Genomic DNA, 68,374 nt, shown 5'->3' on the forward strand with positions numbered 1-68,374 from the left:
ATTCGCATGTATGCTTTTTTTTGGGGCGTGCAAGTCAGTGAAGTTGTAGTAGCCTCTCAAATCCGATACAGTATTGACGAAAATCAGCCTAGAGACCAGGGTGTCAATCTGTGCTGTCAACGCTGGCTGAAATTACAGACAGACAGCACACTGACAGATCCTTGGCTGTGCAGTGGCAGCAAATGAAAATGACCATATACTTACTTAAGCCTTGTCGCCATATGCCAGGGCTATAATTATACAGGCTGCTGTAGATGTGGTGTCTTGGATGGATAAAAAAGCGGTTTGACCAGACCGCAGAGAGGTTAGTAAACTGCTCAACATCACAAACACGGGGGGGAAGAAGCGGGCCTAAAAAGCGAAATGCATGCTTTCTTTTCCCCCCCCCAGTGTAGAGTTATAGCCTAATGCCGCTGTCATTCACTGAGAGGTTTAATCCAGTCATTCATTCACTCAGTATTACACTGGCAAACTCAGCAGTGGTCAGCGAGTTCATACACACCAGCGAGCACAGGCAGTGGCAATGCACAGAACATTTACAACAGGCTGGTGGTTCCCAAAGTGGGGCCCGGGGGGCACACAGAGGTCCTTGAGGGGATTCCAGGTGGTCCACAGCAAAAGGAGGAATAGTTTAATTGTATTATCATTTCATTTTTAGGAGAAAGAGAGACTGATATAGAAATGCCTATTTTTTTTTAATCAAAGGATGCTGTAAACATCCCACTTACAGTACTGTAAACCACTGAGTAGTTCTGTTCCAAATCATATCAGCAACTAAAATCTCAGATTGGGGGGGGTGCCGCAGACAAAATCTTATCAAATGGGGTCTGTGGCCTCATATGCATGCATTTATGTATCTACTTCCCTAGCTGTTGTGTGGACCTGCTTTGCCACAGACCTTTATGTAACACTGTCTTAAGACCAAAGCAGGCTGTACACCAGGACAATCAGACTTATCAGCCAAGAACCACATTCAACTGTGATGGTTGGCAACTGCTACTCAGCCAAGGAAATCGGCAACACAATAAATCACGCCACGTATAACAGCACAAATCAATTGACAAATCTGTTGAGAAGGTGAAACAGATAAAGGGAAGAAAAAAATAAATTTCTTTCATAGAATTGGGGCTATTAATATTGGGGCGGATAATGAATCTTCCATATATGAGGCAGATTAAATCACCTTGTTTGATATTAATTAGCAAGCAAGCTAACTAATAGAGATTAAAACCAGAGGCGCGCTGCTAGCAAGCATTTTGAGGAACGTGTCGGCGGCGTTTAAATGCTCTTTAACGTAGAAACAAAAAAAACTTCCGTCCTTTCTTCTACTTTGCCTAAACACTACCGTTTACAGCTAATATTAATACCGTGGCTAAAAGCAAAAGGGGCTCCTGGCGAGCTAACCTAGCTTTAACGTTAGCGAGTGGACCGACATCACCTCACCTCATCACAAAAAAAGCAGAGAGAGAGAGAGGAGAGGAGAGGGAGGGGAGGCTGCAGGAACAAACGGTCCAAACCGACGAGAAAAAACACTCACCATCTGTGCTTCTTGTCGGGGATAAACTGAATGACAACGCGGGGTCCGTTCACTCAATGCGTGGAGGCGGATATTTGCTCTCTCATTCGTTTCCCCCGTGGTTTTTCTGTGAGGCTTTGTTGTAGATTAGCTGCTTGCCACAGTGCCGGCGAGTTCCCCTCAGCTTGGCTCTATCTGCCTCCTCGTCTCGGTTTTCAACAGCCCGTTTTTTTCCTCAGCAGGATGTTGCACGCTATTGGTTCTTCTCGTCTCCTGGTGCGTTCACGCGCTGTCGGAAATATCGGAATTACGACCGGGACTGCTCCTGAACAACCCCAGCAAAGATCACAAAGACAATAAGATAAGATGAGAAATTCATCAACTTTAATGAATCTGGGGCGGAGAAATTAATAGGGTACAGCAAAGTATAATATATAATAAATAAAAAATATATAGTATACGGGGTATTCAAATGTAACGCAACTGACAATTTCAACTCTAGAGCGTGTAGAAATGTATGAATGAAAATGATGAACAGCAATGAAAATTAACTACTCTGATGGTATGCATAATAATAGCAGAGGGTACCGAGGTAAAGAAAAGAAATAACAATATGAATGTACAATATGAAAAAAATACCAAAATTTGAGATGTATTCAGTTTGAATAAAGTAAACATATCTAATAATATCAAGATATATGCATTATGTAACAAATTAGAAGAATACGCGGGAAATACGACTGGGAAAGTGGAAATTTTCTATGACGTCGGTATACAACAAGATTTAATGAATTAATTACAAAAACAAAAAAACAAAAAACAAAAACATCAATTACTTTAGTACTGCCTGATGAGCATTGAGCAAAATATATGTGTTTTATTGTCACATGCTATTATTTGGCGTACTATGTAAGTAATTCGTATTGTTGTGTTTTTCTATTTTCAGTTTTATTTCACTTTTAGTTGTCATGCCTCCAGGAATAGGATCTTACGAGGAGCACGTGAAGGCAGCATCTACCCCCACCTCTCTCCTCCCTCTGCTGAAATACCAAGGTTTTCATTTTATTCAAGGCAAGGCCAACGATTTTTCTGTGCCATTCCATCATATCATTAGAGCTACTGCATTGAAGAGTGAATAAATCATATTTTATTATTTATTTTCCCAATTTAATAATTCATAAAGACAATCAGGACAAAAATAGTCCTGACCTAGTAGTGCAATATGCAGTTTCTCTCTCTCTCTCTCTCTCTCTCCCTCACACACACTCACACACACACACACACACACACACACACAGGGGAGAGTGCAGGAGAGGAGAGGGCACTGTGGAAAATAGGGTTCACTGATTTGAAACAGGATCTTGATAATTCTTTCATGTTTTGACTTTTATTCAGACATCTAAATACAATAAATCCATTTTCTCTACACGCAGAGCGATCCAAGTGTGTGAGCAACCCTTTCGCAGCAGTTTGTAAGAGCTCAATGCATGGATCTCTTAATCTTTAATTCCTCAGCAACTCACTGCAACCCAGGCCGCATTTACAGCATCTAGTCTGACATGCAGAACAAGACGCAACGTGTCTCCACAAAAGGTGTTCAGAGCTGTTCAGTGATCAGCTTGTCATTCAAACAGTGCATACAGTATGTAGGCCTGTTTGATATAACAACACAATGAGGAAAGTTGAGAATAGTAGTAGAGGTGTGTGTGAAATTCCTTCAGTTGTCTTAATCAATTGTGCTGCCTCCATAAGTTTACGTATGTAGCTGGGGGTGAACCCACCGTCCGCTAACTGAAAACAGATGTCAGATTCTCCCTTCACACTGAAACAGGAGTAGAGCGAGGCTGTGAATGGGGGATGGTGTCGGTGCAGTCATGAGCTGGGGTGGAGCTCACTGAATGAAAATCCTCCTGTGTGTTGTGCATTGTAGTTTCACCTGCCAGGTAAACATAATAACAGGCAGGCGGGCAGCCAGGTATCGTTCCCTCTGGCTCTCAGTCTGAACTCGTATCTTCAAAGTGCTTCAGAGAGAGGCTGCCAGCCAACTGTCTCAGCTTACTAGTGGCTGCATCTATCCTTCAGCGGTTTATCAGCGGTGGCGCTCGCTAAGTAGCTGCCACCCAGGCCAAACCTCAATCTCATCTTCCCTTTGTGTCAGTGGACGATCTGTGAAACATGTTGCTTATTACGATTATTTTGATTAATAATTTAGTCTATAAAATGACAAAAATAATGCCATCACAAGTTACCAGAGCCCAAAGTGTTTCTTCAAATTGCTTAGTCTGACCAGCAGCCAAAAAAAACCCCAATATAAATTTTATGATATGAAACAGAGAAAAGCAGCAAATCTTAGCATTTGTGAAGCTGTAACCTGCAAATGTTTGGTATCGTTACTTGATTACTTGAGTTTTCTGTCAATCGACTTATCAATTTATTGTTTCAGCACTATTACACATAATAGACACGACAAGAAACTTAAACCAATCAAAACTAATTATAGAAAATAACCAGATGAGAATAGGTGTTCCATATTTATTTCATGATCAGAGAAAAACAAAATCTTCTTCCATATGAGTGCATTTAAAGACTTAACTGAGCTCAAGTTCAGTTAGACTAGCTGTGCTGATGTTTTTCAGTGGGAAAATAGAATGAATAGAATAGTTGAAGAACGGCCATAGATAATAGATACAAAAATAGATGACAAGGGAGTCTTTTAATCAAAACTTCACATTATCCACTTGTGAACGAACACTTGAAATTCTTCTCATACAAACAGATGCAGCTTGATGAAAATAATTTCAAAAGCATAGAAACACTAAATGCCAAGGAAAGGCACTTCACTAAAACTTGAATACAAGACACAAAAATCTATCATTTTTTTGACATGTACATACCATGAATGTAATTTGCCATGGAGCGCCTTCAAAAATGAAACTGTTCTAACAAAGAGTTAGCATTGTAGATTAACAAAACACACACACACACACACACACACACACACACGCGCGCGCACACAGTTGTCAAAGATCCATTAGGAAAATACAGCATCAGTTTTGCAAGCACAAAAGCATGTAGGAGCTCAGTGAGAGAAAACAAGACGACAACCAACACATCCTAACTTGGGAGTGTTTACCGACATCAGAATCAATTACAGCTCTATTGCTCGATTCTATTGACTTGATAGAATAACAGTCTTGATGGTTTATGTACAGTGGCCGTCTCTGAACTGCATGTGTCGGTCTACCTGACGCCGGGGTCGAGCTCTGACCGAATCACAGAGCTCACCATCACAAATTTCTTAGCAGTCTGACAGCATCTTCAGTGCCTTTCCCTCATCACTGGAATACATCCAAAGTCCACAAAATAAGCCCTAAATTCCTGTGCTTGTCGGCCTCCTCTGCTTTGCCCTGCTGCCGGCCTACAGAACAGACAAGCTCACTGAGGAGCAGTTGGTTGCAGATATTTTGCTATCGGTGTTTTTATTATTTTTTTTAGTTGTCCCACCTGCTCTTTTTACGTTTTGGTGGATCAGGGACGGCGAAGCTATCGTCCCCTCTGTCTCCTCTGTCGCCCCTCCCCTCCCCGCTCACCCTGTCTCCCCCATCCCTCTCACTCCTCCACTCATCTCTGTCCCTTCTGCTTCCGTCTCCGTTGCGACTGTCGCCGTGGCGGCCGCCGCCGTGGCGATCTCGGTCCCCGTAGCGGTCGCGATCTCTGTCTCCGTGGCGTTCCCGGTCCCCGTGACGGTCCCCGCCGCTGTGCCGGTCGCTCCTGTCGCTCCTGTCCCCGTAGCGGTCGCGATCTCGGTCTCCGTGGCGACCTCTGTCCTCTCCGTGCCTGTCCCGGGAGCTGTCCCTCGGAGAGGGCGGGGCGGCGGGGGGGTAGCTGTGCTGCGAGCCGGTTTGACCGGCGGACACTGTGCTCAGGGAGCCGGCGCTGGCAAAGCCAGCCATCTTAGTCCCGATGCTGAGAGGCGGAGGAGGGGCCATGGACGCGATGGCTCCCCGGGAGCGATCGGAGCCGTCGGCAGCCTCTGTCGGCACGGAGCTCAGACTGCCGGCGCTGGTCCAGCCTGACGAGCTGCTGGACTTGGTGGTGAGCTTCGGGGAGACGCTGGACGCAGCCACAAAGTGGTTCTTATACTGGGCCTGGGGACGAGGACACATGCAGAGGAAGAGATTAGAGAGGAGACAAAAACATGATGAGATGAAACTTTAAAGGTGCAATAAGTAAGATTTTTACTGGCCCATAGCACACAATGATCATAATATGTCTGTAGGGGGTTGAAAGGGTTACTGATCAACACCAATGACTCAACCATTACTTTGCCAGGTGCTGAGATTTCGGTCTTTCAAAACACTTCCTGGCCAATACTCTTCTTTGGAATAAACACTCCCCACCCACTGGAGTGGGAGAACATTTCCCAACAAATATATGCAGTATGAAAATAAAGTGAAATTATAACAATAAACTTATCTGCAATATATAACAAATGAGAAAATATTAACATATTTGTTTCAAGTTGGAGGTGAAGAGAGGGCTACCTGGAAGGCTTGTTTCATGGCTGACATGCGGTCTCCCATCGCCCCGGTGGCTGGTTTGCTGAAGCCTTCGTAGCTACTGGAGGAAGACAACAACACGCTGCTGCGTTCCTGGAAAGAAAACAGAGTGTTACTGACATCAAGAGTCTCTGAAGTTCCTTCATCAACTAATACCAATACTAGGAAATCACCTCAGTCTCGGGAAATGTCTATTATGGAGCTTTTAATGCTCTCTGTACGGATGCATAGTCTTTGTACCTTCTTTTGTGACACATCTGAAAACAAATTTAATAGGGAGCTAATAGCGGGCCTTCAAATCTATAATGTTATTGTGTGAATTATGTATTGTTTTGACATTACTGTTATAGTCTAGTGCCATTTAAATTCTTCAGAGTGGACCTTAATGGAGCCTGCAGTGCATATCTTTCCTACATTATAGCTAATGGTTTGTTCCTTTCATTTTATACATAGTCATCACTACGACTATGACCACATCACAGAAATACATAGAACAGATTTACATTTTTAATTTTTAACTCACAGAGCTTTCAGCCCCCAAGCCCGGCCTCTCTCTGTACCCCAGACCGCCTCCTCCGATGTTCAGTTTCTTTCCTTTACCACCCTTGAATCGGGATTTCCTGAACCAGGGATTCTGGGAAAAATATAAATTGAACAAGGTTAAAAACATTCACTCCTAAAAAGCAATGTGTACAGGAAAGCTGTTTTAGGGCCGTTCTAATTTATCAATGTTCACCTGCATGGCTAAATCCATCAGTTCTTTGGAAACGCTTTGATTGGCTCCCTCCAGATTCCGGACGAGATCACCAGCGAATGAGGTGTCTTTGTTGGTTAGAAGGGTGTAAGCCACGCCCTTTTCTCCAGCACGACCGGTTCGGCCGATCCTGTGTGTGTGTGTGTCGATGTCTCTCGCCACGTCATAATTCACCACTGTGCGAATGGATGGGATATCCAGACCACGAGCTGGGAAGAACAGACACAGGAGGCAAGAAAAGTTTAAATGACTTTTGATAAAACAGGTAGTTTTGGTCCTCAGTTCTGATTGGCTGACAGCTGTTGTAAAATACCCAATTAACGCACACCTTTGACTACCGAAATATCAGTTTGCTGATTTATCAGGCTGATTTTGGCCTTCTCTTAAAAACTGGATTCAGCCAACCAGTGCCGTCAATGTCCAACGTGATGGATATGATGCAGTTTGTTTGGTTACATATTTATTGTAGAATTTATCAATATTACACTGGTTGGCTATAAGAAAGCCTTAATCTGAACTGATTCTAATGCAACATTTTGATCAGATTCCACACAAGTATGTTTGAAATTATTATCATCATCAACATCATCATCATCAACATCCTCATTATCACCACCATGAGTTTTAGTGTCCAACAGTGTTGGTGTCAAATACTGTTCTCAGGCTTTTCCACCCTGCTAAAAATAAGATTCTGGGGGAAAAACTAAACACTTGGCATGAAAATTGTCAAATTTGACAATGTTCAATATTGGCACTTAGTATTGGCTATCGGAAGCGTCAATCCAAACATATTGGCATCAGCCTTCAAAAACTTGAACCCTAACTATTATCGATTAAAAATAAATATTTTTTTTTAACATTTGTGTTCTTGCTACTGTTGTTTTATAAAACCAATAAGCCACAAAAGGCTGTGCTCTACAGTGATTTTTTTAAAACAGCTCAAACAGTCACCTTCATGTGAGCTCACCTGCTACATCAGTGGCCACCAGAATGGGCAGATTCTTCTTCTTGAAGTCAGCGATGACCTTGTTCCTCTCGCTCTGGTCCATGTCTCCATGCAGCAGGCCCAGGCTGTGGCCCTCCTGGGTCAGGTTAGCAGCCAGCTCCTCGCTGTTGGCCTTCTTGGTGACGAAGATGAGGACCGAGCCGGACGAGGTGAACTCAACCAGCCGCCGGGTCAACCACGTCCATTTATCTGCCCCGCTGAGCAGCAGCTCCACCAGCTGGGTCACATCCTCATTGGCCTGGTGAAGGAGGAGGATAGGAAAAACACAGCGTCCACAGGTTTCAGCAAAGTAAATTTAAGATTTTTTAAAACCGTTTAATGCCAGTTTGAATAAACTCAGGAACATTTTTGCCACAAAATTAAACAAGAGAAGTGATTAAAGTAGACTCATTGTGACTGAGATAATACAAAGATGTTAATTCCAAAATGAGAAATCCACCATTTGAAAAAACAATAACAAAAACTACTGCTTGACATAAATGTAAAGCATTCTACAGGTTACTATTAAAAGGTGCTAGGTGTAGCATTTTTAAGCATCAATATTTCATTGTCAAATTATTTGTGAGACCACGGTGTCAAAATTAATATCCATAAACAAAAAAAGACCATGGTCAACCCAACTGGTAGCCTTCAGCTCACACCAGTGGTATTGTTAGTGCTAGTATTTCTCAAAATGAAGACCACCTTTCGTATAAACCCTATTGCTTCCTGTCACAAAGATGATGTTGCCATTTGTAACTTCTTCAGTCTTCTGTCTTTTCTGAAGAGGATAAACATGTTGGAAGTTATTTTTCCATCAGCCTTTCACTTCTTCCACCATTTGTCATTGCGAAAAACTCTGAAAGCTTTAGCTCAGTTTGCTGATAGAACAACGCCCTCTTCCTGTTTTGTGCCATAAAGCAATCCTGCAGATTTCCCGCCAAAACCGACCCAGTGACACACAATGTAGAATACAGTGTAGAGGCTGGCAATCTTCCCTACGATAGTCTCATTTGTTTACAGTATATATATGTATACAGCATATTCGTATCTATATTAATGTATTAGAATTAATGCAGTACTGATTTATTGATTAAAATGCTACATGTAGCACCTTAATGTTAGGAATAATCTTAAAACCTTTGCTTGCACAATAGTTCAAAATAGTTTTTGAGGATAGAATCATCTCTGTTTTTGAAATATTGTCAGAGACATTTTCAGGTAGCAACAGTGTTGAAGATGATGAGTGAGGCCACATACCTCTCCAATGTCTCCCTGCACCACACGAATGGGATCTATCAAGATGTCTCTGGCCAGCCTCTCTATCTTCTTTCGGAAAGTGGCGCTGAACAGAAGGGCTGCGAGGGCAATCATGTTTAGATGTACAGAAAATGCTTTGCAGTCCAGCTACTCATGAAAACAAAAAAGACAGTCACAAGACTTGAGGAGAGCCACTTACTCTGTCTGTCTGGGCGGACGTGGCTGGCAACAGATCTCACTTGGTATTCTGAGAAAGAAAAGGGAAAAAACTGTAAAAAATAAAACAGCTACAGTGCAAAAGTTAAGTTTTTGTTGCAGAATTTATGATGCCAACCCACCGAAGCCCATATCGAACATGCGATCTGCCTCGTCAAACACCAGGTACGTCACTCTCTGCAGGGACGTGGCCTTCTTTTTCACGTGGTCAATCAGCCGACCCTGTGCACACACACATAAAATCAGTATAACTCACATTTGTGGCAGTGGTAGAGCGTGAATATTCTTCTTCTGTGGCAGGTTAAAGAACTGAAAAAGTCAAAGATACGTCATCCACAGAGAGCTGGACCTCTCCCTTCTTACCGGAGTGCACACCACAATCTCTGCTCCCTCCTGAAGAGCCTTGGCCTGCTCCCACATGCTGCCTCCTCCATACACCGCCACAGAGCGCAACGAGTAGGCTTTCCCGAAACGCTTACACTCTGCATGGATCTGGGAAACATTTACAGTGATGCGCTTTAGTGACTTTCTTTTAAAAAAACAACAACTCTACAACAAAAAACAATACTTTCACCAAATCCGATCCCATCGCTCTCTGCTTCGTACCTGCTGACAAAGCTCCCTGGTGGGGCACACTATGACTGCGATGGGCCCCTCTCCGGTCTCCAGCTCCTTCTGGTCCATGATGTGAACTAGCATGGGCCAGATAAAAGCTGCCGTTTTGCCGCTGCCAGTTTTTGCGATACCAATCATGTCACGTCCAGACAGAGCTATGGGCACTCCCTAAATCCCAGACAGAGGACACGAACAGTATGGCATTATTCAGAAAGGTTTATGGTATGATTCAGTTATGCTGCAGCCTTGAGACGGTTTTGCACTGTACCTGGCACTGAATTGGTGTGGGCTGAGTGTACTCAGACTTGCGGATCTGGTGCATTAGCTGCTCGTCAAAACCGAAGTGGGCAAAGCTGGTGCAAGGTTTGGGAGGGGCTGCACCAGACACCTGGGGATGAGGAAAAGAAGAAAAAGGAGCAGGAAACAAAGGACATTCAGTTCACATGATAAAGGCCTATGCCTCCAAAGAGCATTTCTCCATAGCCGCTGCTGCAGGAAAATGACTACCACTGCAAGAAAAATTGTTAAATAAAAAATGTAATTATATTTTACCTAACCCCACCAAAAGTAAGATCATGTTTACAAATCATGTTTTTTATCTTAGCAAAAAATATTGTAGTGCTAAAATGTACACCAGAACCTAAAATGGGAGCCAAACATAAAGGGACTTGGGACCAAAACAAAATTACTCAATCACCGCTAAAAAAAAAAATACTGTACCACACTGCAGTACTGTGGTATTATGTGTATGAATTCCAGGTAATCCACATTTGGATACTGGTGTGTGACACGTCTGTCATGGTCTTACCCGCAAATTGAGTTTGTGTCTCAACTCCAACACTTGAGTTGCTGTCAGGTTGTTGAGCTCTTCATGCTCATTGTAGAAGTTCTTCTCAAAGGGGGGATAATCAATCTGCAAAATGATGGCAATAAAGGTAACAAAATCACAACAAAATCCATAACATTACCCACAATAAAAAAAAAAGCAGATCCATGGTTAAGACAAGTCTCAGCTCTGTGTGTTTCTCAGCCGTACCTCAGTGTGGTCGATGGGAGGAAGGGGCATGATGATTTTCTTGGTGGTAGGGGCAATTGGGTTCCCATCACTGTCATAGTCGATGTTCTCGTCCTCTTCCTCCAGCGTCAGCCCAGCTGTGGGATTCTCTGCCATGTAGCGGAAGTAGGCTTCCTGCAAACAGCACAGCATTACATGTGAACCACTGAGCCAGTTTGCTGCTTAACACAGCATCCAGGCACCAGCAGCAGAGAGACGCACAAATACCCAATGAGACATTCAGTTTTATAATGAAGGGCAAAATTATTTTTCACATTCTCATATTAAATGCTCTGTCACTCGCCAAAGTAAATCAACAGCTGAACATGCTTTTTTGTCCCATTGCTAAACAACAAGAATAACATATGCAAGAAAAATAACTCCATCATGATGATGCTAAATGTGCAACCTGCAGTGTTAGATAGAGGGGTGGGAGGGGGAGGGGGGCATTGTAAGATCTGAAAGGGTAGAGGGAATGGTTGGTCTGGAGATCAGCGATGTAGTGGATTAAGAACTTTGGAGGGCTCACTCACTTGTTCATCTTCTTCTTCAATGTCATCACGAATACCCCTGAAATGACAAGCGGAGAAAAAAAACTTCCCTGCGGCTCGTTCATACACTCAAGGTAGCCCACATCCCACTATGACTAAGGTCACTTATCTGATGATATCTAATGAGCCAGCAAGAAACATTGCTGGATGTGTCACTTGTTGTGCCAGTCAATTGGAGATATTCAAAAAATTATTACTGTATAAAGCCAAATCGTTACAAAGTCAGCCCTGTCTTAAAGTAGTGAATTCCTATTGCAGTTATCTACCTGATAACACAATGAAAATGGCAAATTAGTGGGCTTATACTGTAGCTCACAAAATCTGTGGGAGATATTTTTTCTAATTCTGGTCAAATCATTTTTCAAATGCATGGTTTCAATTTGAGCACCTGCATAAGGACCTTAGATGAGACTAAAAAACAAACAATCCAATAAAAAATACATGCAATTGCAAGTCTTACTTGGCAGATTTCTTCTCCTTTTCCTTTTCCTCTAATTTCCTCATGTCTTTGGCTGCTTGGCTCTGGAACAGGAAAGGAAGATTTGTTAGGGAAAACAACTGGGAAAGCATTTGAATGTGTATTCTATTTTGTCTCTGCTTAACTCTAATTCTCTTCTCACCTCAACCTCTGCCATGAAGGCATCCAGTGGATCATCCTCACTGTCCGAGCCGCCGCCAGACTTCATCTGTTGTCGTGTGGGCGAGTTCTCAGCTGGGATGTATGGCAGATCCACACTGCTGCTGGACTCCTCTTCATCATCTTCAAAATACCTGGACCAAAACAACAAAGACAGGGATTGAGAAAGCAATGATTATCATATGAATATTTACACAGTGGTAGTCCTACATTGATAAAACTATATTTTACTCAGTTAAATTCTGTGCATATGGAGGTCTATACTCACGCATTTTCTTCATCAAAATTGGCTCTTTTTGTTCCTATCTTGTAGAATGAAGGGAGCTGCTGGTTCTTTCCATATCCTCCAGCTGATCCCGTGGGCCCAAAAGATGTGTGAGATTTCTGAGTCAGGCGGGGTTCTTCTTTCTTCCCTGCACCTCCAAGGGAAAATCCTCCAAACCCAAAACCTCGCTTACCACCTGGGCCACCTTTGTTCCAATTCATGGCTGTGCTGTAGAAACAGCGGGAAACAACTCAATTACTGGTCTTGCATAACCCTAATACATGCCATGTTGTCACACGAAATACATTAAGTCTGCCTTGCTTATTGGCAAACATGTACCATATAAAAGATGACTTGAGACCATTTCTGAATTGTTAGAAGCCTCTTTTCAATTCGGTACAAGAAGAACCACTTTTTTCAGTAAAATTTCAGTTTTGAGATTGGTTTATACTGTTCGTCTTCACTCTCCATGTCTATTTTGGTGGAAGAAGATAGTGGGAATAACAGGAGAACCAATCAGTTAAAATTCTATTGAAATAAAGTGCGTAGCGGATTATTCGCATGCCAAATTGAAGATTGGCCACTAACGGTTCATTGAATGGAGTTTCTCTACTATGGATATTTATTAATTATTTAAATATTACCACAGCGCAAGCAGCACAAATTGATACGACCGACCGTTGCGGGTCAGGTAGAGGAGTCTCATCTCCTGCTGTGAGCTCCATTCAGAAATCTTGCAATTTAATGTGCCGTTTGACAGACAAACATACATACATCGTATCCTAAGATTCCGCGGATAAATTCGGCATACATATAATTTACCAAGCAGTTTTAAACTCAATAAAAATCCAACCTTTAAAACGATTCGCCTGTTATTCAAGCAATCTCCCTCCACCAAAATACACCGTCGTGGGCTGTAGCAAGCAGCGTCAACCAAGTTGGAATGTAACTGAAATACATTTCGGTTAGCGGATCATATTCAAGACAAAAATGTCAGTGGACACTATCCGTTCGTAATAAGTCTTCATTCATGTTCTCTCCCTGCGTTTGCCGCAAGGCTACCTTTAATTGATAGATTTTTAAGTGGAGTTTGGCGTGACGTTCTTTCCATACAAGATAACTGTAGTAGCTGGGATGAGGGTGAGAGAGGCACGTAACGAGGCTAGCAAGCAGCTAGCTAGCGACTTGCTAAATACCTGCCTGGAAAGGCAGCGAGAGCCAAGGGCTAGCTTGGGTTCGGACTGACTAACTTACTTATAAAGTTAGCAGTTTGACAACACTTCTTAAAAATAGGGCGTCTAATAAGTAGCTCAAGGCCGCAAAACAGGGCCACGATGTGGGTGTGCGAGGTGACGCTCGACGACTTGCAGTAAATGTTGTTTAGTTAGGGTGCCCTCCAAAAACACAGGCAGTCTATCATAAGTTATTTATGAACTGCGTGTATCGATAATTCCGTTATAGTGATTATCAAGCCGTATTTACCTGTTTACTGATGCTAGTGAGAGCTCCTGTTTTCACAGTTGGACCTCAGCAGTGCTTGTGTCATCAGTGCGCGCAATTTTTTTTTTTACGTGTGTGTCGTCGTTTGTGTGCGACACGACAGGGTGCTTCTCAACCAACCGTAGCGGAGAGCTGTCAAAAACACCCCACTGGAAAGGATGGCTAGCTAACTAAGTTAGCCAAAAAACTAGAATTTTACTCTAACCAGACATTGCTGGTCAAAGCACTATACAGGTAAGTTATTAAGGCATTCGTAAATTACTTTCTGATATGATTATTAACGTGAGTCAGGAGGATAGCTAGCTAACGGTAACGTTAGCTTCTAAGCTTGCTCCCTCCATCATGGCAAAATTCGGAGTCGTCCTCAAAATACCATTAGCTCTGGTAATGACGAAACTGCTCTAAGGTAATTGTTTTACTGTAGCTACTATTGTCCAGTTAACTAAGCAACTGTTCTACAATTTCCTTGGACTGTTGAAGGGAAGCTGATGTCGAAAACAGCACACTGACATCACAGAGCGATGCACATAACTAGCTAATGTTGATTGGTTTTAACCACAGAATCAGCATTGCTAGGACCGGGGTATTATCATCACCATTCAAATCAACGTTGTTGAATGATATTGACTGGCTGGTAAACTCTAGGTTACCATAGATTGTTTATAGATAATATTGTCATAGGAATAAGTATTCATATCGTATCGTAAGACAAAGAAAGCTGATGTGTTGGCCACCGTAGAAAAACACAATTCACACAATTTCACATAATCAAACTTCTGAGTATCATTTAGGGTCTACAGATGAAAATGTGCAAATTTTCACGATATTATTAGTATTCTGTCAGCCATCTGGTGTAGTAACGGTGATGAGCATGATCAACCAACCAGAAGCGACTTTTCAATGGTCCCAGCAGAAGGTGACCAAGAAAGCCCTCCATCCTCTTTCACAGTGGTTCTGCTTTTCTCCACAGATATCCCCTGGATGTTTTTTTTTTTATTATAGGTTACCCATTCAACAGGATCCATGTCTTTTCTTGTAAGTGAGCACTACTTATGGCCATTATTTTAGAAATATACTTATTCACTGATTGTAGGACAGCTTTCTTAGATCAGATTGCAATCAGCCAGGCACAGTATTTAGCATCACTATCTGACAATAATGTGGAGATATATTTCTAAAGCTTCTTGTAATATATATGTGCTTAGCAGGGGCCAGTTTGCCTTTTCACCAACTGATGTTTGTATATGGCGAGCGCTGATATGTGCCATTCTCTCTTGTGTGGAGATAACATCATGCAAAGCTCCATTCAGAAATCTGGCAGTCTAATGTGGCCTTGCATATCAGCAAACGTTAATACTTCTTTCATACCTTTTATGAATTGTTAAGGTCCACTGGTAAATTTGGTGTACATATGATCCATCCAGCAGCACTTATTTAAAAAAAAAACAACTTTAGAATTGGCTCACATGCTTGCTACGGCCTATCTTGGTGTATTTTCGTGCTTGTGGGACTGACAGGAGAAGCAATTTGAATTTAGGCTAACAATTCAGAAAAGGACTTTGTCATTTTCTAAGCAATATGTATGACAAGAATAATAATAATGATAATAATAATAATGATAAACTTTATTTATATAGCACTTTTCAAAACAAGGTTACAAAGTGCTTTACAAGACAAGATAAAATCACCAACAGAGTTTAAAAAATGTCATAAAATATAAGTAGGACTAAAAGGTAATAAAAAAAAAAAAAGCTAGTGGACCCTAGAAGGGCCACATTGAGTTGTCAGATTTTTGAATGGAGCTTGCAAAAGGATTAGTGGCTGAACTAGATCAGCAATCCCATTTAAGAACCTTTTAAACACAGCCACACAAGTTAGATAGCCGTTAGAATGAACCATCATTATTCAGAAGCTTCACATGTGATCATGTTGCTGTGGAACCTTTCCTTATTCTCCCTTGCATTTCTCTCTTTTTTTTCCATGTCTGTAATTAACCCTCTGTGTCTGTCAGCGTTGGGTATCAGAGAAATTGAGTGTGGAGAGCCTGCGGGATTTGGAGTTATTTGGAGGTGAGGTCCGAGGCAAGCCAGGTTACACTGAAAGGGTTCAACATTCCCAAATCTCTGCTTACACATTAGGCCCTTCATCAGCTGTATGACTGTCTGGCACAAACAAAAAAAAACCATTCAGTTCCAATTGAAGCTTTGCTCTCAACGAGTGATTGCTTTGCTCTGCTTCTAACACATCATCCTTGAATTACAATTTGAAATTTTTCTATTCACTCTGTCCGCTATGTATTCCCTGTCTTTCAGTGTGTGTTAGCTTCATTGTTTCTGTGTACTGCAATAATTTATCAGAGTACAGAATTTATCAGAGACAAAATCAGTTGCGTGTTAATTGGTCCTGTGGTCTTGTCACATGGAGAGTCTGTGCCATCGTAACTAATACTTCTTCTGGCTGTGTTTATCTCAAGTGTAAAAAAAAGGTTGTGTGATACTGATTGTTTGTGGCTGTTAAGGCATCACGAATTGTGGAAGTGTGTGAACACAGGCGGTAAATACTGCAGCGAATCCGCTGATGTCAGAAATCCAAGAATCTGCAGGTTTTCCTTGCAACCAACCACTACAGCAGCTGATTTCACTGATTAGCACACCTTCAAGCAGAGAGGGAGCAACTTATTAGTGAAATCACCTGGTGCAGTGATTGGTTGGAAGGAAAACCTGCAGACTGTTGGCCCTCCGTGGCACATGATTGGACGCCGCTGGGTTATGTTGCTAATTTTGTTTGTGAGAGAAGGACTATTGTCCACAAACTGCTGACTTGAAGCTGTTGTTCATACACGTACTGACTGTGAAATCAGCGTGAGACCACTGAGTGAAGTCACTAAAACTTTTGCACATTGCCTGTCTGTTCAATTCAAGCGATTGGGATCTTATCTGACTGTAACAGTTAGAACAACACACACAACACATACAATTATTCATCCCTGCAATCTCACACCTATTCCATTAAAAATAGGCACGATGGCAGGAAATGTAGGATGATAATTCTTGTCAGAACATGACTCAACATTTATAACACATTATTCTGATATAATATTTCTGGCAGAGAGATTATTGAATGTCAGGTGTTAATAGAAAGGATCTGGGGTGGTTTAAGCTTTGTTTGCAAGCTTCGCCTCATCTTCATTTTCTTGCTGGCCTATCATTGCTTAATATTGCATGTTTGTTCAACTGTATAATTTTTGTTTTGGCTGTGCTCTGGTCTCATTGCATTACATATATTATATTCCGAAAGAACATGCATAGGGTTGCTGGTTTTTAGCTAAATTGTTTTTCATTTCTACATGAATCTAAAGTTTTGCTTTGCAAATATTTCATCAAGGCTTTTATGCAGACAAGAGCAATTTATTGAGGTCAGATAGAATTCATTTTTATGGCCGCAAACAAGGGAGAGGGAAGTAATGCAGTTTAATCACATTGATTTGACTGCCATGGCAAGTTAATGCCAAAACTGTCTGTATTGATAATGCTGTATCCCTTTGTGGATCGTCACCTTAAAGACTGAACTGCTGGTTTAGACAAATCCTATTAGTGATTGAGGGAGGCCAGGCAAAGGCCGTCTATCACAGTTAGTCTGCAGCAAGCTCCCAAGACGAGACGCTGCACCTCCCAGTTGAAGAGCTGCTCTAAACACAGATCCTTCTCTTGTTGTGTGTGTGTGTGTGTGTGTGTGTGTATGTGTTTTTATGTCATTGATGTGGTTTTTCTACCCCAGAGCAAGCTCAGGGACTCTCTCACAGGAAAGTAAGTGTGGTACTCCTGTCACTGCTTTATCATCCCCCATGTGCCCTTTGTGTGTGTGCGTGCATGTGTGTGTGCGCACATTGCGAGATTATATGTATATATGTGAAAGAATTCACCGGCCCTGAGGCTTTGCACTTTTAATGCATGAGCTACCGGTTCATGACACCGCTGCACATGCTTATCGCTCAGAAGGCCATCCCACTCACCTCACTTCTGTTTCTGTTGGGGAGGATGGGGAAACGGTAGAGCGTACAGTCATGATGATAATATCCCAGGAGGAAGACAGAGAAAGGGGATTGACATGGGGCTTCCTCACAGTGATATGAGAAATATCACTACTGGGATTGTACCTCTACCTGTAGTTTTCTTTCTAAGAGAGAGCACATAATCCTCTCGTACAGCCTGTCTAAACGGTCCTGTCTGAATCCTCAGTGTGCGGTTAACACTCTGTGCTCCAGGTAACCTGCACTGTTTTGGTTCGTGGCGTCTTTAGTCCCTCACTAAAAGTCTTGATTAATTTTTGATTAAACCGTTTTGTGTTGTGAGTACTGAGCGTTTGCCTTGCGACACTCCCTGTCTGTGTCTACGGCCTGTTGTCGAATTGTTGGTGGTTTGGTAATGTCACACTTTGCAGATGGATGGGATGGATGGAGTTCCATGTGTTCAGCTTTGGCAATGCATGGCAACCCCGTCTGAGCCTGATCATCATGGCAACTTCTGCCCTATCCACACAATTAGAATGGGAAGCCTTGTTAAAATCAGCGTTGATGAATGTTCACTTGACTGGTGTACTTCAGATGGCTTCCACAGCATGTCCGACAGTGCCGCTGTGCCAACTTATAATGTAAAGTGCATAACTTTACTCAGAAAGCCGATGTGTTGCCATGGCGAAGGCATCATTTGGCTGAACATCCCACCTTTCTGAGTCTCATGCACTGTCCACTCATGAAACAACTCTTGCTTTTATCTGTGAAATGTTCTCAGAGTTGAACGTGTCATCTTAGGCTAAAATTATGCTCCTGGACTGCACTATGTGCACTGTCTATACACTCTAATTCTTTGAATGCGCTTTTCCACACTGGTCACCATGGAAACACTCCAAATGCTCATACAGCTTGCTTTCTTTTTTGCACCAAGGAAATAAAATGCTATTGCTACTGCCGCCTGCCCATTTCCATCATTTGAATGGCTGTAATTTGATGGAATTCAGGAGTCCTCACAGCCAAGAATAATATGTTTTCCTACACACGAGTTTGAGCCATAAAAGAATTTACAACCAAACGCATAAAAGCAAAGGCTATTCATAGGCCATACTCAGTGATTACATTTTTATTTTATATTTCTTCGATTTCTGCACATGGACAACAAAACCTACTATTTGTAATGGAAATAGTGCTTCTTTTAAGAATTAACAATGTTATTCCTCCAAAAATACTAATTTAACTGTTTTGGGCCATAGGAATAACATGCAAATTCTTACATTGAGTTGTATTCTCCTTGGAATGGACAGGGTGTTGGAATATGTTTTGATCACTAGGCCTAGATACTCACTTGTATTTGCTATGATGAAGCATTTTGCCAGTGATGGTTTGATTGACAGTACGGTTTTGTGTTACTATTGCCTACTACTACTATTGTCTAATTCCTGTTGTTTCTTTGGAAAGTGCAGTGTGTCATGCTAACACACCTTGTTTGGGTGTCTTTTAAAGGGCACAGAAATCACTGCATGTGTCTAGACAGACTCTAATCTCAAGTGTGCACCGGCGTTCAGTGGCTTACATCATCAAAGTCTGATTTACGGGTGACATGAGTGAGTGATAAATAGGATAGTCGACGGCGTCCACTCTCCAGTAATCCACTCAGGCCCACATAGCCCGTCCTTGGCTGATCTTGCATCAGTCATCACGCGTGTGACCAAGCCTCCGGTAGTCACTCTCACAAGTCCTTCACCTTAGCGAGGCCAGGCCAGGCCGTGTCACAGCCAATCTTCATCCACTCTGTCTCCTCCCCTCCACCTCCAGGCCCATGAGGACAGCCAGGAGAGCCTGACCTCCCTCCCACGCCGGGACACCATGGGCAGCTTCCTCCCTGACAGCAGCGCCTACGAGCTCCTCACCATTATAGGTCAGTGAAGTCCAGAGACACGCCCCGACTTGAAGCCAGCCACGACTTGGCCACTGGTATCGATGCAGACACAGATGTTTTATTCAGTTTTTGATAAGCAGTAAACCATGAGAAGCTGTGGATTACAGTCATTTTTAGAACAGCTAAGAGGTGATGTTAGGCTTAAAACCCTCTTAGTTCTTCTAAAATCACATTAAGTGCAGACTCGTGGCTTATTGCTTCCATAAAACTGTGTTACTACACCACTGTAAAAAGAACTCAAAAAGAATCCAAATATTGAATTAAACTGATTTTTGTTTTTTTATGTAGAACATAATATAGAACATACAAACTTACATACAAAAATACAAGGTAGAGACATTTAAACCAATTTTATGAGAGACAATTTGGACAGAATCACTTCATCATATCTGTATTATACCTTTCCATTGTTGAATTGATTTTTAATAGTATCCAAATAATAATCCACCATGCGATATAGTTCTTGGACAGTAGCTAAACAACAAGCAACACAAAGGTCCCGGTATAATTGATTTATCAACAGCTTTTAACATTATTAAGCCAATCAGAACTGAGGGCCAGAAAATAACTGTTTCATAATGACTGGTGTTCAGTTAATTTGACTTTTATAATGAAATACGTGTCTGTGTGTTAGGCCGGGGCCTGGAGGACTTGATGACTGTGAACCTGGCCCGGTACAGACCCACAGGGGAGCATGTAGCCATCCGCCGGATCGACCTGGAGTCCTGTACTAATGACATGGTCACATACCTGCAGGTCTGCATCGTTCTGCCATCATCCCTCCATCATCCCTCTATCCCATCAGTCTGTGTCATTCAGCCTCCTATGAGTCTCTACCTCTGTGTTGTCAGGGGACAGGAAGCTCTCCTCCTCCTCTCTCATCTCATTACTTCACATTTGGGACTACTTATGTAACCCTCGTGTACGTTTTCTGATGAACTTTCCTGGCTGCCTGCTCACCCTTTTATGCCTAATTAGATTCAATATCATGGGATCTTTTTCTCAGTCAGCTTGACTTAACAGGGTGTAATTTCCCTCCTTCTGCCTCCCAGGGCGAACTTCATGTGTCCAAGCTGTTCCACCACCCCAGTATTCTGCCCTATAGGAGCATCTTTATAGCTGAAAATGAGCTGTGGGTCATCACCCCCTTCATGGCTTATGGTAAGGAAGAGACCTAAACCAACACAGTGACGTATTTTACCAAACAAATGTATGTGAACAACAACAGAAATGCCTTCATCCTTAGACCGTAGCTTTCTCACCATCATCTGTGTGTGATAATTTTCCAGGTTCAGCCAGAGACTTGATCAGCACCCATTTCACCGATGGTATGAGTGAGCTGGCCATCGCATACATTCTGCTGGGCATGCTCAGAGCTCTTGAGTACATCCACCACATGGGATATGTGCACCGGTAAGGCACACATGTAAATAGGGTTAGACTGATATGGGTTTTTGAAGGCAGAAACCAATTTTTTTTGTATTGAAGCTGCATTATTTTGTGAGTGTCTTTAAATTTGACCATTCTCATGCCAAAAATTCCAAAACATTACAAGGATTCAGTGCAGTATTGATCTCTTGACTGTTGAGTCAGGGAAGCATCTCTCTAAAAGGCCAATATCGACAAACCAGTATATCAGTCTAACCTTACTTGTAAGCACAAGTTTAACTTGATATTTGGTGACGATTTGGACTGGAAGTTGTCTAATTGTCTCTGGTTATGTGTAGGAGTGTGAAGGCCAGCCATGTATTGATCTCAGCAGACGGACAGGTCTGCATGTCGGGTCTGCGGAGCATCTTCAGTCTGATCCGTCACGGCCAGAGGGCAAAAGTTGTCCACGACTTCCCCCAGTACAGCGTCAAAGTGCTGCCCTGGCTCAGCCCAGAGGTGCTGCAGCAGGTACTGAGATCACCCACGCTGGATTAATACCGTCTCATCCCCAGATGAATGTTAACAAGTTTTTGAAAGGCAGTTTTGCAGCAGAGGTCCTCGGTTTACATTTCTCCATGCTACATTTAGCAGCAAAATAAATTGAAGCATGAATTAGAAGTGAAGCAATCGTAGAAAAATAGAGAAATAGGCAGTCAGGTGCAATTTCATTTGTGATTTTTGTTTTTCTCAGAACCTGCAGGGCTACGACTCTCGGTCAGACATCTACAGCCTCGGCATCACAGCCTGTGAACTGGCCAACGGACACGTTCCCTTCAAAGACATGCCAGCCACACAGGTGAGCAGACACCTATTAACTCCCTACCTATTCTGCTATCTCTCATCATCTGCTCTATAACACCCATATAGAAGAGTACTGCACACTATTTATGGCAAAAATTCATAGTTTACATCATGGTAAGTAGCATGTATTGGGTATATGAATGACCTGGTCAATCTAACTCCCCCCTTCCCTTCCACAGATGCTGCTGGAGAAGCTGAACGGGACAGTGCCGTGTTTGCTGGACACCACCACTATCCCACCGGAGGAGCTGTCCATGAAGCCGTCCCGCTCCGGGGCCGACTCCGGGATCTGCGAGGGCCCCGGGGCCGGAGGGGCGCGCCACTCCAACGGAGAGCCCTCCTCCTCGTCGGCGGGACACCCCTACAGCCGGACGTTCTCCCCACACTTCCACGCCTTCGTAGAGCTGTGTCTGCAGAGAGACCCGGAGAAGAGGTGGGCCAAGCTCCGTCTGCAGCATTACATTGGACATCATGAAGAATCCCCCATTGAGGATCAAGTCATTAATTTGTTTCCCTTTTTTCTCCTTCAGACCGTCTGCCGCCGCTCTCATAGGCCATTCCTTCTTCAAACAGGTGTGTAGGATATTTAAGTAATCCTGACATCACTTATGAAACCATCATACATAAATATAATTTTCTTCAAATGACTAAGATAAACTTTATTATTACAAACTTCCATGCATCCTTGGTGTCTTAAGGCTGTTTATGGTCATAAGACAAGTGTGGGAGGCGGTTCTATACTGAATTTGTATGTAGTTGGCATCACACGTAGCCATGAGGACCACTGAATACGTGCCTTTTTGTAGCTGAGATAATCGCTCCTACCAGATGCCGGTGCACAGTTTGGGTAATTCCCCACCCTCAAAAACCCTCGAAATCTCCACCCACCTGGAACGTGAGGAACAGAAACCGTCTTGCTTCAAAGCCTTCCACATTGCCTCGTATATTTCAGTCAGAATGAGTAACACTGTTGTTGTTCCCAGTCTGTAACTGGCTGCTTCATTCAGCTGAGATGACCCAGATGCCAGGATCCGTAGAGCCACAACCAATCTCCCTGACACTCCAATGGGGTTCATGTGGGTGTTTTGGTGGTGAACATATGGTATGGTGCGATCCGATGTAGGAGGTCAAACCTGATTTGGTGACATCTGAAAATAGTGAAAGTGCTGCCTCTCATCTGTCTAAATAGGAGGTATTCACCTGTTCCTTTCTAGTCTGGTTTATCGGGCGCACATACCACAATCTTATTCTCCTCCACAGTAAAAGTAAATTTAAAATGTCCTCTGTCAAATCAATATCACAGTTTTGCAATATCGCAGTAGCCATTTTTCCTAAACACACAAAACAGCCAGAAGCATCCAGCTGGTTACCATGGAGATGACTGCTGACAGCTTGTGTCACCAGCATCTCCCAATACTTTGAGCATGAACTTTTCCTAAGACACCTGCCGGCACTTGTCTTATAACCATAGAATGTGTTTTCAGAGGTGAATACTCCAAATGTTTGTTTTTCGGTCTCAGATCAAGCGCCGGCCCTCGGACGCCCTGCCGGAGCTGTTCCGGCCAGTGTCACCCATCACCAGCTTCGAGAGCTCCCAGCCGCAGGACTCTCCGTCTGGCCTGGCCAGCCTGGAGTCCGGTCTCAGCCACCTGGATGTGGACGACTGGGACTTCTGACAGTGGAGGAAGCGACAGGCAGACACTAGAGAAGGATTTTGACGGGAAATGCTCTGAGGAGACCGGGGACTGGGTTTGTTTTTTGTAATGGCTCCCTTGTAAATAATTCAAATCTCAAACTAAAAGGAGTTTCTCCTCACGGACAGACAGAGTTTAAAAGCCAGCAGCCATCTTGCCTCTTTGATGTCTCTCACAAGCTTTCGCTCTTCTATAGATATGCACAAACTCTTGCACTGATGGCCTCTTTGTCTTTCACACACACCCATCTTCAGATTGTACTCACTCATTACAAGCCCCTTGGAGCCAAAGCAGGACAGGACTCCTCTATCCCTCTTGCTGAGGTGTTAAGAGGATGGTTCATGGATGTAGATGCAGCTTTGTCATGAAGATTCTCATGAACGGGATCAGTGGGAAGCTGCTAAATCCTCAGAGGGGATACACTACCTCGTTTGATGTGGCCTGTCTGCTCAGTGAGACCACCATAAGGGGACACAACTCACCCAGGCCGACCCAATTAGCCTCGTCTACACCAGATGGAAGGAAACAGCAGTTTGTCTCGAGGGACGACTTGTGGACAGCATGTGTACGCATTTCTTAGAAGCTCTCTGCCCGTGTTGCATCGTGCGCTACATCTCATGCTTTAAGCATCACTTTTGTTGCACAGGAGTTAAATATAACATCTGTTTATTTGAACCCTCAGAACATAGGACTGTGTATTTCCTGGACTTTACTCTGGGCAGTGTTACATTACGTCAACAGTGAATGTTACAATGGTGCTTGTTTCGTCTGGTTGCATGTAGATTTGAGAGAAAGGGCAGAAGAAAGTGTTGCAAATGTTAAAGTTGACTATTTTACTTGACAATAAACATTGTTCACTTTAATGTCTCGAGTCAATGGCACCAAGCAATGAGGCAGTAACAATCTAAAAAAGTTTTATTTAAATTTTTTTTCACTGACAACGGTGATGTACTGACAACACAAACACAAAAGGGAAGGGTGGGCAAGGGTTCAAATTCACTTAATCATCCTCATCTGAGGGTGGCTGGTCTGTCATGGCCTGTTGTTTCTGCATCTTGGCCATCAACTCTGAAATAAAGGGGAAAAAAATAATCAGGAACATTCAAGGGTTTTATAACATGAATTTTCCAGAAATAGTTTATTTCCCCATTCAACCTCCCTCTTCCCCCTCTAAAGGTCTTCAAGAGATGTATCCTAAAAAAAGGCTTCTGTTACCTTTAGCGGGGTTGAAGACACCGTTGGTCTGGGTGTTGCACACATAGCAACGCTTGGACTTGCGGTAATGCTGAAGGGCGCAGGCCTCACAAAAATAGTGCCTGCACCTGGGAGACATTTGTCTGGTTAACACATGGATAACTGGTAGCAGAACAAGAAGATATCCCAGAGAAACGGAGGCTTACTTTGTGATGATGGGATTCTTGAAGGAGCTCCTGCAGATGAAGCACTTAAAGGGAAAGTCCTCCTCGTCACTGCTCACCTCGTAGTTCTCCTCATCTAGATATTAAAAGCACAGCAGTGTTAGGGGGGGGGGGGGTACAGGAGATACGGATGCAGACACGGGAACAGACTTGTGCGTCCCACTCTGGATCTCACCGTTGGCTCCGTATCGGCCCTCGTCCAGCTCCCTCTCGATCTGCCAGCCGTGCTTGTAGTCCGATCGGTCGTGGAGGAACTTGCAGCTGTCTGATAGTGAAGAAAACAGAAGTGAAAAGTCAAGATATATAAAGCTTTCACTCTTCAAGTTAAATATTATACAACAGGAGACTTTATGTTATAATCTTTTGTACCCACCTCCAAACCCACAGAACCCGGTCTCCTTATAGTCTTTGCAGATGTCCGGCTGGTAGTCCCACCTGACTGTGGCTCTCAGGTGTTCAGGGGCCCGGATCGGTCCTTTCCTGTTATAGAGAATGTATGTATATATTAATCAAGCGCTAATATTAATTGTCAGAATTCGTCCAGGAAGCACATGATGAATAGGAACTCCTGCACCCACCTGACCATGCCAGACGATGCGTTGCCCATGGTGGTGTCTTTCGGCTTGATGAACTTTTGGTAGTTGTTGATGCCGCGGTAGATTTTATCGTCCTCTTTGCCCGTCAGCTCCTGGTGAGGGGAAGACAGTTCATCCAGCAAAGAGGAAACTAGCTGCCAAATTATCTGGCAGCTCTGGAAAATGGCAAAATGGCATCTGTGTGTTTGCACCCAGAGCATCTGCTGTTTCAGAATAGGGGGGTGGAAGTGCATAAAAAAGAGCAAATATCTACTATTTCCCTCGAGCTGCCAGGATTGATGTTTTCAAATTCTGCAAAGCAACTCACGCGCTAGTGCTGATTTTATTTTTTTCCACCAAGACTGATGTGACTGCCGGATCCATCTTGGTAAACAAGTCCCAACCGAGAGAGCGCTAACTTTGGCCAAATTAACTGTGTGGGGTAAATATTAAATTGCAAAATCCAGATGGTTAAACAATTAGAGAATTTGTCCAGATTCATGATAAAGTCTCACAAACATCAATGAGATCACAGCCCTTTTTGTATAGAGATGACCTCTAGAATACAATGAATGAAAAACACACAGCATCTGATCTCTTACCTCCTGGATTTTCTGACTCCTCTCGAAGATGGCCTGGGCATCCTTGTCTCTCTCGGTGTCCAGCTCATACACAGCCGTCGCTCCCATGTCCTCCGGCCCCTCGGGTTTCTTTTAAGACAGCGAGCAGGAGACGGGGAGAAGCAGGTGAACGAGGTACTTGAATATTAACAAACCTTTATAACATGCCGGAGTATGAATGTACAAAACAAGTAGACAACATAACAAGGGCCAGCAGTCAGACAAAAAAAAAAACACAGACAGAAAATAATTTTAGACAGATTCCCAACACAGCCGCTGATAGTTTATGGTACTGGTGTATTTTTAACCTCAATCATCTAGGCAGCTGGGGGTAAGTGCCTTGCTCATGGGCACTTTGACAGTAGTTGCTGAAGGAAGGGGAGAGTGTTAAAGTCACAGGGAAACGGCATTTCAATGGTGTTTTACGTTTGTAATTCCACCAGAAGTGTGACCAAGTCCACTTTGCTTGAGTCCCAAGTCAGTCACAATTCTTGAGGCACAAGTCTCAAGTGTAAAAGTAGAACACCAAGTCAAGTCAGAACAAATCAAGAGTCCAGTACCAATTTAATAAGAAAACAAAAGTATCTTTGTTGACTTTTCAATGCAATATAATTTTAACAGGATAAAAACTTGGCAAGTGAATCATGAGTTTGATTTCTATAATCAGATTCAACTTTTAAAAAATTAAATCAAAATTTAAATTCAGTCGTCTGGTGGAACAAATCTTTTACACAAAGTCATTTACACAAACAGAAGATCTTTGGTCAAGACTTTAGAAACATTTTCAAGTCATCAAACTAAAAGTCCCAAGTCAAGTCTCAAGTAATTGAGACTAAAAAGTCTAAACGTCTGACTTGAGTACAAGTCGTAACTCGAGTCCCTACCTCTGAATTTGACACATTTCTGGTTGAAACGGGATGCTGGATTCATACACAACAAAAAAACTGTTTTCCATTAAGTAAAAGTAATGGGATTTTAATATAACAATATGAGGACAGAAAAATGTGGCTATATTTTTTGCCATTTCATGTTAAACAGGTTTATGTTATGATATGAAGAAGTAGCTAACGATGAAAAAGTCATTTTTCATTTCATTGTGTGACTTTAATCATTCACTTTCCCCAAACCAGCTGGGGTTCAAACCAGCATCCCTCCTGCTTCTCTACAGCCTCCCCACTAAAATATAACATGTAAGAAGTCTGAACTCACTGCTGACCGTGTGGACTTGTAGGCAACTGTGACCTTCTTGTCCTCCTTGTCCTCTTCACTTTCACTGGAAGACACAGCCTCCTTCTCCACTTTCCTGGACTGGACAGGGAAAAGACGAGAGTCAGGCTTATACCTCCAAATAAATGCTTTAAATAATACCTTAAAAAAAACAACCACACATTACCCTCTGAATCATAGGGTTGACTTTAATGTCTTTCTTTTGTTTTCTGACCACAGATTTCTGGTCCTCGTCGCTGTTGCCATCTGAAAAAGAAATCAACGGCTGGTAAGGAACTACAAAGATGCAAAAGACACACACACACACACACACACACACACACACACACACACACACGTTTGAATAACTATACTTACTTACACCTTAACCCTCTCCTACCTAATCCTAATTGTCATTTAAACCCTTAACTTAAGTACTAACCCTAAACCAGCCCATTGTGGAAGTGAGGACCGTCAAATTATCCTCACTTTGGAAGATTTCCCCCATCTTTCTGTCCTTGATACTACTTTTAGTCCTCATAAATAATACAAGAAGTACCAAAACACACACACATCTGCACCTGATCAAGCTAACTGGTTCGCTAGCTCTACTTCAGGACCCACAATACAGCCAAGACGTAAACAAGGGAGTTAAAATGATGAGAAATCATGACCATTAGTTAAATTTCTACCTTTATCGCTGTCGCTCGCTTGTCTCTTTCGTCCGGAGAATTTTTTAGTTGATTTTTTGAAGAGGAAAGTGCAAGTAGCAGCTTTGGGCTCCTCTGACTCCGCCATCTTCCCACCGATGTATAAATATAGCCGATGTTATCACGGCGCCCTCTGGTGGCTTGGAGCCGGTATCTGTGAAGGACACGCTCCGCCCCCTGCTGGTCACCGAGGGAATTACCGATGCCTTTAACGCACTGATTCTATCGATTCTTATTTTCTATTTTAGTCAAGACATGGCATTTCTCACTCATGTCATTACAAACACAGCTTGAGATAGTTTCTCTAAACATTAAATGGATTGGAGAGCGGCGGTCAGTCAGCATCTTCTCGTAGAGGACACCGGGTATTTTATGCTGCCTTCAGGTGCTGTGGGAAATATTTCTATTACGATTTGAGTGTAGCCTACTGTACGACGTGTTCTTGGAGAAAAGGGAACATACAGTATGGAAGCTGTGTCAGCGAGGGATAGTAAAAGTGGTGTATTTTATTTGTATTCTATTAAATACGTTGCATTTCTGTACGTTTCTATTCTCACTCTTTGTTTAGATTTTAGTTGGCGCACATAGGCTTTGCAACAAATTTTGGCTGACAAATTAATTGAAAACATCAATTAGCCTACATGCCTGATGCACATATTTTCCCTCTTCATTCTGTCTGCAGCACAAAGTAGCTCTGTGCCACTTGATGTCTAAAACAAAACAACAGCCAACAAGAAAACTACTTTTGTGACATGATCATTTTTGATAGTATTTCCGACTGGTCATATTTAAGACTTCATAGCTAGGAACGTGGAGCACCTGAATGCAGCATTTACCCTCGTTCTCTCAGCTGCGTCAAGCGCACAGACATAACCAGAATAAAACCGGAAATCAAAGGCGAAATAAAAGTATCCCCATTAGTCAACGCATCTTCGTCAATAAGGTGTTTTATTTTGAAAGTCATATCCGGGAAGTTCTTTGTTTCATTGTGTCTAGCTTGACGCGGGTCGCTCCTCTCCTCCAGCAGCAGCATCCCTGGCTCCTCGCAGAGGACAGCGGGTGTTTATAGGACACAGGGGCCGCGGAGGGAGGGGTCCTGGTGCCGGCAGGGATCCCGACAGGCTCCGGGGCCGCCGCTGGATGGAGTCGGGCTGCATGCACACAGCAATGGCTATGGGTCTGACATCGAAAAAGGCGTCTACTCGGAGCGTCGGCGTGGAGCGAAAAAACCTCATCACGGTCTGCAGGTATATCACGACACCGACGACATTCTGGATTATTTTCAAATGCCAATCCCTGCATGCTTCTGCCCCCAGTTTCCACAGACTGGCCATTATGCAAGATGCTCATATCAGCAGTGCATCGCTGCGCAGTATGATTTAGGTGAAATAATGGCAGTGGGGTGGGAAAAAAAAGGATGCAAAAATAATGTTTTTATTTTTCTCAAGGCCAGAGTAATGCTAGGGATGAAGAGGCAGGTGCGTTTTCACCTTCAGGTACCCCGCATCACATCCGCCCGTGCACTCTGAGAAAAATCCCTAAATATTCCTATAATATTCCTATATGGACTTTTAGTGCGTCTGTGATACAAAATAGTGCGTTTATAGTAATCCTATCGTGCTTAATTGTATTTTATATTCTCTCATGCATCATAATATCCATATAATATTCCTCCCAAGGCGTATAGTTTGTGTAGTATCCTTCTGAAATGTATTAGTCGCTCTTTTCTGTAATGGTGACCTTAATGGTCACCCGTTGGCTATATTGGAAAATGTAGCTTCAATGGGGGGAAAAACACGGAGAAGTGGGTTAATACTGATGATCCGAGGACAAGAAAACACAGCAGCAGTAGGGTTTTTCCTCCATCACTAACAAGTGAGGTTCCCATGGCCGGGGCCTTTAGGGGACAAGGGCATCTGAAGCGCTGAACGGATGGATTCCCCCATTAGAGGTGAAAAATAAATTACTATCTGACTCAGTGGCCAGAGAGATTAGGAGTTCCTGAGTATCGGAGACTTCACCATCCAACTCTAAACTGTCTTTATCTGAGATGAAAGCCTTTATCTGCCCGAGCCTTATACTTCACCTGACGAAGAGTCTCCATCTTCATCTTTGCAACGTGTTCAGTCGACCGTGCAGAATGCAGCCATCAGCATCCATATAATTCACATTATATGGATGGATGTTTCTGGTCCCTGTAGGACCCAGTGGTTAAACGTTACTGGGCAAAAGTGCTAGAAGTAGTGACGTCATACTGTCATGCTTATGCAGAATGAAACATGAATATTATAAACATAGTCATGATATTTACATTATCCCCTGTGTATCTCAGTATAAAATTGATCTATCCTATATGAACTGTGTGAAAACAAGTGTTACCCTAAACCTAAAATCTCTATATTATTCCTATAATATTCTTATTGGGAATTATAGAGTATCTCAATAGTTTATAGTGGCCTTATCCCACTTGATGTTTTTGTTTTTTTTAATCTCCTATGTTATCACTATAATATTCCTATAATTTTGCTTTGGGTCTTATAGGAATATTGTTGTTTTGCTGTGATGTTTTTATAGTATCCCTCTGAAATTTATTATAGAATCATTGTAATTATAAATTAGCCAAAGGTAGTCCAGCAAGTAGAGTGACATAATTGTTGATTTAGAGACATGTAGTACCTTCCTATTATATTTAATGATATAGCCCATTTTTTCCCCTCTCCTACAATATCACCATAATATTCCTGTAATATTCCTATAGGGGCTTAAATTAGTGAGTCTGTAGTGACCTTATCCTTGCTATATCCTAGAATTTTCCTGTAGGCGCTCGTAGGAAAATTACAGCTTTGCTTTGATATTTTTTATAGCGTCCTTGTAAAAAAAATTATGATTGCTATGGGTCTTGAATTGCAAATGAGGCGCAGTTATAAATGCTGTTCCAGAAAGTAACTAACAGGGACATAACTGTTGTCTCAGACTCATGTGGGTTCAGCTGTTTGTGGCCCGTGAATGTTTGATGCGTGGCCGGTGCTGGCATGTATCTGTGTCCAGTGTGCCGCCGCTATAGGAGAAGTCAGGCTGTTTATTGTCCATCTGTCACCCGAGGGAGATAATGTCCAACAACTGACAAGCAGCAGTGACGTCATGCCTCCAGATCTCTCTCTCTCTCTCTCTCTCTCTAAATGATTTTACACTTTATTTCCCTCCCACCGCCCTCATTACGGAGCCCAGAAAGCCTACATCTTCGCATCTGTGAATGTATGTGTTGTTGGAGACCGAATAAACACACAAATACAGAAAAACACAATCCGCAGACTCTGTAATAGACACACAATCAAGCACGTTTTTTTTTATTCCAGTACCTTCCTTTGTTTTTGTTTTGTTTTTTTCTACAAGGTTCTGTCTGCCTTTTAGTGACACGTACAGTATAACAAAACACACAACATCACACACAGAGCATGCCTCAAAAGAAAGAAAGTTCTCACAACAGACTTAAGACACCGAGATAAGATTAGCGAGGGCACAAAAAACACAAAAACACTTTCAGTTTTTTGGGGGGCCTTTTTTCCCCCCCTACTGACTCACCGCTGCTGCTAAGACCGTTTTTTAATCCAAACACTCAAAGACGAAACACACACAAGACGAGAGAGAGAGAGAGACCGAAATAAATATCAGTAACGCTTATTACACAGTTTCTTTCCATTTCCTAATGAGTGACATGACGTTGATTAGGTTCAGTTGGAGGGCAACTTCTCCCAGGCTTTTGGATAAACAGAGTGAAAACATCTGTATCGCTGTCAGTTGTTGACCTTTTTCCCCTCTTCTTCTTCTTCTTCTTCTTCTTCTTCTTCTTCTTCTTCTTCTTCTTCTTTATGTCCAACCATATTCCGGTCACAGTGGATTCAAGTAGTTTAAAGGTTGTGTGTGTGTGATCTTACAGTCTTTAATGCAGAGAGAGATCCTGAATCTGACACAGAGACACAGCTATTTCCACATCTTTAACCCACCTGGCTGGCTGAGCCGGGGTTAGTTGCTGGGTTAGTACACCAGCGCAAGCCTCTGTTTTTTTGTTTTTTTTTACCAATACATATGTGTATATATATATATATATATGTATAAAGTCTGACCTCTTTTCCCCTCACTATCACATCGTACACATTTAACATACAATCAACACACACAGAGATTAACATTTGTGAATTCCCGACAGTTTGTTTGATGAAGTTCTGTCATTTTGTGGGACTTCAAAAAAGGGGGGGGGGTTTACTTTGTAGGTTTTTCTATCAGGAGACGCAGTCTATCGTTGGGGTTTCATAACAAAGACAAACTGGCATCACAGTCCCATTAAAAGTTCTGTTTAGTTGGTCTGGCATACCAATAGTTTTACCGGTTTCTCCTGTCAGAGGCGCAGGAGCTTACCGAACTTCCAATGAGTGTTTCAGTGCCTTCTCCACTATGTCATGCTTAACAGAATGAGCCTGTTTTGATGAGACGTACGTGTACAGCAATAGACATTTGTGTATAATAAAGGAAAAACCTGCTCAAACGTTTGCACCACCGCAGGGAACATTTTCTATGCGGCCTGTGTCAAGGGTTTCGACTTTAAAATACGGACAGTTTCATTGTGTTTATGATAGAACAAACTGAAACCAAGACTTCAGAATAGAAAAAGAATAACAGTAAAACATATGGCTGCTGTCGGGTGAAAACCTCGCATCTCCAAAATGTCAACTTTTCAGGGATGAAGAAAAGCAGCCTTGTTTTTAGCTTGACCAGTATTGCATTTTGGAGTTGATCTAACCGATTTTAAAAAGGTTTCATCGGCCCAATGGTGGTGAAACCCATAAAGGAGCGTGTAATCCTGAAAATAAAACACAAAAATCACCAAAAGTGGAGTTGCGAGGTTTTCACCCGACAGCAACAATATCTGTTTTGGCTGAGAAGAGACTTGGTGATATTTATCATGTCCACAGCGATGGCAGTTTCATTATGATCTCCCACCTCTGTGCTGTTGCTGCTTGCAACAGGTTTTATCTTAACATGGCAGGGCCGAGGCATACCGCTGCAATCTGTGGGAATTCACATGCAACTCTCAATTAACTTTCCTCTGCCGTGTGGAACTCGGCTAAACCGGGGAGATCAGCAGTCACAAGGGGATCTGTTTACAGGCCACACGCTGTACTGTAACGTTTACTGTCTTGCTGCATTATTATGACTAACAGCTCTCGTGCCGAGGTCCGTGACTGGATGAACAGTGTTGGTGTCGACACACGGCGAACCTAAGAAAACATAGATAAGATGAGTGAGACTTCACAGGTCTGATAGAAGGTTTTATCCCTTCTGTTGCCTCCTGTGAACAAAAGGGAGAGGATGAGAAAGGAGGGAACGGTTGATGTGTTGCGTCTTACAGCTGAGGTTTCAGGTTTTCCTGGGCGTGGCTCTAGAGTAGAGAATCAGATGTGACAGTAGTAACCACAGCTGCGTATTCACATCGCTTATGTTTTTTTTATTCTGAACAATAGTAAAGGGTGACAGTGGCTTCACTCAGTGCCACTTTCCACCTTTCTCAAGATCCCCCCCCCCCCTTCCCTTCCAGGAGAAGCAAAATAGGAGACATCAAAATTCGAACTGAACTCTTTGAACTTGCATGGAATAACATCGTTTTGCCGATTAAATTTCTGTTTCCCCTCATTTCTGACGCCACTCTTGAACTTTAACCAACTAAGATCAAGTACGTGAAATTACAGCATAGTGTGGTGTACGTTTGGATACAAATTTTGGCGTCTCTCGTTGGCCCGGGCATCGCCTATTCTCCCACCATATCTCAATATTTCACTGTGGCACGCTGCTGTTCTCCATATCAACCCCCTGTCAGGTTCACACTTCTGATTTACACTCTCAGTTCTTCCCAGCCCGTCGCCCTTTTTGTCCTTCTTGCACGCTGATGCCTTTACACCTCCGCTGACCATGAAACACTTTGCCCGGACGCTCGCTCACAGGGGGTGGAGAGGGGTGGGGGTGGGGGTGGGGGGGGACACACCCTACAGTACTTATATCGTCTTTCAGTCTATTTGGATAAAGCCCAGAAATCATCACTATTGCTTGCAAGATCAAGTTTTCATCAGAGCACAAGGCATGCATTTTCCCTGGCTGCTTGTGCTGATCCAGTACAGGACGGGACCTCTCCTCCCCCACAGTCCGGGATGTTAAACACACCGTCGGCCGGTGTTTCACAATGCTGTGGCCAGTGAGGAGTCCGCCTGTGTCAGCTGATCCTGCTGGTTATGCCAAGACTAGGGAAAGAGAAAGATGAAGAAAGAGAAAGAGAAAGAGAAAGAGAGAAAGGAGTCAGGGAAAGGTTTATGGGGGAATGAGGGGGGAAAAAAAGTCACAAAAGTGAGAGGGAGTTAGTCTGAAGCTTTGTGTATTTGGGTTAATGGCGTCATTGCTGACAAATGGAGTATTGGTTATCCTAGGTGGCGTTGCAGATCAAACACAGTTGTGTAAGTACAGTAGAGGAGTGAGAGAGGAGAACAAGGGGGCATTTGAAGAGAGCTGAGAGTGGGCCTGGCGGGGATCCAGGCCAAGTGAGAGGGGGCAACAAAAGAAGCTTGTCAGAAGGGCCTGCAGTTGTTTTTCAGTGTCAAATCGTACCAAGAGCATGTTGCTATTCCACTCCATCCATTTGCATTTGAGGCATGCCAGCGATTCCCGCACTTTCACTCCCCTTCAGATCAGAGGACCTCAGTTCATTTCTAATCGTCCCGCCATGACATTCCATTTGAGATAACATTGCCTTTATACCGGGTCAGAAATGCTTCTTACCACATTAGACTTTCCTCTGTTATGATCTGAAAGGCTTTCTGAAACTCAACCCCAATACGCATTAACAAACTGGTAGCTTAGCCACAAATGAGTGGTTCCCAAACTGGAGCCTGGGGATCACCAGGGGCCCTTGAGGGGTTTCCAGAGGGTCGGCCCCATGCATAGTGAGGAATTGTTTGATTTCATTATTATTTCACTAGCTAGAAGTCAACAAGACAATGCATAAGGATGACTACTTGTCCAGAGGTTTCACTCTGCCCACTGTTACCTCCCCACCTACACTGTAGACAGTTTGGTAATCCTGTATAAAGTCATGTCTAACAAAACATCTTCTCAGATGGGGTTCCATAGGGCAAAATCATATCAAATGGGAGTCTATGATCTAAAGCAAATCTATTTTGGGGGTCCTTGGTGTGGAAAATATTGGGAACCCCCTGCCCTAGAATATTTGTGCTTACTAGCAAACTGACATTGACTGCCAAGTGGATGTATGGCAACACAGAGTTTGTGGGTCACAGTGGAGCGCAGCACATATTGGCAGGCTCCCTAGTTAACACACTGGAAGTGTATTATACATATGTATGACTGCTGAAACCTCAACCCAACAGGACTGACCTACTTGGTCTTCACAGAATACATTATTGGAGAGAATTCAGATGCCACTGACCTGTTTCCTTGATAAATCCTGCATGATCAAAAAAAATCAAAGTTCCAAAAGAAAATTTAATCCAGTTTCCGCTGTCAATTTGGATAGACCCTCTGCAGGTGCTGTAGTGGCGTCTGTATGTTTCCTGTGATGGTGCTGCTCTGTTTTGTCTTTTTGTGTTGTGGAGATAAGCGCCGGTCCCCCCACCCGGCGACCACGTCCCCTCTCATCTAGAGGGTCTTGCGTTTGGGGAAGAAGGCCTTCCGAAACGAGGTGGTGGTGGTGCCTCTGCTGAAGGAGGCGGCGCTGCCCAGGGAGATCTTGGTCTTCCCGCTGGTGATGGTGGAAGAGCCCAGAGATGTGGTGCTCTTGCCCCTGGTGATGGAGGAGCTGCCCATGGCGATCTTGGTCTTCCCCCTCTTGATGCTGGTGGTGCCCAGGGAGAGGGCCGTCTTCCCCTCTGTGATGCTGGTGTTGCCCATTGAGGAGAAGGTCGTCTTCCTGGCCCAGATGCGACGGCGGATTTCGGGGCTCACTCGACACAAAGCATCGCACACTCATGCAGCACACCCTGCTCTGCAAGCCCTTGGGGGGTGATAGTAACTGTAAGCTACAATCCAGAGCAGACCAGAATGCTAAGCGTGGATAACGCTACCCCCGTGTCGCATAATGCCTTCGTTGAGCTGGTAGACGTGGGCTCTGGAAGGCCACATACCACCCATGTGTCCCTGTGAATGGACAGAGGCAGCCGTAGGTGGCCACAGCCTATCTGGGGGGACTGGGACAGTGGAACGATTGTCCCATCGCCACGACGACACCGGGCGGCTGAAGGAGACATTGTTGCAAAAGGGAACAATCTGTGGTGACATCACTTTCTTCTGAGCCATTGTTCCCTATAGCCTCTGATTGTAAGACATTGCCTCTGTGTAAAGTTGTATATACCATATGTGACATGAGATGCAGAGTGTCAGACTTGACAAATGAAAGCTTCATATTTTCCACAGTTGAAGCTTTATTCTCACCCCTCCTATCTTTGCGTGTTTTGCCTTCCATTTGAAATATGGGTGTGGCTCCTTGAGTTGCAGTGTATTATCCATTTGTGTCCTTGTGGAAATGTGTGCACCGTGCCAAAGTCATTACAGCATTTGAGTCTTTACTTTCTTCCACCTTATGTCATTTGGGTTTTATGGGATTATATTAAAAAAGTCAGATTTATACAAAACAAAAACAATCAAGCCAAGCAGTGTTTAAGCACGGTTACTTTTATGAGCACTGTTACATCAATCAACCTTTACAGTTGTCTAGTTCAAAGCTAAAGCTGCAGAGTTCAAAATATAGACCAATATTATCAGCATGCACAATAGAACATGCTTTTATACCAACGATGTAGACATTTCGATTTCTGTACATGCACAATATACAGGACGAGGTTCTGAGGAGAACAGTGCTGACGACACACACACTCTTGTGTCTCCACATACATCACACACAGCTGTTTCACACTTCCCCTCCCTGCCAACACACCACAAACCATCATCTCATCACTGTCACATGTGAATAATGTGATCAGCGTGGCTCCGGAAAATCTCTCTCTTTTGATTGCAAACCCATTAGACTTGCAACTCACTTAGCACTTTTCCATTTGGGAATCCGCTCTCAGAGTCGGATATACCTTGTACAAAATAGGTGATAAATGAAAAATGTCATGCCTCATTGACATAGAACTCCTGATACACATGGATCACAAACGTAGCGATTGGTTTTATATTGACTTATATTGCTACTGACCTGCTACAACTGACCAGATAGAGATATCCCCGGGTTTTGAGTGTGTGTACAGTATTCACATGTGAAAATCCCAGTAGATGTTGCTGTGAGTTTTTTTGCCCCTAGTGAGGGTGGTTTTGACCACGGACACAGACTTGGTCCCATGGGTGCAGGTCAGAGTTGCGAGAGAGCTGGTGGTCTCGCCTCGTGTGACAGAGGTTTTGCCCACCGCTACGGTGGTGTTGCCCAGGGTTACGGTGGTTCTGCTCCAGGAGATGGAGGATTTTCCCCAGGAGATAGCGTACTTAGTCTTCAGGATTGAAACGCTGCCTTTAGTGAAGGAGGTCTTGCTCGACAAGAATGCGGTTTTCCACTCATCGTTAGAGTCTCTTTTTGACTGCTTGGCTGCTTTGGGAGTCTTTGCCCTGGCTTCTGGAGTCCTGTCCATCTAGGTGGTCCTGCGCTTGGGCATCAACGCTTTGCGGAAGGAGGTGGTGGTGGTTCCTCGGGTGAAGCTGGCTCGTCCCAGAGCTACAGTCGTCTTTTCCCTCTGGATGGTGGAGTCTCCCATGGAGGTGGTGGTCACTCCCCTGAAGATGGAGGAGTTGCCCAAGGAGACGGTAGTCTTTCCCCTGGCTATAGAGGTCTTGCCCACTGCCAGGGCAGTCTTGCCCTCGGTGATGCTAGTGTTGCCCATGGAAGCGGAGGCAGTCAGCCCTAGATGCACACCGCATAGCCGCCTGCCCGTAGTGCAGCAGGGTGAGCGTGCGAGGTCAAAAGCCAAACTAAAGCTGTGGCAGCGGCTGCCCTAAATAGATCAGACCACAGTGTATGGAGGAGGGGGAGCGAGTGATTTGATCATTCTTTGATGCTGGCCGGTCCTTTAGAGAGACGAGACCCAAAGGGACCTGGAAGCCCAATGTGGACAAAGGCTGCAAAGACAGGGGGTTAATTGTATTGTTGTCATGACAACGCGGCCAGAGGACTGAAGGGGTACATTGTGTAATACACAAGACAATTGGGGTGACCTCAGTGTGATAAGATGGCGTGGTTCCCAAAAAAAAAAAACCCTCCTTCCTGCTATTGTTGCTAGGTTCAAATACAGTAGTACATTTGTCTGCGTTGTTACAGTACACGTTCACATTTCATCGGCTTGCAACCGACCAACCGAAAGTTCACATTCTTCACATTCATGCCTTACAAATACTACAAAATTTTTGCAAACCTTGTGTACCTTTTGTACCTCATTTCTCCGTCTGTGTCTCTGCGTTTCTCTTCCAGATTCTCTGTAAAGACTCTCCTAGAAAAGTACACAGCAGAGCCAATAGATGACTCATCCGAGGAGTTTGTTAACTTCGCTGCCATTTTAGAACACATCCTCAGCCACCGCTTCAAAGGTAACACAGCAGGTAACATATATCACAGGAATAGATGGACAAGTACAGTGATTGATTGACTGGATTTATTCGATAATCTTAAAAACAAGTACATGAATAGGATACAGCCAGAAAAATATCTTCACAATTGGTTTAAACAATCCTCAAGGATAACACAATAAAGGGCAAGGGCTTATTTCCATTGTGGTCCTCGAATACACATGTCTTTGAACACATATGTCACAAATACAGCACATATGTCTTTGAGCATGTAAAATATAAAATAGAAGATTTAATGTACCACTTAATGTAATGGTACTGTACAGAATACATTATAGACCTTAACCTAGGAAATGGAATGATTTTATTAACAAGAAACGAAGTGCATGTTAACTGCGTGGGATTCTGATATGAGTCATTCATTGTGTTTTAACATTGGCCCAGGTTCAGGAAGCTGGTTCAGCTCAGATGGACAGCGCAGTTTCTGGGAGTATATCCGGCTGGCGTGCAGCAAGGTGCAGAACAACTGCATCGCCAGCATAGAGAACATCGAAAACATCAGCACATCACGAGCCAAGGCAAGGATATTTGTGTGTGTGCGAGTGTGTGTGTGAGACCGAGAGAGAGAGAGAGAGAGTGCCAAAGAAATCCCTCATTGCTCACTGACCTCTCATGTCTGCAGGGCCGGGCCTGGATTCGAGTGGCTCTGATGGAGAAGCGTCTGTCTGAGTATGTGGCCACCGCCCTGAGGGACACCAGAACAACCAGGTCAGACTGACCAGTTCAATGAGTGGTGGTGAATTCCTTGTTTGTTGTTTATTTTGTATCTTTGTCATTAAGCGCTCATTGCTGTGGTGTTTCTGCACTGCACTTCCCAGAAATCACCTGTCAATCAAACAGTGTGTCCAGTACCTTGACTTCCCTCGATTTTCTGTTGATGAAGTCTGAGTTTCTCTTTTCTTTGTCGGTTCAGCCATGGTGGCTATCGCTGCTCATGCTAACTACCCAGTTCTTCCTCTAATTATGCCAAACAAACTGGAAACGTAAAACGCATCACTTCCTGTGCACCAGAGGATTTTTCCCACTAAAAGACCTAACAGACACCGGGTGTTTAGAACAGCAAATGTAGAACCTTTCATGAACTGGCTATCGGTTGGATCACTATATCAGTCAGTGATAAAGAGTATCAAAATGTTTATTTATATGAAAGTGCTGCAGATTATTACTTGTATGTATTCATCTGATCATGACACACTCATAAATATATGTTTTACTTCCCAGTGACAATGTATCTAATAGTTTCTGATTTATGATGTTAGTAAATCTGAAAGTTCACACTGAGTGCTCAGAGGTAATCACACCTCTTCACATGGCAGGAGGTTTTACGATGATGGAGCCATTATGCTGAGAGAGGAGGCCACAGTCCTGACCGGTATGCTGATCGGACTCAGTGCCATTGACTTCAGGTGAAGACCGGTTTTGTACTTGAGAGCATCAGACCCAAATTTTGCCTGACTGTTGCTACCAAAGTTCAATAAAATATAATAGTGCTGTTTTTACCCATATGCCAAAATAGACCATATACAAGGTCATATACACCACAGAGTCTGATATATTTCAAAATACAAGTAGATATATTTAGGATATCCATATTTAGGATATCCAGGCAAGCTATTTCTAAATGAATATATGTATGTATAATGTATTCTTGGATGAGCACATATATTTTAGAATAACAGTGAATATACTCATGAATAATATATCCTGGGATAAAAAATACTTAAATATATCCTATGTTAAATGTATTTCTGTACCAAGTATGTAAATGCATGTAAAAGCATGCTGAACACACATATGAAGGTGGACATTTTTGCAATTTTGACATATACAGTATTTCCTACTTACGTATGTTATATTGTACATGTACAATATAAGGAGGATGTACAAATGTACAGTATATACATCATAATAAGATTTGTCACACATTTTGGGTCCTGTCCCATATTTTAAGAAACTCTATTCTAAAGTTAAATCATTAGCTCTATCCTAAACAAGGATTTTCCTAAACAGCAGTCTAAAGAGGTTTTTTCTCTCTCTCTCTCTCTGCAGTTTTTGCTTGAAGGGGGAAGTTCTGGATGGAAAATCCCCAGCTGTGATTGACTACACCCCGTACCTGAAGTTCACTCAGAGGTGAGACCCACTGAGGACCCCCTGAACCATTAGCATTGTATGTGTGTGTGTGTGTTGTTGTGACACACTCTTGCGTCTTCTGGTGCGTAGCTACGACTACCTGAGTGATGAGGAGGACCGCCGCAGCGTGGACAGCAGTAACAGTGAAGAGAGCGTCCCGGAGCATCCCTACATCCCCCTGGTCACCGACGAGGAAAGCTGGAGCAACAAGTGTCGCAAGATGGAGCAGAGGTTTAAGATCGTCTATGCCCAAAAGGTGATTTCACAGCCTCTAAAACCTTTTTAGCTAAGATCCGTCGGAGAGTGTAGTTGTTGCTGTTTTAAATGATTGTTCCTCACTCTGTGCTACTTACAAACGTACAAACGTCCCAACTCCATGTGTGCGCGCTGTGCAGGGTTACCTGGAGGAGCTGGTGCGCCTGCGAGAGTCCCAGCTGAAGAACGTGGAGACGGAGAACAAGCGTCTGAGATCCAGGGTGGAGGAGCTGACGGTCCAGAGCCAGCAGGAGAAGAAGGAGCTGGAGGCCGTCGTGCTGGAGCTGCAGGCACAACTGTGAGAGTGCACACACACACACACACACACACACACACACACACACACACACACACACACTGTTAATTACATCTGTTCATTCGTTCTTCCTCTCACAAGCACACATCAGCACTCCCAACAATATACAGGCATATTCAACAGAGGTGGAAAGAGTACCAAAATGAATGAATTTTAAGTAACATTACTGGTCTAAAAATCTACTATGTAATAGTTTAACTTCCTTTGCTCCATATACGTGTGCAGGTTTGGTGTGGATGTAATTTATGATTATGCCAGTTTTTAATGCAGTGCTAATGCATTAGCTAATGCATAATGTAGAGAGACTACAGGATCTGTACTCTATAAGATGTGATTTTAAATGTAGTGAAGTACAATACTTCAGTCCAAACTACGTAGGTAAGACTAAAAAAAAGGAAAAAAAAGCTACTCAGTGGCAGTAACAATTGTAATTTGTTACTTCCACCCTTGATGTTCAGGTATATATTCGCACACCTAAATGAAGAGTTATCACTTCTGAATTGATGTTTGGAATGAATCATTTCTACTGTGCTTCCTCTAGCTCCGCCCTCATCCCCTGTGACTCCTCCCACCTGGTGAAAGACCTCTCCATCCCCCTGGTCAACCAGTGGTCCACCATTAAAGACAGCCAGGGCGATGTCAAGCTGTTCCGCAGGTAAACCTACATGTGCATGTTAATGTTTTATTTTTATTTGTTTGTATTCATTGTTTTTGTGTGATGCATGAAAATAATGCATGTAAGATAAGATGGAACTTTATCTGACTTTGTTCATGATCCCTATTGGGAAACTGAGCCGTTGCAGCAGCAAATTGTAAATGGATATAACAAAGAAAATAGAACATAAATAAGAATAGAGCAAATGGGGTGTATTTACATCACCCAACTGAAACTTACAACACTAGAATGTGTTAAATAGAAATATATGAATGAAAAGTATGAAAATGTATGAATGTGTGCAAAATAACAGCAGCGAAACATACGAGGCAAAGAAAAAAATAATGAAAAACTTGAATGAAATGAAATGAAAATATACCAAAAATATGAGACATTTACACTGAAATTAGAAAAATATGAGAATATGAAGAAAACAAATATGTGAATTTACAGTTTATATACAGGATGTGCAAAATGTGCATCATATTCACATGAACATGTCTACAGAGGCTATACATATGTACAGAAAGAGATGCGTCTTGCAAAAAACTATTCACCATATCAATATAGTCAAATTACAAGGATTTTTATGCATGTGTCATGATGTTATTGATCCACTCAGGAGGAGTTTCCACAGTTTGGAGCTTTCTGCTGAAGTCAGCCTGAACTCCGAGTCCCAGAAGACTGACGGGAGACAGAACGGAGACGCTGCCTGGTCCTCAGCAGGTAGAGAGACTTATACAGCGCTGCTACATGCAACATGATATATTCACTGCAGCATGCAAAATATGCAGGGATCCATACTGCTGACAGTGAGCACACAGTCCCTCCGTATTTCACAGGCAGACTCACCACCATAAAATCGAGGGTGGAACTACAAATCCGAATTACATTTACTCTTGTTACTGTGATTAAGTAGCTTTTTTTTATGTACTTTCACTTCTTTTAAGTATTTTTTTTAAATCAATAATTTCATGTAATAATATACCGTTTTTTAAGCAATGAACTTTCACTATGAGTACATTTTAAATGAGCTATATTTAGCTTTTTTTTAATATATATTTTGATTTGTTCTTACATCAGTAGTTTTACTTCTGCATAAGTAAAATGTCATCATAGTAACATTACTTGTACTTGAGTAGAATATATCAATACTCTTTCCACTATTGCATAAAAGCCTTTCAGAGGCATCCAGGCATGCACATGTACACTCTCATACAAAGCCACGCTTCATGCCTGCTGGTGGTGTGTTTTTGTGTGTGGGCGGCTGAAGCTATGCAGGATCAGAAGCTTGCTTTAGGGGACAGAGCTTTATTGTGGGTTTTTTTTTTTGGCTCTGTTTTATTCCTCCCTCCAGGAAAAGACTGCACCCCCTCCATGCTGGGTCTGTGCGGCTCGCTGGCCTCTTTACCGAGCTCCAAGTCGCTGGCCAGCCTCAAGTCCAGCGAGTGTCTGGTCAACATCAGCACTGAGCCAAGTCCTGCGCTCTCTCCCAGCTAGGAGCTACAGAACCACAACAACAACAACAACAACAACAACGACAACAACAGCGCCGTGAGCAGTGCCGAGCCCACAGCCAACCCGACCCCCCAGCCTGTCTGCCTGGTGATGCTGCGTTGACCATGACCAACCACCCAGCCGCAACCCCCCCGCTACCATCAACAGCTCCATGAGAATTCAACGGGAAAGCCTCGTCGCCCATTTCTGGATTTTTGTACGGACGGATGGATGGACGTGAAGTTATGATGAAGCTGAGCCCGCTCTACTCTTCGCTCGCACTCTCCTCCCACCGCCAGTTCGTAGTATCTGTGAATCCCTTCGTTCAACATCATGCAATGCCTATGGAACCTTTGATTTTCAGACCTTTCTAAAGCATCCGTCATTTATCTCTTTAAACTGTTCTCCTGTCCTGCTCCTCCTCTGAATGTTATTATTCTGTCCATTGCATTGTCCGTGTGTTAGTGTGCCCTCGCTGTTGGCCTGTTTTACTCTATTTCCCGTCAAAATGTAACCAAAACAGCAGCTACAGCTCTTCGGATGCAGTCAGAGCATTTGCAAAGAGAGATATGATGATCATATTCAGAGGTACACATTATCCATATAGAGGATGGGATTCTACAGACTGTCCTGACAGTGACTGGATGCTGATGGAGAGTGTTTCTAGAGTAGCATTAAGAGGTGTGTGTGATGAGTGTGACTGAATCATATCAGCATCAAAGTCTGGGGTCCCCTGACCCTGAAATGCCATATCATCACCTTGCTTGAGTAATCAAACATTACTGTTACAGTATGTGTAAATCTGTGCAGCAATTTATTGATTCTATCAAATCTTATGCTCCCACCTCTGTTAATTTATCTTATTTTTATCCAATCTAGCTATATGTTCTTTTTACATGTATACATTTGGTTATTTTTCTTCGATGCCGTCTGTTTTGTGTTGCAATAAACTGCCTTTTTTCCGTTATGTCTGTCTCTGACTGTCTGTGTTGGCTGCTCCCTGCTGTGGAGATTGATTACTGGGTTTCTAGTTACAAGGAAAGACATCAAAATGGTTAAAAGAAAACAAAAACAGGATGTTTATGGAGTGAACAACCTGTTGCATGGGATAAACATGCTAGTGTACAATGTTATGGTTAACTCATACAATGTGCCTACCATAAATATACTGAATTGTCACTATTTCCTAAAAACAACCACGATAAACATATATGTATTCTTGACAGGAATGTAGATAATTTATAACAATCACATTACTTATTTTACAAGGAAGTCCACATGTGTGTGGACAGAGTCCTAATTCAAGCGATGCCTGTAGATGGATCAAAATATTCCTTGACTGACTGCAGCCATAGAACTCCAATGAACAGTGAGCAAGACATTTATTTAATTGAAATCACTGGTGTAACAATAAATGTCCTCAAGGAAGTGCGTTTATACCAATAGCACAGAGCCGTGGAGATGGAGTGGACTGAGCAGTCAGCGGGTTAAGGAGACAGTCCATTAATTAACCTGGAGGACCTGGGTTCATGTCCTGATGTCAGCATCATCCACCCTGCTGAAGTGTGTTCCTTGAGCAAGACACTGAATCCCTACCAGCTCCAGAGGTGCTGCTCTGTAGCTGACCTCTGACCTCTGACCTCCCTCTCTGAGAGCAAGAGAAAAGAGAATTTCCCTGTGGGGATCAATAAAATATCACATCATTATTATGATTTGTTATAGAATCAGGAACTATTTGTCTTTTTATTCAGAGGTCCATTCAAATTAATGTGAGCTGCAGTTGGTGCTGATTGGTCATGATTCTTCCTTGTTCTTCAGGGAGATTCCTTCGGAGAGCGCCGCTTCCCTCAGCAGTCACAGAGCGGCAGACTGGAGTGGGTGAGCTCCGTTCACCCCACCCAAACTGTTTTTAAAATTAAATACAGTAGATATCAAAAGCCTACACACCCTCTGGATTCAGATTTTCTCATCTAATTTCCCCCGATGATAGCTTCCAGTATACAGCCGCTCAATTTCATTCCAGAGTACAGCCTCAGTACTTACAAAGGTCTCAGAGTCTGTTATTTAGTGTCATCATGGAGCCCAGCAGCAAGCTTTCTGTAGTCTATATACTGTAGTTGGTGGCATTCCACTGACCTCCAGTGACATGTGTGAGTAATGCATGAGTTGAGTTAAAGGCCCTGAGTGAAGCCTGATGGGAGTATATGCATGTGCTATTACAGTTTCGTTTTAAGACATGGGGCTTGATGGGGGAAATTTTTCTGTTCATGCCGTTCAGTGATGATGTTGCTTTGTAAACATCCATCCAGCTACAGTATTATCAGTTTGTGTTAGTCTGGTTGTTTCCCACCAAGTTGTCTAGCCTTGCTAACTAGCTGGATAGCTAGTAGCAAAAGAAACATCACTATGTATAAGTGTTATTGAATAACGGAGAAGGGTTTTTGTTCTTGTTTTGAGTTGTTTTATCACAGATCAAATAATGACATGAATATAAGTGAAGTGCTGCTCATGCATCATAAGTGCATTATAAGCTCATTGTGAGTGTGTGAGTAATTATTATCACTACAGAATGATATAACAAACAATGTGCAAATTAGGAGATTGGATCATTTATGGGCCAACTGTATAGTTAATGACGTGATATTAAATTGAATGTAATTCTCTGGTGTATGATGATTATATTGTAAGAAAAGTTTATGTTTATGGATTTATAATCTACTTGTAATGCAGTCCAACGCATTTTAAGTGTGACAGTGAACATTCCTGTGTCATTCTCTTACTGCCCCATATCCAAATAAAATAATAGTGAAATTAAACTAGTCCTCATTTTGCTGGGGGATTCCCTGAGCCACCTCAAGGTTTGGGGACCACACACACACACACACACACACACACACACGCACACGCACACACACACACACACACACACACACACACACACACACACACACACACACACACACTGAATGGACCAGGGGAGGAGGGCCATGACCCGCATAGTGGCGGAAAGAATCTCAACAAAGTGGGTGGGAACTTCAAGTTTTTGGGGGGCTTTCCCTTCGGAGACAGACAGATCAGATGACCAATAAGCACTCAGTAGTATTCTGCAGGAGCCAACCAGACTGAGATTTGGCCCCTTGGCATCGTCCCCTTGGAATCATACACTACACGAGATAGTTGCACAGGTTGAGCTGTTGTGTTGTCACTTCGCACACTAGGGAAATAAGCAACGATGTGCGAGGAGCGCGCTGCCAGAAGCCTACAGATTTTATCCTCTGGTCTTAAGATGAAGGATAACTCAGGATCTGTGATGTGTTAAACCGCAAAACTCACTCAGCTCAGTCTCCTGGCTCTTCAATCCGAAACAGAAGCTGAGAGGAAAACCATGGTCATCACAAAAGAAAGCTCAAGCTGGGTGCCTAACGAGAGGCCCGAGCACAGTTTTGGATGATCATTGATTATTAACTGGACGCAATCAGAAAAAGCCTACGCTGAGCAGAAGTCCGCTGAAAGACGACAGAAGACAAAAAGCAAAGCAGCGTGTTTTTCCCATACATTTATATCGCCTGGTGAAGAAGAGTGGGGGATGTCGTGCAGAAGTGGAGCGCCTCGGGGGGGCAACAACCCCAACCTGCAGCCCCTCAGAGCCACTGTCCCGTACCAGCTCCAGAGGAATAAACCTCTGCTCTGCAGGGATGTCAAGGGTAAATACACACAAAGAGAGGCTGTTTAAATCATCCGTTATGTCCATGTGTTCCACTGCTGAGAAGTTGGTTTAGTGTTAGTTTGTCCATCATCATCCTCAGTAATGATGATATTTGATACTTTATTATTACATGATAAAAGATTGATTGAAGATCACTTCAGTTATTATGGTGTAAACCCATTGTAACACATTATGGCACATTATCATAATTACATATACATCCATCTGTCATTTTACTTGATCTGTGAACTAGAAAGTACAAATATAACATGCTACAAGACTGTTGAGTCAGTAATGTAGGCCATGTATGTATGTCATGAGGGATAATTTGGACACTCGTCACCCTGCCTGACCTCTCTCTCTGGTGCCATACACACACAGCAGCAGCTTTACGGGCCTCTGGTTTGTTCTGGGTGTCCTGTTCATCATGTGTTTGACTGTAGCCATGAAACTCAAGTGTGTATGCGGCGGTGTTTATTTATACATTGTCTGCCCTGCGAGGCGGGGTGATGGGAACCTGTGTGGTGTGTGTGTGTGTGTTTGTGTGTGTGTGTGTGTGTTTGGGTTGGGGGTAGACAGAGTGTGCCTGTAGGAACTGTTGCCAGTCTTGTGTCTTTGGACGGCTTTGCTCCTAGCTCAGTGGCATGGTCCACACCTGCCAGAGATTACATAGAGCTGCCAACACACACACACACACACACACACACACCTACATCCACTGCATGCTTACCACCAGGCCCTTTGAGCAAAGTAGAGGGGGAGGCAGCCTGGGAGCTATTCTGTGAACAACTGCCACTGCTGTTAGAATAGTGTTGAGCCTCTTAAAGGGTGTTAGGAGAGTTTTTATATAAATGTCTTCATTCTGTTTGCAGTGTTGCTGCAAGCTAAACATGATCGCACATGCATGAGTTTGCAGTACTTCTGCAAGACAAAAAATGGTTTGGCAGGTACCAAGTTAAGCCTTACCCAATCCCATCATTGAGCAACAACATAACCAATCGACCTAATGTGTTTTATGTGTGTTCCCGCCAGCTGACAGGACCACATCTCGACCACCCAAACCCACCATCCGCCGAACCCTGTCCCTGGACGCCATCGTGGCGCCCTACCTGCAGGGACAGTGGCCCAAGGAGGCAGAGAGCCCAGGCGTTACCTGTGTCAATGACAAAGCCACACAGGTGGGTTCATCTTAAAGGTGATATGTGTATCATTTTTACACATTAATATATCATGTCAAATTCATTGTCATACCTTGGTATAATTAATGTAAACAAAACATGGTTGAAGCTATTAGTAGCCTTTATCTCACGCCAGCAGTATTGATATTGGTAGTGTTTCTCAAAATTAAGACCACATTTCCCATAAACCCCCTTGCTTTCAGTCACAAAGAGGAGGTTGCTGTGTTTGTTTTCTCTTTGACTTTACTGAAGAGGATAAACATGTTGGACGTTATTACTTTAGCTCTGTTTACACTGGAAGCACAGCGGCCTCTTCCTGTTTTGTGCCATAAAGCAATCTCGCTTTGTGCCGTAAAGCAATACAGCAGATTTCCCTCCAAATCTGACCCGGTGTCACACAATGTAAAATGAAGAGTAGAGGCTGATAGAGGCTGACTTCTCAGCGATGGTCTTGTTTGTTTGCAGTAATTATACTAATGTTTCAAAATGAATGTGGTAATGATTTATTGCTGTGCTACACATAGCACCTTTGAACCTCGAGGTATAAAAATATCATTAGTACTTTACTTGATATAATACATGCTGGAGGGTATTTTGTATTTCTCAGGCTAATCACAGATGGACCTCCGCTAGAAAGAATTGACCTTCATCTGAAAGCAGGTTACTCGGTAGAAAACAAACGTTGCTCTGCTTTTTATTCATGTAAATGATTGCTATAGAGGGCAAGATATGTGAAGTGGGTTCTGCAGGTGTCTAGTGGTTCCAGTTTGACGCTGTGGGTGGAAGGCAGCCAACTGGAAATAGTTGTTTTTGTTCTTCCCAACCTCTGCTGCTCTTCCCTCGTGCCCCCCTCCACTGTATCTGCCCTCAACTAGTGCACAAAGCCTCAGCTAACATTACCAAGCTGCTCCGCTACGTCTTCGTTCTTGACACAGTTTAAACCCGAACAAACCCCTTTGCCTCCATTGTGAAGAACAGACCCCTCCTGACCTCATTATACAGACACCCCATCCCCCAGCACCCTCCTCAACCACACACACACACACACACACACAAACCACCACCACCCCTCCCAGCACCTCTCATACCCTCCCCCTGGCATAGTTCCTCTGCATTACTACAGATGATATAACTTATTGTTCGCCATTATTTCATTCTTCTTTAGGCGTACCGTTACGGTTTCTCACTCAACCACTTTTGCAACTTTGTAGTGGGAGCTGGAGTTGGACTGACAGGCTGGTAGAGATACGCAGATTCCAATATTATTTGATCATGAAACCTGTTTTGGCTACATTGTGAAAGTACAGATAAGTGTATATGTATTTTATATCGCAATAACAGTGAGAATTAACTTGTTTTACACTGTAAAACATGAGGCTAAATTGTCCACACTGGAAACATTAGCCATGCCACAGCAAATGCTCTGCCGCCTATGAGTCTTTTTATAGGTTTGTGTCCCATGATCTCCCCGTTCATGTTTTGAGGTGGTGGTGGTGGGGGCGGGGGGGCATTTGGGTGGTGGAAGCTGTAACTCTACACCGACGTCACTGTATAACTGACTCGTGTTGCTCTCTGACTTATTTAGCCAGGCGATCTGACTATGAGTCCACTAGGTAGGGCAGAAGATGGCGTCAGTGTTTTATACTTACAGATTATAACTCCCCTCTGCAGTGAGATATGGCATCAGCTTGGAGCGCAGTAAGATGTCTCTGAGCGGCGAGGACAGATGACAGTTGTGAGGGCCGGGACCCAACAGAGCAGGCAGGACAGGACGAGTGAGAGCTAGACTGCTTTGTGTAATGCTAGCTGAGATTGGCTTATAAATGATATGGACGACGGCGAGCGGATCAGATTGTTGATTCATTGAGTGTGTGAAGCAGCTGACTCGGAGCGTAGCGGGACCAGAGTTGAGAGAACCTGAATCTGTGGTTCAGCTGAGACCGGGATTTACCTGATGATGATGATGAACCGCCATTCACCCGCTCCCACCCAGCAGCCAGCAGCAGTCACCCCGGTGCCCACTGCCAGAGGATCAAGAGTCAATGTGAAGAAGTCGGTATGGACATTCCACTGCTAGGTGTGGCTTCTCAGCCCGCTTAGGACTGAAAAGTAGGACGATATTGAGTTATGATTGACAAAGTGCACATAAATTCATCTAGTTGGCTGTTTGTGTGAGCAGTTCCCCTCTACAGTACTTTGTGTCTTTGTGAATAACAGGGTTTCTGTATGTGTGCACTGGGGTGTTGAGCTACACTGATAGTGGCACTGTATTTATGGCCTTTACGATGATGTGGTTTGGATGTTTTCTTTGTGTGTGGAAGCTGGGTTGTTTTGCAGCTGAGCGGTTTTCTCATTGCCTTCCTTTGCACAGCTGTTACGGGGCAGGTGTGCAAGGCAGCTGTGGGGCTCCACTTCTGTCTTATAGTCAAAGTCTTAGTATTGCTTGGAGTTCACAGAGTTTAACAGAAAATGGTTTTACTCTGTAACCGGCCTCCAAAAGGTCAGCCCAGCTGACCTTTTGGATGAAGCCTTTTTGCATGAAGCCATTTTCTACCAAAAGCCCCAAAGGTTTAATAGCTAAAACACATGACTCTCATTATGTTTATTCAACAGCATATTTTTGTGGTAAGTATGCCTCTAGAGAACATATCTGTTTTTTCCCATAGACACCGAGCTCTTGGGCAGAGGAGACCCGGGGAAGGAGAAGTGTCGGTGGACACAAGCGCTCGGCGTCATGGGGCAGCGCAGAACACTTGAGGGAGGCAAGTGTTTCAGTTTAGCTATCATCACTTTATCAGTTCATTTATGCATTAATCAGCATTTTTCTCTCTCTATGAATCACACACACACCCTTTACTCCTCAGCTGTTACTCCTCAGTGATAAGATAAAATGAAACATTAATGATCACTTTGGGGAAATTGGGTAATCTGGGTAACTTTCCTCTAACCCTTTCAAAAAGAACTGCAGTGACTCCTAACCCAGTTTCTCTCTCCTCTGCCCTCAGGTGGCCAAGCTGAGGCACCAGCTGCAGAAACGCTCCCGCCATGCCCCTCCCTCCGCGGGATACGAGCTCCCCCACCACCCCCTACCTGCCGGCCATGCAGCAGGCATCACTCAGGTAGCCTATGCAACACTTACTCTTAGTATAGTAGGTAAAATATCCCAGCACACTATGAAGATTAAAACCTGACTATGGTTATCTGGTAACTGTGTCACCTTAGGGAAAAAAAATGTAAAACAAATGTTTAATGAGAAGTGAGATAAAGACACATAGAGCAAAGTTTTCATGAATACTGCTGATGCCAAACTGTCTTTCCCAGGCAGACTAGGCAGAAGCTAGCAACAGGGATATAAAAAAAACGGTGGTGCTTTTCTTAGGAGCTGCTGTCATCGAACCTGCTGCGCTGCTGCCATGCTAACACAGAAAGACAATTTGAAACCAACATACCATACTGTACAATTCAGGCACAACCAGTATAGAATCACAGAGTCGGCCCTGGGTGCATCATTTTAACAACACTCCAACACACAAACAATGCATATTTGAGCACATAATGAGGCACACACACACACACACACACACACACACACACACAGACTACACCTGCCTCAGTCTGTTGTTTACTTGGTCTTTCCCCAGACAATGCCCCTGATGCCGCTGAACAGACTTGCCCCCCGGCTGAGGCGTAGTGTTGAAGGTCTCAACCTCGAGCTGGAGGAGGTGTTCGTGACTGAGAAACCTGACGATCAACACGAGGTTAGGCTACTGAGCTAATGGTTACAACCAGTGATGTAGCAGCAAATTAAAAGATCGGCAAACCACCAGTATGAACAAAAATCTGTTATATTTTCAGAAGAGCATTAATTTATGCTTTTTCTCCCTTAAAAGACCCAATCCTCATATAAATTGCATTAATTTGTTGCTACTTACAATGTTACACTATCAGTCAAAGGTTTGGACACATGCATTTTTCTTTATTTTTACTATTTTTCACATTTTAGAATAATTGTAAAGACATCAAAACTCAAAAACACAAATGGAATTATGCAATTCTCTGCAGATTCTTTAAAGTAGCCGCCCTTTGCCTTGATGGAAAGGCAAAGGCTTTGGAAAGAAATTCATACATAGACATCAACTTCACTATTTATATTTGTCTAAGAAACAAATTTCAAGCCTTTAAGCATAAGCCTTTAGATCAAAATGGCTTTAAGATAATGAAAAACAGCACATTCAATCAGGTGTGTCCAAACTTTTGACTGGTAGTGTATATACTGTGATTTTATGGCGGGTATGTTGAGTTCAGGTGGGTTTACCCTCCACTACATCCCTGGTTGCAAACCTTTGGCCACACCTGTTTCCTCCTGGATGTTCCAGATTCTGGACGTCCCAGACGGCCACAGGGCCCCAGTCCCTGCCCAGAGATGCAGCAGCGGCTCCCAAAGCGAGCCGTCCCCGGCCCCTCCGGATCCTTCCCTCCTCTCTCCGTCTCAGTCCCCCTGTCCCCTCGACCCATCACTCCTGACGCCGTCACAGTCCCCCTGTCCCTTGAATCCATCTCTTCTGTCTCCGTCACAGTCTCCCTGTCCCATGGGAGAGCCAGGTGAGACTACTGTGCATTTTGTTGGTTTGGTTTGTGGTGTAATCTCAGCTTGTAACCTGGCCTATTAAAGTGAAAGGTACTGCTTTATTTGGATAGTCCAATATTGATACTCAACTATCAGGTGACAAAAATGGATATTCAACAAAGTGTCACTTGCTTATTTGGTGCATCTCCACAGACTATGTAACCCTAACCTGACCCTATTTTTAAACCTAAACCCAACCCTAAGATTAACCCCGGCCCAGACATTGGATATCTATAGACTACTTTTCACACAATTATGAGTATCACTTGAAACACAGTAGTTCCTTTTAGTGACACATTATAGTCACTTGTTAGGAAGTTGAGCATTAACATTGGACTATTCAAATAAAGTGTGACCAAGTGAAATATAGAGCTGCAACGATTAATTGATTAGTTGTCAACTATTAAATTAATCGCCAACTATTAATCGATCGATTAATCGGTTTGAGTAATTCTTTAAGAAAAATAAGTCAAAATTCTCTGATTCCAGCTTCTTAAATGTGAATATTTTCTGGTTTCTTTACTCCTCTATGACAGTAAACTGAATATCTTTGGGTTGTGGACAAAACAAGACAGTTGAGGACGTCATCTTGGGCTTTGGGAAACACTGATCGACATTTTTCTCCATTTTCTGACATTTTATAGACCAAACAACTAATTGATTAATGGAGAAAATAATCGACAGATTAATCGACAATGAAAATAATCGTTAGTTGCAGCCCTAGTGAAATATCATTGTATATTTTGACCCAACGATTCTCTTTCAGTTGATCTCTGTTTATCAAGGTATTACTGGTTAAAGTTTGCATGTTTCTGTCCCTGGTGCAGAGCCGGTGGAGTGTGAGACCCTCTGCCCTTCTCCGTCGACGTCGCTCCCTCCGTTTGCTCTGGATCCTCCTCTGCTGCAGCCCCCCTCCTCCTCCTCCTCCTCCTCCTCCTCCACCTCCCCCCATCCCAACAAAACCTGCTCCTTCCAGAGGGAGCCGCCTGAAGGCTGTGAGCGAGTTCGTGTGTGCGAAGAGGCGATGTAAGTAACATTTTAACAACCAGAACTTCATATATAGATCATAGGGATGGGACGATATATATCGAAATTCAATATATCGCGATACAAAAATGTGACAGAAAATACGTATCGTGGGGCAGAAAAATGAATTGCGATATTAGCTACATTTTATTCTGCTGTAGTAATCACAAATGAGACGGCTTGACCATCACAATTTCACAAGCTCTCCATTGAAACTATATTATTTTCACTTTGTAATGACATTTTTAAGTTGTTGTTTACATTCTAGCAGGCCAGTGCTAGAAAGATTTGTGGCTCAGAAATAAACACAATCCTGCACAGTTATACTTTGTCGTCATTTAACTTTTATTTATCACATTGTTTCGTGGTTGTATCCATGCATATATAATTCATTCACACTTTTGTTTGTTTGAGCTTGCCCTTGGCCTTTTGATATGTAAGAATCATTGTTTACTGTACAAATGTGTTTTATCTTATTAATATTTCTGCTCGTCTTTCATGCCAACGTCCTGTTTTTAAACATTGTGCATATGTTTTGGATGCATATTGTGTTTCAGTGGGACCCCAGGAAGAATAGCTGACACCCTTGTGCACAGCTAAAGGGGATCCTTATCAATAAACAAATAAAAAAAAAACATTCTTAAGCCTCTCTCTCTCTCCTCTTGCAGGTCTGCCTGTCAGGGCGAGCCTCTCCTCCAGCTGTCCTGCCCTGACCCCAATAAAGTCAACTTCACCCCCCACGGAGGCTCGGCCTTCTGCCCCGTCAGTCTGCTGAAGCCCCTCCTGCCCTCCATGGACCTGCTGTTCCGCGGCCTGTCGGTTTCTCCCGTCACGGGCTGCCCGGGCCAGGCCTCCCCCACCAGGCAGCTGGGCATGCAGTAGGCGGATACCGACCGGCGGACTCTATCGGGACTCTATCGGGACTCGACCGCACTGCCAACACCGCCGGGGGGGGGGGATTCTTCTGGAACTGGAGGAGAAGTGAAGACGTTTTCTATGTACGACGACAGCGGATACCTGTCGTCGTCTCGTCCATCTCTGCTGTAACACGCCGCCTCGCCTGTCTGATCAGAATCAACCCGTGACAATAAACATTTGTTACTGTTATACTTCAGGTTAACTTTGCTCTAAAAAGTCCTTCTTGACTGATTTACTGATTGTTCCCGCCTGCAGGGTGCTTGGACTCACAGCTGATATTTACTTGATCGGCACTTAAATTGTTCCAGATTTGCCCCGTGGTGCCTTTCTTTCTTTCTTGTTTTTTTCAAGGATGTCTGAACTTTTGACATGGTTCTCCTCTGACAAGTTTGAATAGTGTTTTACTTATTGTTTCAGCATATTAGAGTCTGCATTCTGCCAGGTATGTTTTCATTTGATGTCAGAATTTCATGTGAATTCAGTGTCAAAACCCCAAGCACTTAGTACACATGTTGACATGGGTATTACTATCTTACTGTCCATTACAATTGATTACTGTCCCAGTAAAGTGTCATTAAATTTAGATAAACTTAATTTGATAGACTTCACTGGTGAAAGAGGGGCATAAGTACTTGTTGAATTTGTTCTTGAAATGTCAGATAAACTATTGGTTGAAGAGAGATGTTTTCCCAGTATTTTCATAGGGCCCATTCATAGTTTATGGTGCTTTTCTACAGATGTATTTCTAAGGAGATATCAACTTTTTTTTGTATTTTTGGAAGAAGTACGGAAGCAGGTGGTATTGTTTTTGTATTCATATAAGACATGAGCTCATCGGTTCATGATGATGGACCTTTCTGTTTACACTTATGAGCAGGGATGGACATTTTATTAGCCTTACTAGCCAACAGAGGGTATTATTTTCTACTATTGCAAACTTCACTCAGCAGAATTTGAATGGCTCTAATTGAGTTTGTTGTCCCATTTCTGCTTGAGTGTAGCTTTGGTCACACTGTGCCAGTGTTTTAAGTATTCAATTTGATTTGGCATAATTTGATTTCCCTCTGCTTGAATAGCCTATTATTGTTCATATTGACAATGAACTATCTGTCCGTATGATCCTATGCAACATTGAATTAAAAAAAACAAAAAACAAACATGGTCTATAAAAATGTCACAGCAGAAGTAGATGCAAATGGACAATCAGTATCATTTGTATAGCTGTATTTTTCAGGGTTGGGTCAGTTCCTGGGTGTGCAACCTCCTTTTACTTTTTTTTCAGGTGAATATAGTTTAAAACGTTCATTGTGACGTTGATATTTTAATGAAAATAAAATCCCAAACAACTTCTGTGGACGCCGGGATTCCTGTCAACAGTCCCATACTGTCAAGGTTTCGGGTGGTTTTCTTTGTTGTCATCTATGCCTTTTGACACGTGGATTTGCGGTTTTTGAGTTGAAGCACCGCCTTTTTTCTAAACTCCGCTTTGCGATTGGCCGAAAGTGGCTCACTATTGGCTTATATGGACCAATGAGATTCATCCACATCCTAGGACGACAAAAGGGCACGCGACATTTTCAAGGAAGGCCCTCATACATTTTAATAGTAGCCTTTATAACTGCCATGGTACACAATCCGACCAAACTAAATCAGTTATAATAACACTATAAGGGCTTACTCGTAGTGTATTTGACTATGAATTGATGCTGCTATCGTTTACCCACCATCTCGCTTTTGTGTTCGAGATTAAATTTATAAATTATATCTAACAGTCCAGGCTTTTGTTGAGACGACTGAGGTCCTTTTAATAACCCGTTTCTTGATGCGGCTTCCCCCTTCATAATCTATCTTTCCTCTCAATGAAAACACGGTTACTTTGCATGTCTGACAGTACATTTTCACCCTTACTTGGGTGTGAATGGGATGCGTTTGATTTTACATCTGTCCTGGAGGGGAGGTCCAGCCAGTCGGAGGAGGTATAGGCAGGTGATAAGTCAGAATAATAAAAGCTAAACAATGATGACATGACAGCTACCTGCATGTCTGTGCATCTCCAGACACCTCAGGGAAACGTTAGCAGGCTTTAGCGGGCTTTGTGGCCGAAAGGGTCGGAGGAAGATCGACGAGTTGAAACTGTAACCCCGTTACGTTGGGGCTAAAATCGGCACCATTTCCGGACTCGTGACATCGGCTATAGTGGAGCGGGACGTCGGTCTGAGGGGCAGCGGGAGCGGAGCGGTATCGGTTTCCATACCAGGACTGATAGAGGACAGCATGGCTGCGGGGAAGGGAGCCGGGAAGCCCGCCTCGCTGTTGCAGAACGAGCGGATACGGTTCATCGTCTGTTTTTTCGGAGTCTTCGTTTGTTATTTCTACTACGGCATATTGCAAGAGACTATGTAAGTAACCTACACAGGTGCCGATACAGGTGCTGCTCTTGTGGAGCTCGTGTGGAGAGAACCTATCACCAAACTCCATTCAAAAATGTGTTATTTGCTTATCGGTGTATATAGGCTACGTCGTAAAATACGATTTAAAACCTTTCCGAATTGATAGGAGATACTCTTCAGTTCGGCATACAGACGATCCACCAAGCAGCACTCATTTAAATTTAGTTTCAATTTTTAAAACTCGTTCGCCTGTGATTCCCACACTTGACTTCCACGGTAGCGTGCAATGCGAATCAATTTGAGTTGAGATTTTATTGAAATAAGTGCTGCTTGGTAGAGCATATGTGTGTCGTATTTACAGGTGGCCCCTAACGATTCCTTAAATATCTTATGTCATGTTCCACCAGGTATTTAGCTATGGTAATAAAAAGTAAACATTAAATTGCCATATTTTTGAATGGAGTTTGGCCTGACGTTATGTACATACAAGAGAACAGAATGTATTGGGCCTAGGTCGTCTCTATTTCCACTTCAATGGTCTCGTGTCCCTATCACTCATAGATTGAGTTGGCTCTTGCCATCCCACCACAGCTAACATTATCTTACCCTTTAATGACTTAACATTTCACACTTTGATATGCATCTGTAAACAAATAAATAACAATGCTCATTCATGGTTCTCTAGTGAGGGTGAATAAAGTAGGTGCAGCTGAGCCTCAATTGCATATCACATAGGGAGTCATGACACATATGGTATGTTGTTGCCTAAGTCACTAGAGGGAGAGAGATCATATCTGGTTTCAAAAGGATGACTCGAAACTGGTGGCTCACCCAGGCCCACTTCCTCCATAAAGTTGAATGATTTTCTTTCATTTCATGGTACAACATTGAAGCCACTGTCTCTTATGTGTTTTGATTACGGCTATCTGTTGTCACCAACAAGCAAGGGTGCTGCTAGAAATTCTGTGTCCCCCTGCAAGATACCCCACTGGGCCCCCCACCCTGTCACATGTAACTTAGTACAGTGTCGCCTCTCCTTTCTGAAGGGCTGTCTGTGTTGTACTGCACTCAACACTCTGCTGTTTCTCTGACTTCTCCAGCACTCGAGGCGAATATGGTCAGGGGGAAAAGAAGGAGAAGTTTCGATTCGCCCAGACGCTGGTCTTCATCCAGTGCATCATCAATGCTGTGTTTGCTCAGATCTGTAAGTAAATGATGTAAAGAATAGGCACATCTGAAAAAAAATCATTATGAACTGGAGGGGCTGCACCCTAACTACATTTTTGAGATTGGGGTGCGGCCAGATAACATTTTAGAAAAGTTATGAAATCGTTTTTTCATAACTTAAATTTGCATTGGATAACTTATTTGGGACTACATGTAAATCCTATAATCAAATTCTTATAGTAAGAGTCCACCTTAAGTTACCTAAAAAGTTTGCAAATTATATCTAATTGACCCCTTTTTCTCCCCTTCACCATCAGTGATCCAGTGTTTTGAGGGCTCCAGACCGGATCACACCAAGAGCTGGCTCTATGGCTTGTGTTCCCTCTCTTACCTCGGAGCCATGGTGTCCAGTAACTCTGCCCTCCAGTATGTGAACTACCCCACACAGGCGAGTCTCTTCTTTTTAGATATGTGAAGTTAGTTGGTTAACATGAATCCTCTGGACGGTGTATCATCATTGCTTGAAGAGTGTTGGTGTTATCGTATCCTTAAACAGTTTCTTTCTTGTGATAGGTGTTGGGGAAATCCTGCAAGCCCATACCAGGTATATTTGATTACTCTTATTAGCTTCCTGCTCTCTGCCCTGCAAACCACCTACAGGACATGTCTGAATGATAGAAAGAATATTAGCTGCAGTTACCATGACCTCTCTTAGGAGACTGGTTGGTAACATATCTACTGGAAATGACAAGCATTTCATAAAGAATAGAATAGAGTAGAATCCAACTTTATTGTCCCGCCAAGGCAGGAAAATTGTTTTTGGTCTCACCAATTAAAACACAACATCACATCAGTAAAACAAATTGCATCACATCAGTAAAAACAAATCACATCGCATCAATAAAACAAAAACATCACATCAGTGAGAGAAGGAGATGATATGAGTTATGAAATCGAATCCCTTGAAGTGTTGCTTTATGCTAAAAAAATAAAACATAAAGATGCACTCAATCTGTTAATAACGTTCAAATAAGTATAAGGTTAAGTCAAATACTTCTCATTATTTGGGACTGTTCAATACTACTAATCACTGGAGCATTAACATCTTTATCAGTGTTACTAAAGAGAAGACTAGGGATATGGTGGCTGTCAGTGAAAAGATTTGAGAGGGGTTTAATTTACATTCACTGCTATCATATTTGAACACTTGGCCTTTCAGCCATGCCCTCTCATCTATGCCCTGCCAGGCCTTACACACTAATATACATCATATTTACCAAGTCAAATTACCTGCGCACCCATTGTACTTGGCAAATAAAAGAGATTCTGATAGCATACCATTATTTATAAACTGACCAGTAAGGAACTCCCTTACATACCTGTAGCTATACATATGGAGAGCATACGTGGCAGGTCTCATGCTACAGTATCAGTATGTTCTGTTTGCACATGAAGGTTACTTCTTGCCCCACACAGATTGGTTATCTCGTTACACACACACACACACACTTTCATCGTCCATATGTTCCACTCTCAAGGGTGATGGCCTGACATGTTATCTATGGTGAACTGAGCCCAAAACACAGCGATGACCCTATGCTATACATCGTATTGTTGTGTTGTTGCAGTAATGATCCTCGGTGTGACGATACTGAGGAAGAAATACCCGCTGGCTAAATACCTGTGTGTGCTGTTGATTGTGAGCGGTGTGGCTCTGTTCCTCTACAAACCCAACAAGAGCTCGGCTACCGCAGACGACCACGTTTTTGGGTTCGGGGAGATTCTGTTGGTGAGTACAGATGAAATTAGTCATAATTACTGTGACATACCCATGACATTGTTGGTGTAACACTCTCTCTCTCTCTCTCTCTGCATCGTAGCTGCTCTCTCTGACGATGGACGGTTTGACCGGTGTGGCCCAGGACCACATGAGGGCTCGCTTCCAGACGAGCGCCTACCACATGATGCTGAACATCAACATGTGGTCCACCCTGGTGCTGGGACTAGGTGAGTCAGTGATCTCTGCCAAACATGGAGAAAGTCACAACTCTCTAGCACTCTAGCCTTATAACCAGATATGGAGCTATTCTGCTACTGTCATTTATGTTTACATGCCCACCAATGCCCCCTTATTATATGGGATACTTGAGTATTATTCTTTAGCACATATAAGCATCATGTCCCATTTACAGCATGGTATCTGCGGGTCCTGGAAAAGTCTGAAAAAGTCTTACATCTTCTGAACTGAATGCTTAAAAAGTATTAACACATCTTAAATCCAGTTAGTAGAGATCTTATTTTTTCACTATGCAATGACTGATTTCTTTGAGCTGCATGTCCCCTTTTAAATGAACACAGAGCGGGGTTAGTAAAACAATATGCAAAACAAATTCACAATTAATTTGCTGTTGTTCTTTTTCCATACTGCCCATTTATAGTTTCAGAACTTTCATGAGCTGTGTAAATAGGAAATAGTCTGGTTTTGCCAGATTTATTCCTTCATTTAGGTTTTTAAATTGGTGTTAAATTTGATTCCAGGCAGCATTAAAACATATAAAATTAGGCTTTCGGAAACCTTCAGATAACCTGTACAATCATGCTTTTTGTCATTATTATATACCTACATTAGATACCTTGGATAAAATATTAACCAGGATACTAAGATATGTTCATACCTCCACTCCCACAATTCCACGACGGTATGGTTTTTCCACAAATTGTTTTCATCTAACTGTTGTTACTGTATTTCACCACTTGGTGGTGCTCTATGCCCACACTTTGAAACCAAATCTAATTTTCTCAGCAAATTTGAGTCAACAACAAGACAACTACACTAGGAAAGAGAATATGACAATATGGCCAAAGGAAAATGCACAAGAGATGATCAGAACAGAATAAATTATGGGTGCTGTGTTTTGTTTTTTTCTCTCATGTTATCAGATTTACATTAATTCCTGTTGATGCTTTCTTCCCGTCTGCTCTCAGCTGTTTTGTGGACCGGGGAGGTTTGGGAGTTCCTGAGTTTTACTGAGCGTCACCCCAGCATCTTCTACAATATTCTTCTGTTTGGACTCACCAGTGCTTTGGGCCAGGTGGGTGGGTGGATGGATGGATGGAAGGGTTGGTATGGAGGGTGTAGCTTCATGAGAGGAGGGGTAAAGTTTTATTGTGAGAAGGATATTTTGATAAATGTCTTGGAGAGAATGCTATGACAAGACTACCTTCCTGGCAGTGGGTATCCATGATTACATTACTTAATTTTTTTATTTTTTTTTTATCCTCTCCCAGACCTTCATCTTCATGACGGTGGTGTACTTCGGGCCGCTGACCTGCTCCATCGTCACCACCACCAGGAAGTTCTTCACCATCCTCGGCTCTGTTATTCTGTTTGGCAACGTTATAACCACCATGCAGTGGTTTGGAACCGTCCTGGTGTTCCTTGGTGAGAATTAATACTGACTTAACACTCTTTCTTTCTGGTTTTAGTGTCACTGTTTCAGTTTGTCCCTCTAAACTTTTCTCTCCATCTTTTGCTCCTGCCTTTATGCAAGGACATGTAGAATTTTCTCATTAATATATCACTGTGAAATTAGTCCTGATGACAGATTATAATGATTATAATGCTAGCACAAAACATGGTTGAAGCCATCCCATCTGTAGTCCCAGACAGTTATCTGTTTGGTTCTTTATGTGGTTCAGTTCGGGAAAATTTTCCCTTGAAATCGGCTTAATTTCCCTTGAAAACCTTTTGGTTGACTGGAAAGTTCTGTATCCAGATGGGTGTATCTCAATAAATCTTTACAGTGACATATTTGGAGAATTTGGAGATTAATCACACTGTGTTTTCTCATTTAAGGTCTTGGATTGGATGCCAAATTCGGCAAGGCCCCCAAGAAGACGACGCACTAAAACATCTGGAATACGCGATAGGCAGAAAAATAGCTAGCCAAATGGACAGAACTCTATAGCCAGTATCTTATTTTCTTAAGACATCCTGTACAGGCGTCTGTGCCTATGATTTGTCCGAGTACAGTTTTATTTTTAACATAACTGTGTTGAAAAGAGAAGCCCTGTAGTTTCCACTCTGACTTGTGTTGTGTACTTTTGATATGTTGAAAAGACATCTTCTACTTGGGATCAAGGCCTGACTGAACGGTCAGGAGGCATTAACATCTACTTTGTCCACAAGATATCATGCTTTTGTGGAGGATTTTGGACTGGATGAAAGAAACGGGTTGAGAAAAAAAATCTAAGCTAAATCCTTATTGTTTTTGAAGCCAGCACTTTTTTTGGATGGACGTTGAACCAAACAAAGCCTAAGAAATACATTTCCAGCATTTAACTCATGAACTTATCACCAAGGAATGCCTGGTTTACAAAAAATGTGCAAGTTTTACATCGACACAAAACCAGCTACATAAAATGTAAATGAGTTGACACTAAAATGTCAGTTGCTAGAAAATGTATAATTATCACATATGTAGTTTATTTCTTGGCAATCAATGAGCCAAGTGTCATGTCATTTATAAAATATAAACGGTTATATGTAGCCAGTTGTGTTATGTCCAATCTTACTAATGAATTGTTTTTACTTTTTTTTTTTACAAGTTGAAAATAGCTTGCCATAAAAGGGAAATTATGATATTTCAGACCAACCTACACAATTGTTCTTGGTGATTTTCTTTTTTCTTTTCCCCATTCCACACAGCTCATTCATATCATTGAAAAAGATAGTTGCAGTCCCCATCTCTGAATCAATGGCTGCATCACGTTCAAAGCTGCTGTAATAAATGACCAGTGATTGAATATTAATGACCAGTGGAAATCATCATCATCAGTAGCCTAGGATTAAAAGTCTGCCCACCAAACACCTTATTTAGCTAGCCTACTGTTCACTGTATTGATTTTTTATTGAAAAAAATATTTAACATTTGCATTCCTTTTTATTACAACAGTGTATTAGCACCATTTTGTGTTACTCAAATCTTGACTTTTTTTTTTAAATTGATAACTGACAAACTATTAACAGAACACCCCAGCAATTTATAATATAGATCATTCTGTGTTTGCACTGAATTATCTATTTTTTTTCTAATAAAACTAATGTTTACATAGCATAGCCTCCTTAAACATTTGTTTTAACCAGGATTCATAAAAATATTTAAGAACCTTCTGATAGTGGGAGTGTATTTCAGTACTATTTATGAAGATAATATTTACCCAGACAGCTCAATAATTTCAGAGTAGGCTACCAACCGAAAGAAAGCAAAACATTTTCTGAAATATGAATTAGTTTGTCGAGGCACGTGAAAATCATCAAAGACGATCAGTCAAGAAAGAACTGAAGAGACATCAGTTAGAAAACAGGTGACATTTTCACACACAGGGGCACTGTGAGTTGTTTCCCTCAGATGAAGCTCAACAGCGACACCTGCTGTCATCTACAGACAGTTCACCAGCTCACACCTGTGAGTAAACAGTGAGTAAACTCTATTTCTGGCATCTCGGCCAGTAGGATCAGTGGTTTAAAGCGACATGTCATTTCTTAGTTGGCAATATAGGCAAAACATTAATATGAAAGACGCGTAAAATTGTATTTCTGGAAAGAGAAGTAAAGCAACATGAGATGGAGTTAGTGATATAGATTATAATATGGTTAATAGGATTAAAACAGCCTTTTGGATTGTAGAGCATAAACAATTAATGAAATAAAGATCAACAGTTATGACGATTGGTAGCCTATTGATTACCAAAATACTTTTTGGAAATTAGAAATTGTGGCATCTCGTTAGCAACCACAACGGCATATGCCAGAAGAAAATGCAGTAAGGAAATACAAATTTACACTGCAGAGCTGCAAACTGATGAAACAGTGCAAAATTATTTGCAAAATTATTATTTCTCAAATACGGTATGACATAAACGTACTCATAATAATTTATAAGAGTGTGTTTTGAAATGCTGACAGTCAGGCAGTAAATCAAGCACCTAACTTGTGTTTTCCTCGGCCTTTCCTCCGCCTGTTCCCGCAGATTAACCTGCGCTCTGCTGGCAAGACTGCTCTAAATCCGGTTATTTCTGTACAGTTTGGGAGTTAGTAAACCCTACAGACGCCAGAATGCTAAGTACGGTCAGCAAACAACTCAGAAACCACCCAGCTGTAAGTACAATCTTATTATATTTGAGAAAAACTCGCGTAAACAGGCCAAATCTGAATTGGCAAGATCTGTGGATTTTTGGGGCTAACGTAGCTAAACTAGTTAGCGTGGCTAGCTTTAGCAAGCTAGCGTTAATGTCACGTTCACCGTGACTCCAAAATAACCTGCTACATGTATGTGGATGGCTGATTGTTAGTTTTATTAGTTTATATTTATCGACTAAAACGTATTTTCAATGTTGTCACTTTTGCCGCGACTTTTGGCAGGTGATGCCTCGGAGTCAAACCAGGTCAAGCCTTCACTGACGTTAGCAGCTCGTTAGCCGGGAGGGGGGCCTGCTGTAGTAAACAGCAACTACTGGTTAGCAAGTTAGCTGGCTAGGTAACGTTAGCATTGCGAGCTAACTGTTCCCGTTACCCCCGTAAACAGAATCTTCTGAGTCACAGTTATTTTATTTCTGTAGCTCTGGTGTTTTTTGACTTGTGTAACCAACGCCATATATGTAGACGGTTATGTTAGACAGCAAGTTGGCTCAGAAAGGCCCATTTCGTCACACCATGGCTGTCTATGATCCTCAAGGACAAGACGGGTACAGTGAGGACAGAGTGTATTGGCACACTGTTAAAATCACTCACGTTACCCTTTTTATTTTTTTAGAGAACACCAAGTTACCAAGCTATTTTATTTACGTGCTTTAGCGAGTTGTGCAGTACACTGTTTGCAATACGCACTAGCTTTCAGTGTTTATGTGATTGTAATGTTCTCACTACTTTACCTTTTACTGTTAGTTTTGCCTTAGCTGTCACAATCCCTCATTAATTGCTAACCCTAATAAGGCTTCTTACCCATCCTGTCTGCTGCCCACAGTTGATCCCTCTGTTCATCTTCATCGGTGGAGGGGCTGCCATGTCCATGATGTACCTCGCTCGTCTGGGCCTGCGAAACCCTGATGTCAGGTAAGGACTTCAGTGATGTCTCAGGAACTGGAAGTCTTCCTTGTGTCATCTACATGCTTCTACCTTTACCTACCCCTCTTTTTAAAGTGGGTGTGGGGGGTATATACTATGTCTACAGTATAGGATTTGGAGGCAAGAAAGGATGCAAGGAAGCATACATTACATTACACGCACAATGTTGTGATGATCTCAGTAAATCAGTGATTACAGTCCTATGTTCACTTATAAGCTCCTCCAAATGACAGTTACTGGTGTAGTATCTTACAAACTGTACCTTTTTTCCCTCTCTTCAGCTGGGACCGCAAGAACAACCCAGAGCCCTGGAACAAGATGGCTCCAACTGATCAGTACAAGGTGTGGCTCAGTCACTTCCCAGTCGTAACATAATCATCATATTTTGCCAAATTCTTACTGTACCGTGCTCTGTTCTGAAGAGTTTAGGTAGTCGGGCACATTCATGGATTATGTACTGTAGTATGGACTTGTGCCAGACATGTTGCTGAGCTCTTGAGTAATCCCTGGATTGAATGAATCAAACTACATAATCTGGTTAACATTGACCTGTGGTAACAAATCTGATCAAGCAATTAACTGCTTAGGCTCCATCAGAAATAAGAGTAGGAGTTTCCAGGGAGCTCCAGATATCAGTTTGGAGTAAACAGCCACAAATCGGTTACCAGACAAAATTTACAATGGAGTTTTCAAGAACATAATTTGATAGAACACCTTTGGGATTGCATTAGTGCTTTGACATGTATTACATTCTGTAACATTTATCTGCTATATCTATCTTCCTAAGTGTGTAGTAATGGGTCCTGAAATGTCTGAACTTAAAATTGTTTTGTGTATTTTCACAGTTCTACGCAGTTAACATGGACTACAGCAAGCTGAAGAAGAATGGCCCTGACTTCTAAGATCCAAACTGCTGGACCAAAGGCTTGAAAACATCAGCTGATCCGCACAGCACCACATGAACTTCCTCCCTAAAACCCAATGATGCAAAGAGGCTAACACCGCACAATGTTTCCTATCTGTTTGAGTTTCCAACTTGCATCCCATCAACTCGTTCAAACCGCGTCCCTTTTTTCCTCATTGTTGATGGTTGTCAATAAAGTGAAGGAGTCTTTTCTCCTCCATACAGAGAAAAGAATCGGTCTCATTTCTTGTGACTCAGTAGTTGTGGACATCTTTGTTTGTTTTTCCATGTCCTTGGTCTCGGGTCATATTTTTGGCTCATATTTTTTCACTGTCAAAGATATCCTATAAATACCTGTCTGCATTACCATGCAGACAACCTTCCACACATGTTCAGTTATGTCATGCTCTGCACTCTGCTCTAACTATATGGGGTCGGCTCTCACCTCATGTCGCCTTCGTCCTGCCTTAACCCAGCTGTCACTGCGTTACATGGCACAGTATTCCTGGCTGCGGTCCAGAGACTTATCGGTATGGAAGAGGCATACTTGAGCCTGGTTACTTCACAACACTGAGCTCCCTCTGGTGGCAGCTGTGACAGTCCAGATGACTCGGTAATGCAGCCTTGCCAGTCTTTAGTCCAGTTTACAAGGCCTAACCATCTGCCCAGTGCTGTGCTGCAGCATTAGTCCCCAAGCTGTAGGAGGAGATGCTTTAGTTACAGACTTAAAACGGGAAGAGCGAGAGTGAAAGACAACATTGCACTCTGCAAAGGTTGATTTATATTTGATGAATAAAGCAATAACTTGTGTTGTGTTCCACTGAGCAGTGGCAGGAAGACTCCCTTAGAGGGACGTGCAGAGGTGTTTCTCCTTATAGAATGCCATCGCTCTCCGCCAGATGAGTTTGTAAATGTCAACAGGTCATGCTGTTCATCTCTGCAGCTCGGAAAAATGCGACAAGGATGAGCAGCCAACGCAGTGCAGAAAATGTCAAGGAGACCTTCATATTTGAATAGAAACCCACCTCTAAAACTTCACCTACCCTCTCAGAGGCTGAGCTTTTCTCAGCCGAGTTAAAAGTTAACTTGTGGCACAGTGTGTAATGCAATGTTTCACTTGGGAACAACATTTACATTTTTCAGCATGTTCACCCTGGCTTGACTCTGAACACTCAGGCTTTTTAAGAATTCAAAATTACTGCTATTAGTTCAAATAACTTCTTGAAAATGACAAGAACACAAAAAACCCTGTTTCCCCGTGTTCTTTCAGTTATTTGTTCAAGCAGGCCATGATTTTCATCTTAATGGAAGCGAAATGAAAGCAAGTGACACACTGTGTCACTGGGCAGCCAGTATTGGTGGCTGAATGTTGAGGAACCCTTCAGAGTTATAAAAACCAAACACTGAAGTAAATCATCACTTGGATGGTACTCTGAAATTAGGAAAAACAAATGTTTTTGAGAAGCGTTTTCTCATTTCATACTGCCACT

At 42.8% G+C, this 68,374-nt stretch overlaps 8 protein-coding genes across 17 annotated transcripts; 5 read left to right on the forward strand and 3 right to left on the reverse strand.

Annotated features, from left to right (window-relative positions):
• Positions 1 to 4,032: 4,032 nt before the first annotated feature.
• Positions 4,033 to 13,956, reverse strand: ddx42 (DEAD (Asp-Glu-Ala-Asp) box helicase 42). 3 transcript variants are annotated; one of them, XM_071535120.1, is made up of 18 exons: positions 13,895 to 13,956; positions 12,416 to 12,635; positions 12,131 to 12,281; positions 11,971 to 12,032; positions 11,493 to 11,529; positions 10,942 to 11,094; positions 10,714 to 10,818; positions 10,174 to 10,293; positions 9,897 to 10,073; positions 9,654 to 9,782; positions 9,413 to 9,512; positions 9,274 to 9,321; positions 9,075 to 9,172; positions 7,797 to 8,073; positions 6,812 to 7,038; positions 6,599 to 6,709; positions 6,061 to 6,168; positions 4,033 to 5,664 (listed from the first exon to the last, which is right to left on the reverse strand). In XM_071535120.1, exons 2-18 carry the CDS (start codon positions 12,631 to 12,633, stop codon positions 5,008 to 5,010), a joined length of 2,778 nt encoding a protein of 925 aa, XP_071391221.1. In that variant the 5' UTR covers positions 12,634 to 12,635; positions 13,895 to 13,956; the 3' UTR covers positions 4,033 to 5,007. The 3 variants fall into 3 exon arrangements, with proteins under 3 accessions (XP_071391221.1, XP_071391220.1, XP_071391222.1); XM_071535119.1 differs by having other exon boundaries at positions 12,416 to 12,640; positions 13,895 to 13,952; XM_071535121.1 differs by lacking the exons at positions 11,493 to 11,529; positions 12,416 to 12,635; positions 13,895 to 13,956 and having other exon boundaries at positions 12,131 to 12,161.
• Positions 13,957 to 14,031: 75 nt separating this feature from the next.
• On the forward strand, positions 14,032 to 24,605 carry strada (STE20 related adaptor alpha). Of its 4 annotated transcripts, XM_071535105.1 has the most exons (13): positions 14,032 to 14,146; positions 14,883 to 14,947; positions 15,924 to 15,981; positions 17,690 to 17,718; positions 19,740 to 19,842; positions 20,498 to 20,619; positions 20,916 to 21,024; positions 21,153 to 21,276; positions 21,591 to 21,762; positions 21,986 to 22,090; positions 22,275 to 22,528; positions 22,626 to 22,668; positions 23,616 to 24,605. In XM_071535105.1, exons 2-13 carry the CDS (start codon positions 14,936 to 14,938, stop codon positions 23,769 to 23,771), a joined length of 1,287 nt encoding a protein of 428 aa, XP_071391206.1. In that variant the 5' UTR covers positions 14,032 to 14,146; positions 14,883 to 14,935; the 3' UTR covers positions 23,772 to 24,605. The 4 variants fall into 4 exon arrangements, with proteins under 4 accessions (XP_071391206.1, XP_071391208.1, XP_071391207.1 ...); XM_071535107.1 differs by lacking the exon at positions 17,690 to 17,718; XM_071535106.1 differs by lacking the exons at positions 15,924 to 15,981; positions 17,690 to 17,718.
• A 97-nt stretch (positions 24,606 to 24,702) lies between these two features.
• Positions 24,703 to 28,410, reverse strand: rnf113a (ring finger protein 113A). Its single transcript, XM_071535109.1, has 10 exons — positions 28,301 to 28,410; positions 27,796 to 27,875; positions 27,612 to 27,710; positions 26,385 to 26,492; positions 25,786 to 25,895; positions 25,581 to 25,687; positions 25,383 to 25,472; positions 25,190 to 25,283; positions 25,005 to 25,111; positions 24,703 to 24,857 (listed from the first exon to the last, which is right to left on the reverse strand). Exons 1-10 carry the CDS (start codon positions 28,404 to 28,406, stop codon positions 24,790 to 24,792), a joined length of 969 nt encoding a protein of 322 aa, XP_071391210.1. The 5' UTR covers positions 28,407 to 28,410; the 3' UTR covers positions 24,703 to 24,789.
• Positions 28,411 to 29,458: 1,048 nt separating this feature from the next.
• rundc3aa (RUN domain containing 3Aa) lies at positions 29,459 to 44,791 on the forward strand. 4 transcript variants are annotated; one of them, XM_071535112.1, is made up of 12 exons: positions 29,459 to 29,565; positions 38,835 to 38,962; positions 39,374 to 39,507; positions 39,612 to 39,697; positions 40,306 to 40,395; positions 41,039 to 41,119; positions 41,210 to 41,375; positions 41,515 to 41,672; positions 42,232 to 42,345; positions 42,968 to 43,067; positions 43,703 to 43,860; positions 43,905 to 44,791. In XM_071535112.1, the coding sequence occupies exons 1-12, from the start codon at positions 29,459 to 29,461 to the stop codon at positions 43,963 to 43,965; spliced, it is 1,383 nt and encodes a 460-aa protein (XP_071391213.1). In that variant the 3' UTR covers positions 43,966 to 44,791. The 4 variants fall into 4 exon arrangements, with proteins under 4 accessions (XP_071391213.1, XP_071391214.1, XP_071391215.1 ...); XM_071535113.1 differs by having other exon boundaries at positions 42,968 to 43,071; positions 43,703 to 44,791; XM_071535114.1 differs by having other exon boundaries at positions 38,835 to 38,950; positions 42,968 to 43,071; positions 43,703 to 44,791.
• Positions 31,649 to 36,310, reverse strand: zwi (zwilling). 2 transcript variants are annotated; one of them, XM_071535116.1, is made up of 2 exons: positions 35,808 to 36,310; positions 31,649 to 33,594 (listed from the first exon to the last, which is right to left on the reverse strand). In XM_071535116.1, the coding sequence occupies exon 1, from the start codon at positions 36,266 to 36,268 to the stop codon at positions 36,017 to 36,019; it is 252 nt and encodes an 83-aa protein (XP_071391217.1). In that variant the 5' UTR covers positions 36,269 to 36,310; the 3' UTR covers positions 31,649 to 33,594; positions 35,808 to 36,016. The 2 variants fall into 2 exon arrangements, with proteins under 2 accessions (XP_071391217.1, XP_071391218.1); XM_071535117.1 differs by lacking the exon at positions 31,649 to 33,594 and adding an exon at positions 34,433 to 34,608.
• Positions 44,792 to 47,071: 2,280 nt separating the features above from the next.
• On the forward strand, positions 47,072 to 56,553 carry LOC139657329 (protein FAM117A-like). Its single transcript, XM_071535129.1, is given in 9 exon segments — positions 47,072 to 47,546; positions 48,581 to 48,726; positions 51,393 to 51,488; positions 51,732 to 51,845; positions 52,368 to 52,484; positions 53,103 to 53,328; positions 54,181 to 54,379; positions 55,048 to 55,229; positions 55,232 to 56,553. Coding segments are annotated over 9 exon segments (1,431 nt in total). The 5' UTR covers positions 47,072 to 47,428; the 3' UTR covers positions 55,465 to 56,553.
• A 572-nt stretch (positions 56,554 to 57,125) lies between these two features.
• slc35b1 (solute carrier family 35 member B1) lies at positions 57,126 to 63,888 on the forward strand. Its single transcript, XM_071535127.1, has 9 exons — positions 57,126 to 57,696; positions 58,788 to 58,891; positions 59,172 to 59,302; positions 59,428 to 59,458; positions 60,483 to 60,643; positions 60,735 to 60,861; positions 61,840 to 61,946; positions 62,143 to 62,296; positions 62,711 to 63,888. Exons 1-9 carry the CDS (start codon positions 57,572 to 57,574, stop codon positions 62,761 to 62,763), a joined length of 993 nt encoding a protein of 330 aa, XP_071391228.1. The 5' UTR covers positions 57,126 to 57,571; the 3' UTR covers positions 62,764 to 63,888.
• Positions 63,889 to 64,873: 985 nt separating this feature from the next.
• Positions 64,874 to 67,112, forward strand: ndufa4a (NDUFA4 mitochondrial complex associated a). Its single transcript, XM_071535128.1, has 4 exons — positions 64,874 to 65,014; positions 65,880 to 65,968; positions 66,262 to 66,322; positions 66,826 to 67,112. Exons 1-4 carry the CDS (start codon positions 64,973 to 64,975, stop codon positions 66,880 to 66,882), a joined length of 249 nt encoding a protein of 82 aa, XP_071391229.1. The 5' UTR covers positions 64,874 to 64,972; the 3' UTR covers positions 66,883 to 67,112.
• Positions 67,113 to 68,374: the final 1,262 nt, after the last annotated feature.

This window comes from Centroberyx affinis, unplaced genomic scaffold, assembly GCF_046629955.1.
Source record: "Centroberyx affinis isolate AG114_WGS23_722 - 3 ecotype Tasmania unplaced genomic scaffold, CSIRO-AGI_Caff_v1 ptg002667l_1, whole genome shotgun sequence".
NCBI lineage: Eukaryota > Metazoa > Chordata > Actinopteri > Beryciformes > Berycidae > Centroberyx > Centroberyx affinis.

Excerpts from the sequence above, each read along its gene's own strand:
- ddx42 (XM_071535120.1), bottom strand. The coding sequence starts at position 12,633 with ATGAATTGGAACAAAGGTGGCCCAGGTGGTAAGCGAGGTTTTGGGTTT. Across the intron at positions 10,819-10,941 it reads CTCCCATCGACCACACTGAG|ATTGATTATCCCCCCTTTGA; the intron begins GTACGGCTGAGA and ends ATCATTTTGCAG. Across the intron at positions 6,710-6,811 it reads TGATGGATTTAGCCATGCAG|AATCCCTGGTTCAGGAAATC; the intron begins GTGAACATTGAT and ends TATTTTTCCCAG.
- strada (XM_071535105.1), top strand. Across the intron at positions 21,763-21,985 it reads GCCCAGAGGTGCTGCAGCAG|AACCTGCAGGGCTACGACTC; the intron begins GTACTGAGATCA and ends TGTTTTTCTCAG. Across the intron at positions 22,091-22,274 it reads AAGACATGCCAGCCACACAG|ATGCTGCTGGAGAAGCTGAA; the intron begins GTGAGCAGACAC and ends TCCCTTCCACAG.
- rnf113a (XM_071535109.1), bottom strand. The coding sequence starts at position 28,406 with ATGGCGGAGTCAGAGGAGCCCAAAGCTGCTACTTGCACTTTCCTCTTC. Across the intron at positions 25,688-25,785 it reads GCATCGTCTGGCATGGTCAG|GAAAGGACCGATCCGGGCCC; the intron begins GTGGGTGCAGGA and ends TCTCTATAACAG. Across the intron at positions 25,284-25,382 it reads GGGCCGATACGGAGCCAACG|ATGAGGAGAACTACGAGGTG; the intron begins GTGAGATCCAGA and ends TTTAATATCTAG.
- rundc3aa (XM_071535112.1), top strand. The coding sequence starts at position 29,459 with ATGGAGTCGGGCTGCATGCACACAGCAATGGCTATGGGTCTGACATCG. Across the intron at positions 39,508-39,611 it reads TCAGCACATCACGAGCCAAG|GGCCGGGCCTGGATTCGAGT; the intron begins GCAAGGATATTT and ends TCATGTCTGCAG. Across the intron at positions 41,673-42,231 it reads CTGGAGCTGCAGGCACAACT|CTCCGCCCTCATCCCCTGTG; the intron begins GTGAGAGTGCAC and ends TGCTTCCTCTAG.
- zwi (XM_071535116.1), bottom strand. The coding sequence starts at position 36,268 with ATGGGCAACACCAGCATCACAGAGGGGAAGACGGCCCTCTCCCTGGGC.
- slc35b1 (XM_071535127.1), top strand. The coding sequence starts at position 57,572 with ATGGCTGCGGGGAAGGGAGCCGGGAAGCCCGCCTCGCTGTTGCAGAAC. Across the intron at positions 59,459-60,482 it reads ATCCTGCAAGCCCATACCAG|TAATGATCCTCGGTGTGACG; the intron begins GTATATTTGATT and ends GTGTTGTTGCAG. Across the intron at positions 62,297-62,710 it reads AACCGTCCTGGTGTTCCTTG|GTCTTGGATTGGATGCCAAA; the intron begins GTGAGAATTAAT and ends TTCTCATTTAAG.
- ndufa4a (XM_071535128.1), top strand. The coding sequence starts at position 64,973 with ATGCTAAGTACGGTCAGCAAACAACTCAGAAACCACCCAGCT. Across the intron at positions 65,015-65,879 it reads AACTCAGAAACCACCCAGCT|TTGATCCCTCTGTTCATCTT; the intron begins GTAAGTACAATC and ends TGCTGCCCACAG. Across the intron at positions 66,323-66,825 it reads CTCCAACTGATCAGTACAAG|TTCTACGCAGTTAACATGGA; the intron begins GTGTGGCTCAGT and ends GTATTTTCACAG.